The 68723-nt window shown below is 43.5% G+C and overlaps 1 protein-coding gene across 2 annotated transcripts; it reads right to left on the bottom strand.

The window, feature by feature from the left end:
* Positions 1 to 14654: 14654 nt before the first annotated feature.
* Positions 14655 to 34363, bottom strand: LOC123278707 (zinc finger protein 709-like). 2 transcript variants are annotated; one of them, XR_011496166.1, is made up of 5 exons: positions 34197 to 34335; positions 21487 to 21613; positions 21221 to 21281; positions 18243 to 20833; positions 14655 to 16548 (listed from the first exon to the last, which is right to left on the bottom strand). XR_011496166.1 is itself a non-coding variant. In XM_070492098.1 (4 exons), the coding sequence occupies exons 1-4, from the start codon at positions 34197 to 34199 to the stop codon at positions 18937 to 18939; spliced, it is 2088 nt and encodes a 695-aa protein (XP_070348199.1). In that variant the 5' UTR covers positions 34200 to 34363; the 3' UTR covers positions 16783 to 18936. The 2 variants fall into 2 exon arrangements, 1 of the variants encoding a protein (XP_070348199.1); XM_070492098.1 differs by lacking the exon at positions 14655 to 16548 and having other exon boundaries at positions 16783 to 20833; positions 34197 to 34363.
* Positions 34364 to 68723: the final 34360 nt, after the last annotated feature.

Below are 68723 nucleotides of genomic sequence, written 5' to 3' on the forward strand. Positions count from 1 at the left end.
CAAGGTATGGATACTAGCTGGGGAATTCAAACCCTCTAAAATGGGATCAATGGCATAAATGATTACAAGTCACCAACACAGGGGCCGACCCAGGGACATAGCGGTTAAGTGCACACGTTCGGCTTCAGTGGCCCAGAGTTTGCTGGCTCGTATCCCAGGTGCGGACATGGCACCGCTTGGCAAGCCATGCTGTGGTAGGCGTCCCACATATAAAGTAGAGGAAGCTGGGCATGGATGTTAGCTCAGGGCATGTCTTCCTCAGCAAAAACAGGAGGGTTGGCAGCAGTTAGCTCAGTGCTAATCTTCCTCAAAAAACAAAAAAGTCACCACCCCTGTCCAAATGGTCACCAGTATCCTGACCTTTGGGCAATGGCCATTACATACTCAACGTCCAGATTCTGGGTGTGAGCAGGGTTGCCAGACTCTGAAATTCCCAGGTAGTAACTCAAAATAGTTGTTTTTCTCTTCAGAGTTGACCCCATGATGCCTAGGCCTTAGTCTTTAGGGAAAATCATGGGCACTATCTGGACAATGGAGCTATTAAAAGCCACTGGCAGAGTTTTGATCCATTCAACTGTTGAAGGACACTTGGGTCACTTCCACTTTTTGGCTATTGTAGATGATGCTAATGTGAACATGAGTGGACACAGACATGTTTGAGTCTCTACTTTCAAGTCTTTTGGGTACTTACCCAGAAACAGAACTGGTTGATCAGATGGTAACTCAATTTGCACTTTCCTGAGGAACTGCCCTGTTGTTTTTCATGACCCGAATATGATTTTATATTCCCAGCAACAGTGTGCAAGGGTTCCAAAGAGTGTTTTCACTTTTTCTTGTTTTTTTTTTTTTTGCTGAGAAAGACTGGCTCTGAGCTAACATCCGTCCCCATCTGCGTCTACTTTATATGTGGGATGCCTGGCACAGCATGGCTTGCCAAGCGGTGCCATGTCCGTAGCAGGGATCTGAACCAGTGAACCAGGGCTGCTGAGAAGCAGAACGTGCACACTTAACTGCTGCACCACCGGGCCAGCCCCTAATTCCCTGTTTTTGTTTTTGTTTTTCTTTTCAGAAAAATAGCCTGTGCTGTAGCATGTATATTCAATAACTTTACAAATCTTCTTCTAATTGCCTTTCACCACTTCCTTGATAGTGTCCTTTGACTTGAACTTCTCATGATCTTGGGCCAATCAAATTAATTCTTTGCAAAGTGACTAAGAGCTTTGTGGTCCATGGCTTAACCGGGCCCGTGTTCAGGAAAATCTCCATGTCCAAAACCTGCAGCTCTTTTGAGGACAATGGGAAGACTTTCTTCCATTGACGACCCCATTTTAGGAGCTGAGGGCTCAGTGCAGTAAAGACACAGCAGCCAGAGGTGCTCTCAATTGTGTTCTCTGGCCCCTCCCAAATGACTTATGTTACACTCACCTCATGACATGGAACACAGGTGAACGGCACCCAAGTATTGTCAGGACACCACGCCAAAGGCATCACCTCAGTTCCACAGTAGGGAGTGAAACAATGGCAAACCTACTTTTCAAGCACACTCCCCCAGCACTTATTTACCCTCCACAACAGGTAGCTGGGCACAAGGTTTGAAATGTTGATGTCCTGTTCTTCCCGAGAAGGTAGCCCTGTTAGTGGGAGCGGGGGTGACAGGGTGCCCTGTGTTCTAGACTGCAGGGGTCTGGAGTGGAGTCTCCACCAATGGGAGCTGGAGAAGGTAGGCAGGCAGTGCTCTTGGTCCCAATACCAGACTCTCATGTTTCATAAAACTTCATAGAGTTTCTTGAATAAGTGTTCATTTCCTGTCTGCCTTTAGGACCATTGCAGTGGCTTTAAATGTTTATTGAAATAATTCTCAGCAGTTTCATAAGTGAGTAGGTCAGCAGAGCTTCTCTCAGTCTTACGTCCCCACAGTCCTTTTAGTCTGATGCCCACTCCACTCAATACTCACCAGTCTGAAACAGGCTGGAAGGAGCTCTAACTACCACTTGTCATTTTATATGGCAAGAAAAAATGTATTTTACGGTTTGCAAAAAGGTATTGAACACTTTATAAAAATTATTGTTTAGATTCTAACACAAACAGAATGACTTCCCATTTAAAATGAATCACTCATTCGATCTGTAAAATATTAACAATAAAATACGGTGTTGGTCAAGTCGCTCCAGGGGAACACAACCAATGTGACGTGTGTGTGAAAGTGCTTGTCTGTTTATACATATATTTTTTCTTGTCTTTTCCTCTTGTAAGGAAGTGATTCATGTGACTATAAAGACTTGGTTAAGACAAAAATCTACAGTCTAGATGAGCAGGGCAGGAACCCAGGGGAAGAACAGCAGTTCAAGTACAAACACAGTTTAGTGATAGAATCTGATTCTGTTCTCAAGAACTAGAATTGACTGGATGAGGCGCATCCACACTGGGGGAAGGAGGGCTGACTTATTCAACCTCCACTCATTGAAATGGTAACCTCTTGAAAGAAAACCCTGCACAGAAACATCCAGAAGAATGTTTGAATATCTGGGCACTATGGTCAAGCCAAGTTGACAGAGATATTGGCTTGTGTTTTCTTTTCTTCTGGCGTCTTTGTCTGGCTTGATATTAGGGAGATGCCAGCTCACAAAATGAGTTTAAATGTCTTCTAGTTCCATTTTTGGGAGAGTTTAACAAGCACTGGTATTAATTCTTTGTGATTTTATTTGGTACTGGTGTGTTCAAGCTTCCTAATGTTTAATTCTCTCTTGGTAGGTTGCATGCTTCTAGGAATTTATCCATTTTTTCTAAGTTATCCAAGCGGTTTGCATAGACGTGCTTATAATAGTCCCTTTTGATTCTTTCATTTTTGAAGCATCTGTTGTAATGTCCTCCTTCATTTCTGATTTTATGAACTAGTCTTCTCTCTGCATTGTTAGTCTGCCTAAGCATTTGTTGATTTTATGTTTTGAATCAAAACTATTCATTTTCTAGTCTCTATTTCTGCATTAATATTTAGTGTTCCCTAACTTTAGGCAACTTTGGCTTTACTTCTTTGTTTTTTCTAGTTCCTTAAGGTGTAAATTTAGGTTGTTAACTTGATACTGTTGTTCTGTAAAGGCTTCCTTTTTACTAGTCCTTATGCTCCATCCCACAAGTTTTCTTAAGTTGTTTTTCCATATTTGTTTGCCTCGAGATAATTTTTTAAATTTCCTTTTGCTTGCTTCTGTAGCACATAACCTAAATTCCCTTCTGATCTTGCCTTTGACTCAATGGTTTGTCCAAGACTGTGTTATTTAATTTCCACATATTTGTGAATTTTCACAAGCTTTGAGATAAATAGGCCTTTAGAGGGAGGTATTAGGATTTCTTGAATGGGTATCAGAAAATGTTTCATGTTTGCTGCAGCTGGAGGGGTCAGGGGCTTCGTGGTCTGCAGTGTCCTTGCACTTATCTATCTCCCTGGTGTGTTTGGGTTTCCCTACAAACTCCCTCTTAAGTAGAGTCTGTGTCTTGCAGCTGTTTTCCTCCAGTGTTTCTATCCTGGGCCCTGCCCATATGGTGTCAGGGGTTTGACAGGGAAAATGTCCTCATCTGTTATGATGAAACCTGCAATGTTTGGATGGTAAAGAATCCCTGGACTGTGAACTTCAGAACAGGATCTTAGCACTCATATTTCCTCCACTTTGGTCAGAAGGGAACCTGAAGTGACTGCAGGTGTCTGTTTGCACTTTGCCTAATCAGAGAAGACATTAGTTTCCTTGAAGGGATGGTCCACATTACAGACAAAAAACTTGTTTTTGACTATCAAAATGTTTTCCCCCATGTCCTGCATGAAGCAGGAGGCAATTTTTCCTGATCTTGCCTATGAGGACCAGGATAGCATGTCTACAGAAACATTCATGAAATCTGGGCAGACTCCTAAGACAACTCCACTAGAGTTTTTAACTCTCAAGATAATCCATACTACATCTCTAGGAATCCATCTACTACAATTTGTGTGTTCCTGGAAAGTTGCCATCTCCAGTCCTTTCTCTTCCAGGTAAACAGTAATTCTCCATATTCACTTGACTATCATTTTTGGTGCAGTGTGGGCCACATAACCGCAAATCCCTGATGGATTTAGGAAGAGGGGTTCCTTTTCAGAGTGATCAGTATTTTTCTCATCATGAAGATGAGATAATCACTCAGCGCTCAGCTCCCAGGAGTGGCTTCTCTGTGTGCAGCACTGGATGAGAATTTCAGTGCGAGAATGCCTGGGGCAATTCATGTCCTCAGGAAGAGGTTTAGAGACTCTAGATGCAGAATGGGAGGCCGCTGTAGCCTTTATGGGAAAGGGGTGTGAAGAGAGATGCTAATGCCGGGACAGTTCTTTCAAAAGTTTCTAGAGCCCTTAGTTTCCCTATTAAATTCACTCCATTTCTAAGTGTTGTATGAATAAGGAAGCAAGCAGATCTGATAAATATGGGATGTCTGGGGTCACTGTGGCTGACAGAATGTGCCCATGACATGGATCTACCACTGCTTCTGCCACCCTCTCAGCTCACAGCCCCTCCTGTTGCCTCAGAGAAAATGTACAGAGTGGGACATGTGTGGATTCCTAAAGATATTTCCAAGTAAGCAGGCACAGAGTAGGCTTGAGTTGGGAAATGAACAGTTGGAAATGGTCTGTGGGTGGCAGTGAAAAGATCTGATGCTGAAGCACATGAATGAGGATGTCCCCAGGCAGATTCTGCTCGGGATACATTTTTATGTTTTCGACCATGGTATTTCCAAAGACCTGTCCATGAACCTGAATTCAACTCAAAGACAGAGTCTGGGAGCCCTTTCACTTCACTCCTAGTTATGAGTATGAGCTGAGGGCACGTGCAACCCTAGGCGGTGTTGTCTTTTGTTTGTATGTTTTGTTTTTTTTAATTAAGATTATGATAGTTTACAACCTTGTGAGATTTCAGTTGTACATTATTGTTAGTCATGTTGTGGGTACACCACTTCACCCTTTGTGCCCTCCCTCCACCCCCACCCCTTTCCGTGGTAACCACCGGTCAGTTCTCCTTGTCTATATGTTAACTTCCATCTATGAGTGGAGTCATATAGAGTTCGTCTTCCTCTGTCTGGCTTATTTCACTTAACATAATACCCTCAAGGTCCATCCATGTTGATGCGAATGGGATGATTTTGTCCTTTTTTATGGCTGAGTAGTATTCCATTGTGTATATATACCATGTCTTCTTTGTCCAATCATCAGTTGCTGGGCACTTAGGTTGGTTCCACATCTTGGCTATTGTAAATAATGCTGCGATGAACATAGGGGTGCATGGGACTCTTGGAATTGCTGATTTCAGGTTCTTAGGATAGATAGCCAGTAGCGGGATGGCTTCGTCATAAGGTATTTCTATTCTTAACTTTTTGAGAAACCTCCATACTGTTTTCCATAGTGGCTGCACCAGTTTGCATTCCCAACAGTGTACAAGGGTTCCTTTTTCTCCACAACCTCTCCAACATTTGTCACTCTTGGTTTTAGATATTTTTGCCAATCTAACGGGTGTAAGGTGATATCTTAGTGTAGTTTTGATTTGCATTTCCCTGATGATTAGTGATGATGAGCATCTTTTCATGTGTCTATTGGCCATCCTTATATCTTCTTTGGAGAAATGTCTGTTCATGTCCTCTGCCCATTTTTTGATCAGGTTGTTTGTTTTTTTGTTGTTGAGCTGTGTGAGTTCTTTATATATTATGGAGATTAACCCTTTGTTGGATAAGTAGCTTGTAAATATTTTTTCCCAGTTAGTGGGCTGTTTTTTTGTTTCAATCCTGTTTTCCCTTGCCTTGAATAAGCTCTTTAGTCTGATGAAGTCCCTTTTGTTTATCCTTTCTATTGTTTCCCTCATCTGAGGAGTTATGGTGTCTGAAAAGATTCTTTTGAAACTGATGTCAAAGAGTGTACTGCCTAGATTCTCTTCTAAAAGACTTATTGTTTCAGGCCTAATCTTTAGGTCTTTGATCCATTTTGAGTTTATTTTTGTGAGTGGTGAAAAAGAATGGTCAATTTTCAATCTTTTACATGTGGCTGTCCAGTTTTCCCAGCACCATTTGTTAAACAGACTTTCTTTTCTCCATTGTAGGCCCTCAGCTCCTTTCTTGAAGATTAGCTGTCCATAGATATGTGGTTTTATTTCTGGGCTTTCAATTCTGTTCCATTGATCTGTGCACCTGTTTTTGTACCAGTACCATGCTGTTTTGATTACTGTAGTTTTGTAGTGTGTTTTGAAATCAGGGATTGTGATGTCTCTGGATTTGTTTTTCTTACTCAGGATTGCTTTAGCAATTCGTGGTCTTTTGTTGCCCCATATGAATTTTAGAATTCTTTGTTCAATTTCTGTGAAGAATCTCATTGGGATTCTGATTGGGATAGCGTTGTTTTAGGTAGTATGGGCATTTTAACTATGTTTATTCTTCCAATCCATGTGCATGGAATGTCTTTCCATCTCTTTATGTCATCGTCAATTTCTTTCAAGAAAGTCTTGTAGTTTTCATTGTATAGATCCTTCACTTCCTTGGTTAAGTTTATCCTAAGGTATTTTATTCTTTTCGTTGCGATTGTGAATGGGATTGAGTTCTTGAGTTCTTTTTCTGTTAGTTCATTGTTAGTGTATAGAAATGCTGCTGATTTATGCACGTTGATTTTATACCCTGCTACTTTGCTGTAGTTGTTGATTATTTCTAATAGTTTTTCTATGGATTCTTTGGGGTTTTCTATATATAAGATCATGTCGTCTGCAAACAGCGAGAGTTTTACTTCTTCGTTACCTATTTGGATTCCTTTTATTTCTTTTTCCTGCTGAATTGCTCTGGCCAGCACCTCCAGTACTATGTTGAATAGGAGTGGTGAAAGTGGGCACCCTTGTCTTGTTCCTGTCCTCAGAGGGATGGCTTTCAGTTTTTGTCCATTGAGTATGATGTTGGCTGTGGGTCTGTCATATATGGCCTTTATTATGTTGAGGTACTTTCCTTCTATACCCATTTTATTGACGATTTTTATCATAAATGGGTGTTGGATCTTGTCAAATGCTTTCTCTGCATCTATTGAGATGATCATGTGGTTTTTGTTTTTCATTTTGTTGATGTAGTGTATCACGTTGATTGACTTGCAGATGTTGAACCATCCCTGTGTCCCTGGTATAAATCCCACTTGATCATGGTGTATAATCTTTTTGATGTATTGCTGTATTCAGTTTGCCAAAATTTTGTTGAGGATTTTTGCATCTATGTTCATCAGTGATATCGGCCTGTAGTTCTCCTTCTTTGTGTTGTCCTTGTCTGGTTTGGGGATCAGAGTGATGTTGGCTTCATAGAATGTGTTAGAGAGTGCTCCATCTTTCTCAATTTTCTGGAACAGTTTGAGAAGAATAGGCATTAAGTCTTCTTTGAATGTTTGGTAGAATTCTCCAGAGAAGCCGTCCGGTCCTGGACTCTTATTTTTGGGGAGGTTTTTGATTACTGTTTCTATTTCCTTACTTGTGATTGGCCTATTCAGATTCTCCATTTCTTCCTGATTCAGTTTGGGGAGATTGTAGGAGTCTAGGAATTTGTCCATTTCTTCCAGGTTGTTCAATTTGTTGGCATATAGTTTTCATAGTATTCTCTTATGATCTCTTGTATTTCATTGGTATCTGTTGTGATTTCTCCTCTCTCATTCCTAATTTTATTTGCGATTTCTCTCTTTTCTTGGTGAGTCCGGCTAGGGGTTTGTCAATTTTGTTAATTCTTTCGAAGAACCAACTCTTTGTTTCATTGATCCTTTCTATTGTCTTTTTTGTTTCAATATCGTTTATTTCTGCTGTTATTTTTATTATTTCCCTCCTTCTACTGACTCTGGGCTTTGTTTGTTCTTCTTTTTCTAGTTCTGTTAGGTGGCGTTTGAGGTTGCTTATGTGAGCTTTTTCTTGTTTAGTGAGGTGAGCCTGTATTGCGATGAATTTCCCTCTTAGGACTGCTTTTGCTGCATCCCAAATGATTTGGTATGTCGTGTTCTCATTTTCATTTGTCTCCAGATAATATTTGATTTCTTCTTTAATTTCTTCAATGATCCATTGTTTGTTCAGAAGCGTGTTGTTTAGTCTCCACATTTTTGCACCTTTCTCTGCTTTATTCTTGTAGTTGATTTCTAGTTTAATAGCATTATGATCAGAAAAGATGCTTGATATTATTTCAACTCTCTTGTATTTATTGATGTTTGCTTTGTTTCCCAAAATATGGTCAATCCTTGAGAATGTTCCATGTGCACTTGAGAAGAATGTGTAACCTGCTGTTTTTGGATGAAGTGTTCTATATATATCTATTAAGTCCATCTGGTCTAATTTTTCATTTAATTCTATTATTTCCTTGTTGATTTTCTTTCTGGATGTTCTGTCCATTGGTGTTAATGGTGTGTTGAGGTCCCCTACTATTATTGTATTGTTGATGTCTTCTTTTAGTTCTATTAAGAGTTGCTTTACAAATTTTGGTGCTCCTGTGTTGGGTGCATATATATTTATAAGTGTTATGTCTTCTTGGTGGAGAGTCCCTTTTATCATTATATACTGTCCCTCTTTGACTTTCTTTATCTGTTTTGCTTTGAAATCTACCCTCTCTGATATTAGTATAGCGACACCTGCTTTCTTTTGTTCATTATTAGCTTGGAGTATCGTTCTCCATTTTATGTCTTGTTTTCCAGTTTTCTTCAATTTCCATTGTTTCTCGTCCCATGGTTTAATCTGTTCTCATGAAGAGCTGCTACTCTCTGTTGTTGTCCTTCTACTTATCTCCTCTGCTCTTGGTTTTGTAGCCCCTTTCCTTTTTTGGATTTTTCAGGAATGAGGGTTTTCCTGAGGATTTCCTGAAGAGGAGGTTTTGTGGCAATGAACTCCCTTAATTTTTGTTTATCTGGGAAAGTTTTTATTTCTCCATCATATTTGAAGGATATTTTCGCTGGGTAGAGAATTCTCAGCTGTAGATTTTTGTCCTTCAGATTTTTGAATATATCATTCCACTCTCTTCTAGCCTGTAAAGTTTCTGCTGAGAAATCTGCTGATAGCCTGATGGGGGTTCCTTTGTAGGTTAGTTTCTTTTGCCTGGCTGTCCTTAGTATTTTCTCCTTGTCGTTGACTTTTGCTAGCTTCACTACTATATGCCGTGGAGTTGGTCTTCTTGCATTGATAAAGTTTGGAGATCTATTGGCTTCTGTCACCTGAAGATCCATCTCTCTCACCAGATTTGGGAAGTTCTCAGCCATTATTTCATTGAATGGGCTTTCGGCCCCTTTCTCCTTCTCTTCTCCCTCTGGTATACCTATAATCCTTACGTTGCATCTCCTAATTGTGTCTGATAATTTTCAGAGAGTTTCTTCATTTCTTTTTAGTCTTACTTCTCTCTCCTCCTCTGCCTGCAGCAATTCTATATTGCCATCTTCCAAATTGCTAATTCTTTCCTCCATATTATCGGCCCTATTGTTCAGTGCATCTAGATTTTTCTTAATCTCCTCTATTGTGTTCTTCATTTCCAATATTTCTGTTTGGTTCTTCTTTATTGTATCAAACTCTTTTGTGACATAGCTCCTGAACTCGTTGAGTTGTCAGTCAGAATTCTCTCTTAACTCAGTGAGTATTTTAATGATGGCTGTTTTGAAGTCATCATCGTTTAGGTTATATATCTCATTTTCTTTGGGATTGTTTTCTGTGTATTTGTTATTTTCCTTCTGTTCTGGAGATTTAATGTATTTTTTCATATTGCTTGATGTTGTTGATTTGTGCCTCCGCATAGAGATAGAGTTTAGTTGCTCCTTTCACTTGTTTCTGCTGCTGCGGTGGGGGAGCAGCTGTTTATACTGCACCAACCAGGAACCCTATCTGCAGTTGCTAACTGGGCCTGGGCCCCTCCTCGTAGTCACAGTGGTCCTTTGGATTCCCTCCTCTGCTGTGGGGGCTGCCACAGGGGGGCTTCAGGTTGCTGGTGACTACTGTTGCAGCCCGCCTAGACGTGCTCCCTCCTTGGGGTCTGCAATGGTGTTATGGGCTTTTCCACTGGCCAGGGGTAGGATCACTTATATTTGTCACTCTGTCACTGTCGGCACCCACAAAATCTCACTTGTCCACTATGGGTCGCAGCAGAGCTATTGGCATCTTCTACAGTCTGTGGTTAGTTCACCTAGCTATGCTACTTTTGTCCCGGGGTCTTCCACCCTTGTGGCTGCCAGATGGGTGCTTTCTACTAGTGCTGTGCAGAGGCTTTCTCTGAGGCTGCTGTGAGCCTGTAGGGTTTCCCCCTAGGCTACGGAGCTGGGTCTCTGGAACTCCCCCCAGCCCCAGTCCTGTTCCCCAGGAACTCGGGGAGCCCTTTGCCCTGTCTTGGGGGATAGCCGGAGATCCTGATTTCAGTGGTAGCTGGTCAGCTGCTGCCCTGCCTGATATTCTTCTCTCCGGGACCCTCCTGGTGTTGTGGATGCTCGGCGTAGCCCCTCCACTAATAGCAGACAGAGAGTTTTGTCTGCTGCCCGGGCAGAACTCTGGATCTTCCCCTCTGGGGTGTGGAGCCGGCCTCTGGAGCTTCACCCAGACCCAGTCCTCTCAGAGATCTCCGAGATCTCCAGCAATCCCTAGCCCCACAGGGTGGGCAACGGCAGCTGGGGGGTCAACTTGCCCTCTGGGATTCTCTCCGGGACTTTCCCGGAGCTGTGGATGCTGGGCGTAGCCCCTCCACTAATGGCAGACAGAGAGTTTTGTCTGCTGCCCGGGCAGAACTCTGGAGCTTCCCCTCTGGGCCGCGGAGTGGGCCTCTGGAGCTTCACCCAGCCCCAGTCCTCTCCAAGATCTCCGGCAATCCCTAGTCCCACGGGGCGGGCAACAGCAGCTGGGGGTCACCCTGCCCTCTGGGGTCCTGTCCAGGACCATCCCGGAGTTGTGAATGCTAGGCGTGGCCCCTCCGCTAATGGCAGAGAGTTTTGTCTGCTGCCAGGGCAGAACTCTGGAGCTTCCCCTCCGGGGCGCAGAGCCGGCCTCTGGAGCTTCACCCAGCCCCAGTCCGCTCCGAGATCTCCGGCAATCCTTAGCCCCACGGGGCGGGCAACGGCAGCTGGAGGTCACCTCGCCCTCTGGGAATCTCTCCGGGACTTTCCTGGAGTTGTGAATGCTGTCAGTTTCCTCTTTTTTAATGCTTGGTTCCTCTGCTCTAAACTTTTGCTTTGTGTTTACCATGAGATTTGTATAAAACGTCTCATAGATAAAATAGTCCTTTTTCTTCAGATGCTTTCTTATCTTCATTTGCCTATACTACTTCTAAGAATTCACTACACTGAGCTCCTGTGCATTACCAGAAAGACATTTTCCATGAGTTACCTTCTGTTTCATCATTGCCATTTTGCAGGCAGGATTAATACTCTACCTTCAGACCAAATGTCAGGATAATGTTGCCATATGCAATAAGTTAATACAGAAGTTTATTCTCCAAAATACTTTCTAAAGAGAACAGGCCAAGGGAAAGCTTATTCATGTGGCTTGTGCAAAGGACCACAGCCTGGCCATTTAATATGTGCAGGTTTAGTGGCTTCACATTTTAAAGGTCTGAGCCTCCCATGTGCAGACACAAAAAGCAAAGGGTCATGTGTCAACCTTCATAACTTGTTTACCATTGTCATCCTGACAGGGTGAGCAGGCGTCTACACCTGATTGAGAGTCAAATGTCAAAAACGAGGTCAGTGTCTATTAGTGTTCACTCCTGAGGTTGGTTGACTGCATGATGCCACTATTCAAATAAATTTGATTTGCATATTAATTAAACAGCTGTGTTAAAAATGCAAACATATTATATTTAAGGTGACAAAGCCTCAAAAAAAACATTTGAATAGAGTCATCCAAATATATGGAGGAATCCAGGAACGTGTAAGTATGGTTCCAGAACTCTGTTCAAATATTTAAGTGATATTATTTTAATCTGTTGTCTTATTTGTTATTAGTGGCACCTTCCTACCCACATACCACAGGCAGCCCTCTTAGAGGAAGAGAGCTCTCCCTGGATGGATAATAAATACTTTAAAGCCAACTGGGCAGCAGCTACCACGGCTGCCAAGGGGTTTTCCTTCAGGGAAACATCACAAACACGAGCTGTCTCCTACACGAATTTTGAGTGTTTGGGACATTTCTTGATTGGCAGGAAGGATGTTTGTTGAATGACTTCATGTGTGCCCAGGTCAGTAGCAGTGACTCCCATGACAATGAGCACGGTGAGGGCAAATGGCAGGAAAACAGCACATCTGTATGTGATGAGCCACAGGGGTTTTGAAGGAGGTGCCCCAAATGAAGTATTTACATGCAGGGCACACAGACCACAGGTGATGTGAGGGCAAGACTTGGAAGTGGGATACGACAGTGGTGGCCAGGGTGCACTGTTACAATAAACCAGAGACCTGTAGGAGTGACAATTCTGGCAAGAATGGCCAGTAGGGAAAGGGCTCTATCAGCTGCCAGTGAGCCTGATGATAACAATCAATGAGCCCCAAAGACTGGGATTGAGTCTAATCAATGCCTCCAACAGCAGGAAGGCCCATTGAGAAGAAAGCAAATTGGCCTGAGGAGGCCATCACACCATCATAGGAGGCGGGTAGCCTGGGGTGGTAGAAGAGGTAAAATGTCCACTGAACAGCTTATTCGAGAGCCCAGTGTTTCCTCTTTTCAGAATTGAGCTGATAGAATCAATAAATTTGGAGCATCTTGGCGAGTCCTTGCATTTTGTTTTCAGCAGGCTAATATATGGTGGCATGAGTAATTTGTCATATCAAGTTCTACCATGGTCTGCACACAGCAAGGAGCCCAGGGGATGGGGTGACAGGCCTACCAAGTCTACTTGCCATCACCCGTAGGGACCCCTTCCTCATCCTGGAAGGTGGACCCATTGATGATATTACCAGTGACTTGCTTTTTCACATCAGGTTCACTGGTCCATCACTGGTTAACCATGGCAGAGGAGGGAAACAACTTGAATTTTGCCTCGACTCTTAAGTTGGGGGTCTGTAAGTGGTTTCACATTATGTGGGACCGTAAGGCCAAGGTGAATATGATCACGTCTGAGGTGTCAATGTATCTCTCAGAAATTCACGTTAATTTATCACCCTGAGCCATAAAAATCAGCCTCTGCAGATTGAGGTTTAATATGGGCAGAGTAAGGAGCGGCCAGAGTTGTAATTGGGTATTAGAGGCTAGATATTCCCAGAATTCTTTAAAACATAGACGGCAACCTGGGTAAGGCGTTGGTGCTATTTGTGGGACTGCACAGTGAGATCATGGGTAACGGCCCAGGACCTGTAAAAATGTAGAGACCGGTTGGATTCTGGGCTAAGAAAGTCTCTATTGCTAACAGGACTGCTGTTTGATCACTCTAAGGCTTCAGTCCATTCTTTGATCAAGGATGGCCTGTGTGATGTGGCGACAGAAGGCAGCATCTCTGCAGTGCACTCTGTTGGGTGTGGTGGCGTACACTATCCATAAAGTTTACGAACACCCTGGTCACCCACGTGATCTTAAGTGACTCTCCAAGTGGCCTATGTGTCTAAAATGGAAATGATCTCTTCAGAATGGATTACATCAGAGAAGAATGAAGCACTTCCCACTGTTCATGGGATACTCCAGAGGAGCAATGTTGGCTCCATGCTGTAAATACCCATCTCTTCAATGAGGAGGCTTTTGACTACAAAGCCTGGGGGGTCCTGCAATCATGACCCAAAGCAAAATGGGAAGTTGACCTGGGGGATCATCCACTGAGGCCCTGGAAGGGACTCCATTTACATGAAGACTCTGTCAGTTGCCAGCAGTACCTTCTCTAATTGTGTGCACCACCCAGTGAAGAGAATAGTTCTGGTACAAGAACGCCTTAGGTAATTTATTTCCACCATGGGACTTTAGAGACGCCTGTATGCTCAGTGAGAGGCATCTAAGGCATCTTGGAGAAGGACTGTGGGGAGGGGGACACTAATGGAATGTTATTTCAAAGATTCCAGAGCCTTTTGTTTCCCAGTTCAACCTAAGTCAATTTCTAAGTGTCAGGTGACTAAGTAAGCAAGCAGCTCTGATAAATTTAAGATTTACCAGATGTCAGAGTGTCACTGTGGCTGACAGAATGTGCCTACGACATGGTTTTTACCACTGCTTCTGTCACCCTTTCAGCTCAGTCCCCTCCTGTTGCATCAGAGAAAATGTGCAGTAAGACATGTGTGGATTTCTAAAGACTTTTCCAAGTCAGCAGGCACAGAGTAGGCTTGAGCTGGGAAATGAAGAGCTGGAGATGGTCTATGGATGGCACCGAAAACAACTGATGCTAATGCACATGGATGAGGATGTCCCCAGGCAGATTCTGCTTGGGATACTTTGTTTACGTTTCTGACCTCAGAATTTCCAAAGATCTGTCCACGAACCTGATTTAAACTCAAAGCAAAGTCTGGGAGCCCTCTCACTTCACTCTTAGTTATGAGTCTGAGCTGAAGGCAGGTGCAGCCCTAGGGGGTGTTTTCTCAAACAAGCCGGGGTTGCAAGAAAGGCCCGTTGAGGACTGAGTCCTTCATCTCAGTCCTGCAATCTTCCTAGGAAGGATCCCACAGTGGTGGAAAGGTTTGACCACATAAAAATGCAGATTCAGGAGGCCTTGACATTCTTCTAGCATATGAAAGCAATTATAATATTCACTTTCTAATAATTACATATATAACACATATATAAAATACTTAAGTGCTCTCATGAGTTTTCAGAAATGTTAGGAATACTGCCATCAAAAGGTGAAAAAAATCCCATCACCTCAGAAGAACAATCCTGTGGTGTCCATTTGAACGAAACCCTTCCAATTCATAAGTTCACACTTAAAAAAAAAAGGGAAGAGATTCTGTTCCCTTCGCTTTTTTAAACCTTGAAGCTGTTATTGCTCTTCCCCAATTTTCCACACCACGTGCTGGACGTCTAAGCATATAGAAAGGAAACCTGTGATCAGGTACCTGGGCTCCGGGGCTTTCTGGATCATTGAAATTAAAGACTCCGAGCCACTCCTGTGATGAAAAGATGTTGAAAATTTCCCATGTCTCCTCTTACACTCAATTAGGATGTTACTAAAAATCATACCTTCTCTCCCCAGCTCACTCAATTATTCCTGGGATGGTTGCCTCTAACCAGCCAGAGCTCTTTGTGCTCTTTCCACGGGGAGATCACAGCAGACCCACAGAGATGTCACTCTACCCATAGAACTCACTCAGGATGAGCTAGAACAAGGCAGGTGAAGGCAACTGTCTCTCTAAGTGGGAGGAACTCCATGGTTTACTGGGGTGCATGTTGCACACTCCAGTCTGTAGAGCAGCAAAACGAAAATGCCAAAAACGATAACATTTTAAATATTTGATGGTAATATAAAAATCCTCTCAAATGACATTAAAAACAAAAGACAACACAAATACCTGTGGCTTAGATCAATAGGAAGTCTCAAGTGTCAATAACAATAATAATGACATCCTCCCTCACTCCTACCCTCATAGAAAAGATATAAACACAACTCAGCCTATTAGCTCAATGCTATTTTTAAATTTTCTTCAAAGGCCTTCCTTCTATTCTACAAAACAAAGCTTCACTGCATCCATCACTTCTGCTTTTCCACAAACATGGAAGCACCAGGACTGCCAGGACTTGTCTGTTTCATGCTCTGTATTCAGATCCCACTGTCTCAGCTCTGCTACAGTGTGTACACTGACTCCACACTGCACGGCTTGTGAGGGACGCTGACGGTACCAGCAAGAGCACAGTCTCAGAGAAGGAAAGGCTTCAGAGTGGCACACTGGTCGTATTTCCCTGGCTGGGTCTGCACTGTCTCACAATATACCTAAACTCAAAGGCCTCAGCTGAGTCTAAAGGAGATAGTGAAAATATTATGGAGGATGCTAAGAAGAGAAGTTATGTATTTCAGTGAGGTACATCACAGTAAACAGTGTGTAATTCACCATAGGAAATACATCGGTGTTTTGACTGTAAGTAGGAAAGGCAAAGCTGTTCCAGAGGACCAGGAGCTGGCTGAATCCACTGCAAGGCCAAGTCTTACTCTGCTGAAGAGAAAAGTGTCCGACAGCTTGGTCATTAAAAGAACACAGTTTCCAAGACAAAACTAACAGTATTTTGTGACCATACAGGTAAAAATGGTAAAGGATAAAAGTCCAAATCATAAATGACTCTTTTCCTTCTTCTTACTAAAATGACTCACTGGAACTTCTTAAAAATTAACTTACCTTCACTACATTCTTTTTGCCTTCTAGAAAACAATGATTCGCTTCACAAAAAAAAAAAGTTTACAAGAGACAGAATTAAGTTTACCTTCTCACATCATTGAAGACAGAAAATAACCTGCCTCCTTGAATAGCAGTCCAACCCACAAACAGAGACCAAAATATTGTATGAAGTCCTTCAAGCACCATTACTGTTACACCTCATGGTCCTCTGGGGGTGGTCATTCTTAGTAGAATTCCTTACACCCCTCTCTGACGGCAGGTGCAATCCTGTAGGTCACTGGAAGAGGGCACTGAAGAAAAACATGGTGGTTACTTTTTGGATTAAAAATGAATGAGAAATTATTTTCATGACAAAAATTATAACTGTAAAAGAATAAGAAATACAGGTTGCCTGATGAAGAAATACCCGAATTGGTCCACACATGACAAAATTGACTCAAAATGTATAATGATTAAATGAAGAAGATTGCAAAGTATATCTGAAAATCCATAATCAAAAATGGATATTAATAGTCAGTAAAAATGAAATCCACAATAATATTTATTAACATAGGATGGACTGGAACAGTTGATAAGAAATATCAATGAAACTAGAGAAGTGTTCATTTCACAAACAGATGGACGTAGTTTTATTGACATACACTCAAAGGTCATTGACAACACATAGAGGGAATACATTCAAGCTACAAGTAACAAGAAACACACACAGTCTTCCCAGCATGAGAAAGGTGATTGTTATCACATGGAAGAACTGGGTCAAGGCAGCTGCTGCACCAGAAGCAAAGAAACAAACTTGTAGGTGCTTCTTTTGATGCCCTATTGGAGATGCCACGGTGAAGGAGGAAAATGTACTCACTAGCACTATCAACAGCAAAGCTGTTTCCTATACACATCAGACCGTATTCAATTATCATCTAGAGAGAAGGGGAATCACAGAATACTTCCACCCACAAAGGTCTGAATTAGCTTCCTGGTGGACACAAGAGGCCTTACAGAAAGATCCTAACTCCAATGGATCTTTGATGTGAAACTGGTGGAAAATGCATCTCTAACAAAACGGAAATCAACTAATTATTGATGGTTTTCAAGATACTCTTGACAAGAAGGGTGAAGAATCCAGAAAAAGGGATGGAAAATGGTGTCCTTGAAGCTCCTATGGAACTGGCTCCCTCCCTGTGTGGTGGCTCGAAAATCTGCCTAACGCCTTGTGTGCTTCTGCCTTCCAGATCTCACGCAAGTGAGGCCATTGGGGAATTCCAACAAGGAACCAGCAATGGGACGGATTCTTAAAGATCTAGCTCTTCAGATTACCCTCACTGACATAATGCAGTACAGGGGTGATGTGCTCAGCTCTAGATTTTGTTGCCCTGCCACAGGCCTCTACTTAATTCAAAGTCTATTCACCAAATACCAGTCAGAAGGAAGGACAAACAGCAAAGGCACAAATGGGAAAATAAGAATTCACAGGAAGTACACTCTTGGATAAACTTGCCATGCATAAATTTTTCCCAACTGTTTAACAGTACAGAAAATAAAAACAGGCTCCTCCACCCACCACCCCCAGAAAGGAGTCTTCTCTGAAACATGTACAATATGTATAATGGATGAGGCACATGCAGGAACTGTAAATACAAGGCCACTAAGAAAATCACAACAAATACAAACTGTCATGTTTCAATACCCCGTTCACACAGAACAATTAAAACATTATAAAAAAAAACTAAAGATAAAAAATTTACTGATTTAAGGGAAATGCACTACCTATGAATCTTATTTACTATTTATGAAGGATAACTAGCAGAATCATCTCACCTCAATATTCATTTCTGAAGTAATTAATAGAAATCCACAGTCTAATCTTGCACTTTAAGAAAGGCTTGACAAATAACATATTTACCACTTGGATAGTGACTCTTTCCTGTTGAAAGTTTTCTAGAACCTCATGTACAAATTAATTTCCATGAAGCTTTCTCATATGACTTACGTTTACATTTCCTTTTGGTGGGAGTTTCACATAAAAGGGTGTAGGCCAACTGAACTCTTTCTCATGCTCTCAACATTCAAGATGTTTTTATCCAATGAGTCCTTTCTGCCTTCAAGAAAGAAGTGGCGGGTCCCGCCCCGTGGCCGAGTGGTTAAGTTTGCGCACTCCGCTGCAGGTGGCTCTGTGTTTCGTTGGTTCGAATCCTGGGCGCGGACATTGCACTGCTTATCAGACCACGCTGAGGTGGCATCCCACATGCCACAACTAGAGGAACCCACAACAAGGAATATACAACTATGTACAGGTGGACTTTGGGGAGAAAAAGGAAAAAAAATAAAATCTTTAAAAAAAAAAAGAAAAAAGTGGGATAAGAAAAGTCCCAAATTGTTTATATCCACCTGGTTTTACCTCTAGTGTGTGTTTGTGCATATCCTCAAACATTTGCATGAGAACTAAAGCTTTTCTCACTTTCCTCACATTCTTAGGCTTTCTCTCCAGTGTGACTTCTTAAATGGACTCGAAGATATTTGGAAGCAGTGAAGGCTTTATTGCATTCTTTACATTCATAGGGCTTCTCTCACCTGTGAGTTCTTTCATGTATTTGAAGAGAACTGGAACAAGTGAACGCTTTACTGCAGTTTTTACATTCAAAGGGTTTCTCTCCAGTGCATTCTTTACATTCATAGGGCTTCTCTCACCTGTGAGTTCTTTCATGTCTTTGAAGAGAACTGGAAGAAGAGAATGCTTTATTGCAGATTTTACATTCATATGGTTTCCCTCTTGTGTGCGTTCTTTCATGTGTTGAAAGAGAACTGGTAGAAATGAAGGCTTTACCACATATTTTACATTCAAAGGGTTTTTCTCCAGTGTGACTTTTTTCATGGACTCGAAGATATTTGGAAGCAGTGAAGGCTTTATTGCATTCTTTGCATTCATAGGGCTTCTCTCCACTGTGAGCTCTTTCATGTATTCTAAGAGAACTGGAACAAGTGAATGCTTTACTGCAGTTTTTACATTCAAAGGGTTTCTCTCCAGTGTGAGTTCTTCCATGTCTTTGAAGAGAACTGGAAGAAGAGAATGCTTTATTGCAGATTTTACATTCATATGATTTCTGTCTTGTGTGCGTTCTTTCATGTGTTGAAAGAGAACCAGTAGAAATGAAGGCTTTACCACATATTTTACATTCAAAGGGTTTTTCTCCAGTGTGACTTCTTTCATGGACTCGAAGATGACTGGAACAAGCAAATGCTTTACCACATATTTTACATTCAAAGGGTTTTTCTCCAGTGTGACTTCTTCCATGGACTCGAAGATGACTGGAACAAGCAAATGCTTTACCACATATTTTACATTCAAAGGGTTTTTCTCCAGTGTGACTTCTTTCATGGACTCGAAGATGACTGGAACAAGCAAATGCTTTACTGCATTTTTTACATTCATAGGGTTTCTCTCCAGTATGAGTTCTTTCATGAAGTCGAAGAGAACTGGAAGAAGCGAATGCTTTAATGCATCTTTTACATTTGTAGGGTTTCTCTCCAGTATGAATTCTTTCATGTTTTTGAAGACAACTGGAAGAGGCGAACGCTTTAATGCATCTTTTACATTTGTAGGGTTTCTCTCTAGTATGAATTCTTTCATGTTTTTGAAGACAACTGGAAGAAGTGAATGCTTTACTGCATGTTTTACATTCATAGGGTTTCTCTCCAGTATGAGTTCTTTCATGAAGTTGAAGACAACTGGAAGAAGTGAATGCTTTACTGCATTTTTTACATTCAATCGGTTTCTCTCCAGTATGAATTCTTTCATGTCTTTGAAGATAACGCCAACAAGTGAATGCTTTACTGCATTTTTTACATTCATAGGGTTTCTCTCCAGTATGAATTCTTTCATGTCTGTGAAGATGACCAGAAGAAGTGAATGCTTTACTGCATTTTTTACATTCATAGGGTTTCTCTCCAGTATGAGTTCTTTCATGAAGTTGAAGACAACTGGAAGAAGTGAATGCTTTACTGCATTTCTTACATTCATAGGGTTTCTCTCCAGTATGAATTCTTTCATGTCTGTGAAGATGACCAGAAGAAGTGAATGCTTTACTGCATTTTTTACATTCATAGGGTTTCTCTCCAGTATGAGTTCTTTCATGAAGTTGAAGACAACTGGAAGAAGTGAATGCTTTACTGCACTTCTTACATTCATAGGGTTTCTCTCCAGTATGAATTCTTTCATGAAGTCGAAGATGACTGGAACAAGTAAATGCTTTACTGCATTTGTTACATTCATATGGTTTCTCTCCAGTATGAGTTCTTTCATGTCTTTGAAGTAAACTGTGATAAGTGAAGGATTTCCCACATTTCTTACATTTATATGGCTTCTCTCCATATTTTTGATACTCATATGTTTTATGTTCAGTGTGACATCTAATGTGCGCATTAAGGGATGAGTGATGCATGAAGACTCTTCCACATGCACTGCATCCAAATGGTATAGCTCCTGTAGTTTTCTTGTTCAGACTGAGATTTGGAAGAAGGATGAAGTTTTCTCCACGCTGACTATCCTCTTCACTTTCACAGAGTCTCCCTACCCTGTGCTTTCTGTAAAAATGACAAGGATATCGTTAATGATTTCTCTATTAATGATTTTATATTTATGTTTATTATGATTGATAGGAAATGTTTATGTTTTCTCCCTTCTGTGAATTCTCTGTAATTAAATATACTGAATTTCCTGAAAGAGGACTTCACCCTTATTTTCCAAACAGTGATATTCATAGATAAGGTTCACTAATACTATTTCTAAGTGAAATATTCTGCAAAAATTGAACCTCTGGATCACATTTCAGAAAGTATATTTGGTGAAAATTTTCTAAGAATAGCTAAATTTGAAACAAGGGTTATTTGTTTTGTTTTTTCTATTTTAAAACAATTTCTTAACATACAAGGATTCTCACATGAGACAGAGCTTTCTACTGTGTGACTCACCTTACTTTTCTCCCCTGGTCTTTGTACTGATCTTGAAGATCACAGTCTTCCCATGTTATTCCTGAAATGCAGACCCACAAAGTTTATTCCAAATATTAAAAATTAGACAAAAATTTCTAGATTCTCAGTCTATGCTAATCTATGGCCATTTCTACTTTATTTACTAACAACCTCCCCTTTCCACATTCTACATCTTAGAACACTGATGATGGGCAAGAACCAGTTGTTCTCTAATTGATGACGTGAAGGAATGTCCTCACTCTTACCTACTGAGGCCAGGTGCCTGAAGGTTTCCCACATCACATCTCTGTAGAGTTTCTTCTGTGGGGGATCCAGTAAAGCCCACTCCTCTGGGGTGAAGTTCACAGCCACGTCCTCAACGGCCACTGAGTCCTGAAACACCACAAATGTGTGTAGAGTAGGATACATGAGCCTGACAGCACTGGGGATCTACAGTGCAATTCTAGGAAGGTTAGATGGGATTCTATTATCTCCAAACATTTATTCTATGTGTGATCATCACAAGCTCCCTCTTTTCTGTACACAATGCTCATCAATTTAACAATATTGTGAACACACGGAAATACACATTTTCACTGTGATCACATTCCATCTGATTTCTCTCTAAGAACAAGCTCCAGAACATGTTGGGAAATGACTCAAATGCTATACAAATGAAACACGTATCATTTGTGGACCAATGATTCTTCCTAAGAAAACTTCTTTCATCTTCTTCCATATTACCCACAGGTTACAGCACTCCATGAGGCAGAGGGTGAAATCTATGGGATGTTTCAGTGAATAAAAACATAGTGCACAGGGCTGGCCCGGTGCTGCAGAAGTTAAGTTTATATGTTGTGCTTCTCGGTGGCCCGGGATGCACCAGTTCGGATCCTGGGTGTGGACATGGCACCACTTGGCACGCACAGCTATGGTAGGCATTCCACATATAAAGTAGAGGAAGATGGGCACGGATGTTAGCTCAGGGCCAGGCTTCCTCAGCAAAAAGAGGAGGACTGGCAGTAGTAAGCTCAGGGCTAATCTGCCTCTAAAAAAAAAAAAAAGAAAACAAAACATAGTGAAGAACTGGAAGCTTTTTGATCTGATCCAATCACCAAACTGAGAGTCCAGGAGGCCTGTGAAATCACACTGTGACCAAGCCCAGCTGCCCACGTTGTCCTAAACTACTCCAGGCCATTACACATAAGCAGATGCAGCTGGCTGAATGTAAATATTCTCGTGGTGAAACACTGCTTTTCACTTGTATAATATCTATCATAGACTCAGTTCTACCTTTCTCACTCTGGATGATTTGATGGGGCTGGAATTATTATGAACTGAGAGCTCAGGCACAAGGAAGAAGCCATGAAAACTTAGACCATAAGATCACTATACTTATGCTCCTGAAAGCTACTTCTCACCAATTTTAGCACACATTGTGAGATAAACTGCCACAAGAGCTCCTTCTGGTCAAATGCTAACTGTGTACCAGAGCTTTGCTCCCCTTGAGGAGTAGGTTAAGAGCTGCAGATTGGGGCCAGCCCCGTGGCTAACTGGTGAAGTTCGCGTACTCCACTTTGGAAACCCAGGGTTTCGCTGGTGTGGGTCCTGGGTGTGGACATGGCACTGCTCATTAGGCCATGCTGAGGTGGAATCCCACACAGCACAACCAGAGGCACTCACAACTACAATATACGACTATGTATTGGGGGATCTGGGGAGAAAAAGCAGAAAAAAACCCACAGGTGGATTGGCAACTATTGTTAGCTCAGGTGCAAATCTTTAGGAAAAAAATCAAAAGAGCTGCAGATTGCAAGGGAGATCCTTGAAGTACACATTGGTTTGATGTTAAATTTGCCCATGTTTATAAAATACATGAAGGATTTAACAGTGGTTTCCTCCAAAACAACATAAAATTTCCTTTGTCAAACTTCAAGAGGAAGTGTTTCCTGACCAGCCACTCTGGATGATGCCCTGCCAACTTCTGATCCTGTGCCTAAGGAGCTTAGAAACTGTCATTCTTGATCTCACAAGAAGAAAATGAACAAACTTGAGATGAACAACCCTTCTTAGATCCAGGAGAGCCTTGAGGTCCCAGGACAAACCAGAGTCTCCAAACTTGGGAAAGACAAAAAAAAAAAAGATGGCATTTTGAAATATGCCCCACATACTCTGTTCTTAATAAGGCCTGTACTAAAGAAAAAAAAAATCTATTTCCCCAGAGTCTAATGCAAGGGCAAAAATAACAAAAAAGACAGAACACAATTTCCACGAAGCCTAGGACAAGCCTCTGTAAATGAAGGCTCAAAATACAGATAATGGGAATACTTCGAGGAAAAGAGACAGAAGAAAACATCAAGTAATAATCACCAAATTACTCTAAAATTTATGATAGCCAGCACACTGTCCATCCAGGAAGCTCATGGAACACTAAACACGATAAAGTACAGAAGTGCACACCCAAGGGTATCACACTGAAACTAGAGAAACATCACAGACAGACAATGTGCGGAAAAGTACCAGAGAAGAAACACACCTTCGACAGAAAGAAACAAAGATTTGAATTAAATTGGACCACTTCTCAAAAACCACGCAACAAGAGCAGAGGAGGCTGAAAGAATTAAAGAGTTGAAAATAAAACTCACTTTCCTAGAATTCGGTCAAGGAAAATTATCCTTCAGTACAAAGAAGAAATAAGGACTTTCTGAGACAAAATTTGAGGAAATTTGTCCCAAGTACACATACTTGGAATGAAATTGTTGGAAAGTTTATCAGAAAGAATGTAAATGATAAAGGTAGGGGATTAGGAGAAGAAAAGATGAGAGAACATATCTCTTACGTTTCTTATAATTAATACAACAGATGACACTTTATTTAAACTACTGTCAGGAAGAATGAACTTGGTAATGAGAAGCTAATGGACAAGAGACATAAATGACAGCAATGTGACAAAGCACAGGGAAAGGAAAATTGGGGACAGGGTGTTAAGAGGTACTTGCACACAGTGAAGTGGCACAGTGCTACTCGGCAGAGGGGTGGGTTAGTTGTAAATGTATGCTGAAATCTCAAGGGCAACAACAAAAATGTGTCTTTTAAAAAATGTGTAACTGATATGTTGACAGGGGAAAAAAAGAATTACAGGAAATGCTCAATTTTAACCAGAGAAGGTGGCAAAAAAGTAGAAGACAAAAACAAACAAGGGTAAAAATGGAAAAACTAAAATTTTGGTAAATATTAATCCAACTGAATCATTAACCTCTTTAATCATCAATGGTCTCATTACAACTGAAAGACACAGTAACAGAGTTCAAAAAATTCCACTGTATGCTGTCTACAAGAAGCCCACTCTAAGTATAAAATCAGAGAGATGAAGGGTAAAGGGATGGAGAAAAACAGACCATGCCAACACGAGTCCAAAGGAAGCTGCCAGAGGAATAGACATCATAGACAATGCAGATTTCAAACTGAGGAAAATGCCGAGATAGAGAGGCAGCAGGTACGGATAAAGGGGCCTATTCTCTGAGAAGGCACAGCAACGCTGCATGTGTACCTGCCTAACAACAGAGGGGCAACACACCTCAGGGAGGAACTGACCGAATGCAGGAGAGACAGACAGATCCAGTACCACAGCTGCAGAAGTCAACACCTCCTCATCAGGAATTAGACATTTCAGTAGGCAGGAAGTGAGGAAGGACAGAGGTGCAATGAACAGCAATGCAAAACTGCTGGGTTTCATTGTAATCTGCGAATACTTCACAGAACAGCAGAATATACATTCTTCTCAGGTTCACACGGAACATTCACCAAAACAAACCACACCTTGGGACATAAAGCACACCTTAACAAATTTGAAAGAACAGAAATCATACAAAATAGGCTCCCATACCACATAGGCATTCCTCTAGAAGGCAATACCAGCAATAGTTGAAAACCCCCTAAAGTGTGGTGCTTCAAAAATACACTTCTTGATAATACATAGTATGAAACTAGAAGTCTCAAGAAAAACTAAAAATTATTTTGAATTAAAAACAGGAAAACACAACATAGCAAATGTTGTTGGATGTAGCGAAAGCAGTATCCAGGGGGAAATCCATGCCATCAAACAAATACACTGGAAAAATCAAAGATCTCTAATCACTCATGCAAGCATGCACCTTAGCAAAGAATAAAAAGAAGAGCAAGTTAAACCCACAGCAAGCACAATAAAAGAAATAATAAAATAAGAAAGGAAATGAATGTCATTGTGGGAAATCAATGGAGGAAATGAAAAAAGTTGCTTGTTTCACAAGACCAACAAAATTGAGAAATATGCACTCAAGATAACAAAGGGAAGAGAGGGACGACAGAAATTAGTAATATCAGAAAGGAAAGGAGGGGAAATGAACATAAAATAAGATTTGAGAAAATGCAATATCTATTTATGATAAACCAGTAACAGAGGAGAACTTCCACTTCTTGAGAAAGAACACCTTCACAAATCCTGTAGCTGAATTCTCGGGGTTTGTTTCATATCACTGTCTTTATGCAACAACTGGAAGAACTCACAATGACAGAAACGACTCCTGGGATTAATAAGAGAGTACAGCAAGTTTGCTTTCCTTCTAGACCCACAGGAATAGAGTCAACTGATCTTTGACAAAGAAGGAAAGGAGATTCAAATGAAAAAGCAAACATTTTAAGCAAACAGTGGGAGAACTAATGGATATCCACGTGCAAATACACACATACAAAACAAATGGAGACAGGCCTCACACTTTTCATGATAATTAAGTCAAAACACATCACAGATCTAAATGTAAATTGCCAAAGGAATAAGCTCCTACAAGAGAACACAGAAGAAAAGCTGGATGACCTTGTGTTTCTTGATGAATTTTCACATAGAAAACCAAAAAGCAAGGTCCACAAAAGAAAAAACAAAAAATTTTACAATTGTAAGTCAAACGAAAAACTCCTCCTCTGAAAAAGATGGAGTAAAGAGAAGATCAACAAATTCAGAGTAAGAGAAAAATCTCTGTAAAACATTTATTGGTTAAATGGTTGGTATCTGAAATATGCAAAGAATTCTTAAACTGTAATAGTAAGAGGAAAAACATGCAATTAAAAAATGGGCAAAAGATCTGCAGACAGCTCACTGAAGGAGAGATCTAGATGGGAAATAAGCAATATGAAACATGCTCCACATCAAATGTCATTAGGAAACTGCAAAGAAAACAACAGTGGGCAGCACTAAACACTTATGAAATGGGTAAAAGTCAAAATATTCAGAACAGCAAATATCAGTGAAGATGCAAAGTTACAGGGAATCCTAGTCATTGCGGGTGGAAATGGGATTTGGAACACCCACACTGCAAGACCGGAACCTCCTTTCAGAATAAGATACACTGTCACTACACAGAGTAAGAGACAGCAATCACGCTCCGTGGTATTTTCCCAAATGAGCTGAAACCTTATGTTCGCACAAAACCTACATAAGAATGTTTAGAAGCACTTTATTCATAATTGGCAAGAGTTAGAATTTTCAACAAGATGTCCTTCAAGTATCGAACAGTCAATCAGTGGTGCATCCAAACAATGAAACACCATCCAATGATAAAAAGAAGTGAGGTATCAAGAAATGGAAACACACGGAGGAACCTTAAAAGACAGTTCTTAAGAAGCCAATGTGACAAGGCTATGTAGTGTATGATTCCAAGTATATGACATTCTGGAAAAGACCAAAGTATGAGGCACTAGAAACATCTTTACTTGTGAAAGATTTGGAGGTTGGAGGGAGGGACGAGTCAATAGGTGGAGAACAGGGGAGTTTCAGGAAAGTGAAACTACACTCCATGATACAGAAATGATGTGTCCACGTCATTACATATTTGTGAAAACTCACACAGTGTGTAACACACAGAGTCAATGCTAATGTGCACCGTGCACTGTAATGCGTCCACATGGGCTTGGAAATTCTACGAAATGTACCACAGTGATACCGGATGTGAAAAAGTGCAAACTGTGCAGATGCAGAGAGAAGGGTTATGTGGAAATGCTAAATTCTAATCAATTTTTCTGTAAACCTAAAACTGCTCTAAAAAAAATGCAGACTTTTAAAAAAAGGATGAAGACAGACATTACAAGTCAGCCCTTTTTGACTGAAACAGGACACCTCTCATTCAACTGACTTCAAGTTATTCCTTTTTCAAGATTGGCCCTGAGCTAACATCTGTTGCCAATCTCTTCTTCTTCTTCTTCTTCTCTCAAAAGCCCCCAATACACAGTTGTATCTTCTAGTCGTAGGTCCTTCTAGTTGTGCAACAACTTCAACATATTTCAATAAGCCAGTCTGGCTCTAGGAGCCTGAGACCCACAGGGGATGGGAAACTTCCATTGAATGCCTTGTTGGAGAGCACAGCACTGGATCCTGTGAGAAGTGCCATGGTCACTATGAGTAGTAGCAGAACCCCAAGTTGGATGAAGAGTGTCCTGGTGTTGTAGACCTATTAGTGTACATATAAGGGTGACTTCTGAGTTCTATTTTGGGGATCTCTGAGTCAAGAGATTTCCAGAATTCTTTTACCACAAAGGGGCAAGACAACTGCTTGCTTTATAGAGTTTCAGGTGCCTGGGCTTAAGTTGGGTTGAATGAATCTCTTCACTGGGCCAAACTCAGACTGTGGTTGGTCCACTATAACCTAGAGGGTCGGGATCTTTGCTGCAACAGGTACAGGGCTGGGAGCAGCAGCAGAGTGACTTAGGGGCCCTGGGGAGCCCTCTGGAATCTTGCTTCCTACTGGCTGCACTTTCCTGTCTCTTCTTTCTCTCTGAAATAATTGCTCTTGAAGGAGTGACCATCGGATGGGGTCAGCTCAGTGACAGGGTATAATCATCCTCATAAGTGCACACTCCCCCTGATATCAAGGCCACTCCAGCCTCAGTCTCTCCTTCACTCTCAACACACAGACAGATGCCACCCAAGACACTGACAGAACATCACATTAAGGAGGGCCAGATTCACAGACTCCTGCCCACAGAGGACAGGAATTTCCAAAACTGCCAACTCAGTGTCCTCTGCAGTTAGAACCTGGGCTTGGTGGGGTCAACAGTGCAACAAAGGGCAGCCCGGCGCCCAGGAGGAGCTGCCCAGCAAGCAGCAGCCCACAGTGCAGGAGCCTCCAGGCTTTCTCATCAGCCTGTCCAGGTAAGAAGGCCCAGGGGAAAGAGAGGATGAGGCTTAAGTGTTCAGTCATCAAACATCATCAGCATCAAATCCTGGCAACTCATTAGAAGAAGAAACTTGAGGGACAAAAATAGGCATTCGCACTGGCTCGTTTTTATATAAAGAAACACTAACAGGATGATGAAGCAGTGAGCAAAACTGACCAGTCGAGAGTGGCTGGAGTAAGAGCAGGAGTTGGGCAGGACATGTGGGCAGGAAGTTGTCTTAAGCTACTGTCCTCTCTTACAAATTTTTTAAACATTCCCATGCAGGGAGCAGCCCAGTGGCCCAGTGCTTAAGTGCTCACGTTCCACTACAGTGGCCCGGGGTTCGCCGCTTCAGAACCCAGGTGAAGACATGGCACCGCCTGTCACAGCATGCTGTGGTAGGCGTCCCACATAAAAGTGTAAGGAGATGGGCACAGATCTTAGCTCAGGGCCAGCCTTCCTCAGCGAAAAGAGGAGGATTGGCAGCAGTTAGCTCAGGGCTAATCTTCCTCAAAAAAAAGAAAAAACATTCCCATGTATTCTTCACTTGAAATAAGGGAAGACCGGGGCAGGCCCAGTGGCATAGCAGTGGAGTCCACATGCTCCGCTTTGGCGGCCAGGGGTTCGCCAGTTTGGATCCTGGTCATGGACCTATGCACCGCTTGTGAAGCCATGCTGTGGCAGGCGACCCACATATAAAATAGAGGAAGATGGGCATGGATGTTAGCTCAGGCCCATCTTCCTCAAAAATAAAATAAAATAAGGAGAGACATTTATATATGCCATATTTTCCTATGTTTGATCATTACTTTTAAATAACTTTTAGTTTTAACATTTCTACGTAGGAAATCACTCCAAGATTTAATCCTTTAAACACTAATGGACATAAAACTGTACACCATAAAACATTTACCAATCCCTTTCTAACAAAAAAGACAAGGGGCATTCTTGTTTCTGCCTCCACTATATTTACCCTGGGAATATTTTTAGGAAGGAGTAGCATATTATACTACCTTAGGGGTCTGCAAGTAAGCCCTGAAATAAACTAGGAATTCCAAAGATTTACACAAGCTCTGACCTGATTCCTCATATCAATGAAAAGAGAAATTCAAGTGCCTTTTCCCACATCCATGGAAATAGAATTCAGGGCTGGCCTGGTGGCATAGCAGTTAAGTTCAATTTGCTCTGCTTCAGTGGTCTGGGGTTCGTGTGTTTGGATCTCAGGTGTGGACCCAGCACCCTTCATCAAGCCAGGCTGTGGCAGCATCCCACATAAAATGGAGGAAGATGGGCACAGACGGTAGCTCAGCTACAATCTTCCTCTCACACACACATGCACACACACAAACAATACGAAAATAAATAAAATTCATTTGCCTTAGAAATAGTATAGCCTTTTAAATGTCAAAGTTCTCTAGGGACATGGACACACAAAACTGACGTAAACCTGGAAAATGCACCTGACAAATAAAAATGGAAAGTAATAGGAGATATTGGGGTATACGAGGAAGCCATTTTGGGTAAACCTAATTCGGCCTGACCTTGTCTTTCCAAAAGGGCCTGATTGTGGCCGTTGAGCATGCATTGTACATCTGCTTTCGATATTCCCCATGGCAAGAACAAAGGCCCTTGAGATAAAGGTGCAACTTCTCTTCCCCTCCCAACGTTGGCATTTCTTTAAGGATTAAGCATCTTTCCTTAGACTAGGAACTGATTGCTTGTGGTGCACGCCTGTGACCGCCCAGCTCAAGACAATAGACTTGCTCCCTGCTGTGCGCACCGCCTGTAACCACCCAGCTCAAGACAATAGACTTGCCTCATGCTATGCCCTCCGGAGATAGCAGACCACTACCTTCTGTGGCCATCAAGCGCTGTGCTGACAGGACAATCTTGTGACTATTGTGGGAGGAACATTTCAATCATATGTGAAACACCCTCTTTGAGGGAATATAACCACCCTGTGTACCCCCACTTCTTTGGAGTGCTCTGTTCCTTTGTGGAAAGGCTCTCCCGGGTTATAATCCTCAGATTTCAGCTCAGAATAAACTCACCCAAATTTTCATTTATAGATTGGTTATTTTCGTCAACACACCTGAGAACTGAAATACACCCATCTCACCTCTTGAGGTTCTCTTGTCTAAATGGAAGAAAATTGTTTCCACAATTGTCTTGCCTTGCTCACATCGTATCTCTGACATTACATTTCCAAACGCCAAGTGCAAATGGAAACTAGAATCAGAGGATTGTAATCTTCAACTGATCAAGGAATCCGAGGACAGAAACAGGAATATTCCAATCAGCTCATAGAAGCAGCATGCTGGCCTGCAGTTCACAAGGAAACCCACACTCAGAAAGGGACCATATTGCCAGACTGGAGGTGTAGACTCTCCCCACTGAGGCAGAACCTCTGGAGAGGGTCAGGCCCTGGTGAAGGAGGGTGGGGACCCCTGAGCAGCCACAGGAATGAACTCTGGGAGCCCCACACACCCTGCCTCTCCTGTGAGCATGGAAGCACTGCCTCCCTCAGACTCCCACTCTCACATGTGGGGAAACTCTCAGCAGGATTCAGTTTAAGCTTCTGAAGCAAATGAACTCAAAATTCATGAACACTTTGTCCACAGGATGGAACACCTGATCTTCACAGACTTCCTCACTGTGCAGATTACACTCTCAGTGCACCTACAGTGTGGGTGCAAAACTCAAACGATGTCTAAAATGTCCAGGCCTAAGAACCACAACCACAACCTCAGACAGGGCATCACTCCCCACCCCATGAGCACGTGCACCCCCAGCTGTCCAGGGCTCTGCAGCTCCTCTCAGGAGAAAGGCTCCTTCCATGGGGGTGTGAGCAGGAGGACACCTGCAGGGAGAGGCTCCCCAGGAAGGACAACTGGGCCTGCAAGCCCTTCCCTCTGCAGGTTCAAGGGGGCCTTAGCTTGAGTCTTGGACTGAGGGCCTCTGCTCCCCACTGGAGATGCTCTGGAACATCATTGTTATTTTAAATCAAACAAGCCCAGTGTTGGAATAATCCAGCAAGATCACTTAAACCCAGTCCTTCCATGGAAAATAGGGAAGAAAAGTATAAGGTATTTCTACCACTTCAACTATAAAACCTCAAATATCTATTCCATTCAGCAAAATAATGTCAGTTGATTATTACTGTTAACTGAGGGATGTCTCGCAACCTGATGTGCACAGAAGCTGAGACCACGGCACACCAGGCTTTGAAAAAAGGAACGGTTGATCCATTGGCAAGGATACAGGAGGACAGGCTCTCAACTCCGTCTCCCTCATCCAAAGCGTGGGCTGAGGCTTAAGGGAGCAGGGAGGGCCGGCTGGGATGCAAAGACCTGGCAGGGTGAGGCCTGACTGGCAGATCAAAACTTTCTCTTCAGCACAGGCTCCTGGCTGGCTGCCTCCTGTGACAAAGAGCTTTAAGGTCCTGTTGTTAAGATGGGGTTAGGGATGGGCGGCTGGCAGGAAACACAGCATAAACAAGGGTGAAGTTGTCATGCAGATTCAACTCATTGCCTTCTCCACTGGTAAGAGTTTCTAGAGATCTAGAGTCATCCTGCCCTCCCTGGCACACAGAGGGAGGCACCCTTACAAAGGGACCTTTCTCTTAGAATGTAAATTTCCCTTACAAAAGAGTAACTTCTAGGTTTCTGAGATTTGCCTGTCTGCTGTTTTTTTAATAATCACCAGCTCAAAATAGCCCTTATGCCAAAGACGCACGCTTTGGGATGACAACTCTGTTCCTGGTCCTGTGGTGACATTATTTCTGTCACAAGACATCACACTTGAACGCTTGTGGTCAGCATGTCTAAGCCCTGGAATTTCATTTGAAAACATCCAAAAGTAAAGAACAGATCTCAGAATCTTACTACACATGCTCAGGTGAAGACACAGTGAAACAAGTATTCTTAACAAATGGAATGTAACAAACGAATATTATATTTTTCCTGAAATTCACCTCTTTGTTGCCTGTTTGGAACTATTTTATAGTGTCTTCCAAGGTCTGTTCAGTAAATGTATTTACCCTTATTGAAAAACCGAGACTTAAATAAGTGAATAATTTTTTCTCATTCACAAATGGGGGGTGGGCAGATTCCAATGGGACCGATCGCCCAGGACATTTTTTCAACAGGAACCTCCACCCAAAGCACTTCCCATGGGATGTCTGGGCCCAGATGATCCTTGGGGAGAGGCACAAGGATTTCCTGCAGTGAGGTTCCAGATGATTATTCTCTGCTTTCCTCTCATGTAAAATATCCACATGATGAGGATGGAGGCTGCCCCAGGGAAAGAAGCCCAAGGCGTCCTGCCCTGCATAGCAATCTGTATCATCCTCCGGGAAGCACAGGACATCCTGACCTGATCCCAGCTGATTCTTATCTAAAGGTACAGGACCACCCAATAACCAAACCCACCTGCACCAGCCACTTTAATGACTTTTTTGTTTTGGAAGATTAGCCCTGAGCTAACATCTGCTGCCAATCCTCCTCTTTTTTGCTGAGGAACACTGGCGCTGAGGTAACATCTGTGCCCATCATCCTCTACTTTATATGTGGGATGCTGCCACAGCATGGCTAGCCAAGCAGTGCCATGTCTGCATCTGGATCCAAACAAGCAAACCCTGCGCCCCCGAAGCAGAACGTGAGAACTTAACTGCTGCGCCACCGGCCGGCCCCACAACTTTTCCACACAATCTTTCCTTTGTCTTGTAAAGAAATAACTCACATACCTATGCCTTATAAGTTTAGCCCTGCCCTCAATCCATTGCAGCTCTTCCTGCCCATGGGTCCTGTCCACACGCTGTTCTCTGAATGAGGGAGCACTACTGCCAGACCTTGAGAGTCCAAGGAATCTTTCTTTCGACTTCTCTGCTCCCGGAGGCCGCATCACACAGACAAATCTAATCTTTAACATAGAGCCATCCTGGGCCCCCGTGTGGCCCAGTGGTTAAATTCGCGTGCTCCGCTTCAGTGGCCCAGGGTTTCGACAGTTCGAATCCTGGGTGGAGACATGGCACCACTCATCAGGCCATGCTGAGGTGGCGTCCCACATGCCACAACTACAAGGACTCACAACTAAAATATACAACTATGTGAGGGGTGGAGCTTTGGATAGAAAAAGGAAAAAGAAAATCTTACAAAAAAAAAAAAATAGAGCCATCCAGGGCTCTGGGGGATAATGATAAACGGTTAACATATTGGCTCTGGTTGAAACGCGCCATGGAGGAGCAAGTGTTGATAAGCATCCTGTGAATCAAAGAGGGGAAGTGGCTTTGGGAGTGCGCGGAGGCATGTGAAAATTTACGGATTTGCCTTCAGTCCCAAGAAGAGCAGCTGTGGGGAAAGGACTGGGGATTTGAGACCCGGTTCCCCGAATATATGGAAAATTCAGAGAAAACAGGTGCCCCCTGCGGAGAAAGGAGGCCCTGGGGACGCACAGACCGCAGGCCCTCCGCGCACGGACCCCGGAGCCCAAGGCCCGACTGTCCTGCGGGCCCTCCCGCGGACCCCGCACCGTCTGGGACACGCGGGGCTGCGGGCGCACAGCGGCCCAGAGACGCTCCGACCCAAGTCGCCGCGCGCAGGGACCACAGGACGCCCGGGGCCCGGCTGCCGGCCCCGCCCCCACGCTGCGGCCGGAGGGGCCTGAGGACCGAGCGGCGCCACAGCGGACTCGGGGACGCAGACCCCGGAAGGGACCGCGGGAGGCCGGGCCAACCCCGCCGCTTCCCACAAGCCCCGCCTTCCGTGTCCTCGCCCCGGGGCCGCACACTCACCATTTCCAGGGCTGCTGGGTCCTCCTGAGTCCTTCCTACGACCCCAACAGTCAGTGCAGGTCACAGTGCGACAGAGGCTCTGGCAGAGCCACCAGGACACTTACGGCAGAAGACAGGTCACCCGCAGCGCGACAGCAGCCGGAAGCCACCTTCACAGGAAGTCCAGTGCACGGCCCCACCCTCCTGCCCCAGAGCCTCCCCTGATTGGAAGATCCCAAACGCCCCGCCCCTCATGCCAGAGTGACAGCAGCGGGGAGGCTGCAGAGCTCAGCCAAACCCGACTAGGCTGTGGGCTGGAACCAGACTCACTTGGCACGTCTGCATTTAAACGGAACTTTTTCCTGGCCTGGGGCTGCCTCTATTGTTTCCACCTTTGTGAACTCAGGGGTCCAGGTGTGCAGGGGGAAGTACTGACTGAATTTCAAATGGCGCAAGTGATGCGGGGTCGGTGAGCAGAGGAGTCAGAAGAAGGATTTCTTGTACACTCAATGTCTAGCAGTAGTGCTCTTTTATTCAGAGAATAGTATGGAATACCATGGGGACAGGACCCATGGACAGTAAAGAGCTGCTGCCTATGGACAGGACCCACGGGCAGCAAGAGCTGCTGCAGTATGTTGAGGGTTGGAGCTAAACTTAAGGTGAGTTGTCTCTTTACAAGACAAAGGAACGAATATGTAAAAACAAGTCATTAAAATGATGTCAGTGCAGGTGGGGTCTGGTTATTGGGTCCTATAACTTTAGATAAGAATCAGATCGGATTAAGTCAGGATGTCCTGTGCTTCCCGGAGGATGTTGATGGTGGGGGGAGTCAGCTACATGAGGTTACCAGACAAGCACAATAAACAACACTTAAGTCCTTGCCCTCCCTATTAAGAGTTTCTAGAGGTAAGGTCATCCCCCTTCCTCCTGGTGCAGAGAGGGAGACACCCCCAGAGATGGAGACTTCCTTCACAAATTGAAATGTCTCTCATCAAACGGCAAGCAAATTCCACTCCTCAGAGCCTCCTTCCCATCTGCAGTTTTTTTAAAAGTAACCAGCCTGAAATAATCCTCATCACAGACCATGAGGGTGACCCAGGCCAGGCCACGTGGAAATAATAAGATCTTATGTCCTCTAGGGGCCATGGGCTTGTGATAAGGCTGTGAGGCCAACCGTGGAACTCTGACCCATGTTGAGAAACACTGACACTTAAATGTGACCTCACCATCTGTGAAAAAGGGTCAGGCTCCCTTTTATTCAGTGATCCTTGTTAGCAATGTGCCTTCCACCCATGCCTCCCACCCCACTCACTTGCTCCTTAAGATAAAGAGTCCATGGGGACTGGCCTAGTGTGTAGTGGTTAAGTTCACACGCTCTGCTTCAGGTGGTCTAGGGTTCACAGGGTCAGATCCTGGGTGTGGACCTATACACCACTCATGAAAGCCACCCTCTGGCGGTGTCCCACATACAAAATAGAGGAAGACAGGCAACAGATAGCTTAGGGCCCATCTTCCTCACCAAAAAAGAAAAAAAAAGATAAAATATCCCAATACACTTGGCTCTGGTGGGAAGTTTGAATGCCACAGCCTAGGCTGGGTGCAAGGACTCTTCTCAGTGTAACCACAGGGTGTGACATGTGTTCATTAAAGTCTCAGGTGTACATCTGACACTGGAAGGAAATTTATTTTAGATCAGTTTTTGCCCTTGTCCCAAGAGACCTCTCAAATGTTAACGGCTGTAACATCCAGATCTAAGGCCGTTGACTTACCTTCCCTGATATAAGAAATATGACGTCATTTTGAATGAATGTCGGATGCAGCTGGAAACTCTTCCCCCACCCCTTAGCTTTATCAAGGGATAACTGAACAACACACCTGTCCATATTTAGAGATCACAGTGCGATGACTTGATATATGTATACAATTTGTGTACTTGAAATTTGCTAAGACAGCGGATGAAGTCTTCTCACCACACACACACACACACACACACACACATGCACACACACACACACACACATTGTGCCTAAGTACCCAGGAGTGGAATTGATGGGTCACATGGTAATTTTAGTTTTTATATTTGAGGAACTCCCAGAGCCTTTTCCACAGTAACTACACCATTTTGCATTCCCACCACCCACGTGTGGGAGTTCAAATTTCTAAATACATCCTCAACAACACTTCTTACCTCACATCTTGATTCCAGCCCTCCTAGTGGGGGTGAAGTGGTATCTCACTGGGGTTTTCATGTGCGTTTCCTTCCTCATTAAGGATGCCCAGCATCTTTTCATACGCTCTGGAGCATTTCCCTGTCTTCCTTGGAAAACAGTGTATTCAGATCCTTTTCCATATTTAAATAGAGTTTTTTGACGTTTTCTAATTGAGTTTGAAGAGGTCTTTAGGTATTTTTCATACAAGTTTCTTATCAGAATTACGATTTGCAGAATTTTCTTCCATTCTATAGGTTGTGTTTTGACTCTCTTGCCTTAAAATTTCTGCTTTTGATTGTGGTACCATACGCATACCATAAAATTTACATTTTCAACCGTTTTTAGGTGTAGTTCAGTTGTAGCCCACGTCAGAACTGGCTTTCTTTTCCAAGCTGAATGATACACCATTGTATGTATGTGCCAGATTTTCTTGATCCATTCATCCGTTGAAGGGCACCTGGGTTACTTCCACCTTGTGGCAAATGTGTAAAATGCTAGTATAAACAGCAGTGGACGTATATCTGTTGAAGTCCCTGCTTTCAAATCTGCTGCCATTCCCAGAAGCGGCATTGCTAGTGCAGGCAGTAACTCGGTTTGTAATATTTAGAAGAATTGCCATGTTGCATTCATACCATCCAAAGAGTTTTTTATTCACAGCAGTAGTGCACAAGAGTTCCAAAGGGTGTGTTCACCATCTCGATGGGGTCCTTTGAAGCACAAAAGTTATTGATTTGATGAAGTCAAAATAAGGTATTTTTTCCCGCTTTTGCTCTTGGTGTCTTATCTAATAATTCTTTGCCAAACCCAAGGTGATTAAGTTTTTTCCTATATTTTATCTGATTGTGTTACTGTTTACTCTAAGTTTTAGGTCTTCATCCTTTATCGTAAATTATTGTATGTGATGTCATATAAGGATAAAACCTCTTTTTGGGCATATGGTTATCCACTTGCCCAGCACCCATTTATGAAAAGAATATTCTTACCCCATTCTTGGCAATTTTTAAAAATATCAGTGGATCACAGAGGTATGGGTTTAGTTCTCAAATCTCAATCTAGTCCGTAGATCTGTATGTCTGTCCTTGTGTTAGTACCACACACTCTTGATTACCATTGCATATGACAAAGTTGGAAACCAAGAAATGTTAGTCCTACCATTTTGTTTTTCTGTTTCCAAGATTGCTTTGACTACTCTGACTCCCTTGCAATTCCCATAATTTTATGAGCGAGCCTGCCACTTTGTGTAGAGGAATCACTTTGCATCAATGACAGGTATGTGCTGAATCTCAGGTCATCTGGGGAATAGTGCCATTTCAACAATATTAAGTCTTCTGATTCACGTAATTGGGAGGTTTTGCCATTTATTTATACCTTTTTAATTTCTTCTGCCCATATTTTGCACTTTTGTGGGCATCCATTTTGTACTTCTTTGACTAAGTTTATTCCAAGGATGTTATTCTTTTGAACTTACTTTCAATGCATTTCTTCATTTCATTATCGGATTGTTCATTGCAAGTGTATAGAAATACAATTGATTTTTATATCTTGATCTTGTATCCTACCATGTTGCTAACTGTAATTATCAGTTCTAATAAACTTTGTAGTGGATTCCTGACAGTTTTCTAAAACCAGGATAGCTCAGCTGGAAGTACAGATGGGTTTACATCTGTCTAAACCCTTCTTTATGCATTTTCTTTTCTTTTACTGCATAAAGATTCCAGCTAAAATCTCCAGTACATTCTGGAATAGGAGTCGCAAGAGCAGACACACTTCGTTGGTTCCTTTGTTTAGGGGAAAGCAGCCAATCTTTTCCAATTAAATATTATACTAGCTGTCACTTTTCCATAGATGCTCATTATGACATTAGGAAATTTCCTTAATTCCTGGTAATCTGAGAGCTTTCACCATGAAAGGGTACTGGATTTTGTCAGTTATTTTCCCTGTGTTGTGTTGAAATGATGTGATGCCATTGTTGCTTTTTGGTCCGTTGATATCCTTGATGACATAAATGGATTTTGGATATTAACCCAAACTTTCATCCCTTGAATAAATCCTTCTTGATCATGGTGCGTAATTCTTTTATATCTTCCTGGATTGGGTTTGCTGGTATTTGCTGCAGCTGGCCTCAAAAAATGAGTGCAAATGATTGTCTCCATTCTGATTTTTAGAAGAGTGTGTGGGGAATTGGTATTAAGGATCTCTGAAGGTTTCAGAGATTTCTGTGCTGAAACAATCTGGGCCTGGCCTTCCTTTGTGGGTGGTCGCTTGTTTACCAATTCAACCCCTTCACTTGTTTACTCCTATTCCGATTTTCCAGTTATTCTTGATTTAGGTTCTGTAGGTTCTGTCTTTTAGGAATTTGTCCATTTCATCTCAGTTCTCTAATTTGTTTCCTTTTCTTCTTGCTTTTGGGTTTCGTACCTCATCTTTTCAAGCCGATTAAAGCGAAAGGGTAGGTGACTGATTTGAGATTTCTCTTCCTTGTTAGTATAGGCATTAATGGCTATAAATTTATTTCTTTGTACTGTGTTAGTTGCAGGCTATAACCTTTCACCCCACAGGTATGATACAATGATCCTTATTAGCTCTAGTAATACTTTTTGTTTTAAAGTCTATTTTGCTAGATAATTGTGTCATCTCTCCAGCTGAATTTGGGGGGCTGAATCCAGACGTACATTTTCCCCTGCTTTTCCTTTCAATCTGTATCTTTGAATCTATAGTGCGCTTCCTGTACAGACCATGTATTTAGATCATGGTTTGTTTGTTTTAATCTGATGTGACAATCACTTCCTCCTGCCTGGATCATGTAATGCAATCACATTTAGTATTCCTGACCTAGTTGTAACGACACCTGCCTTTTTAGTTTTAATTTATACAATTCTCATATTCTCTTTAGTTTCTCCACTCCTTTTTTTTTTTGGAAAGATTTTATTTTTCCTTTTCTCCCCAAAGCCCCCCAGTACATAGTTGTATATTTTTAGTTGTGGGTCCTTTGAGTTTTGGCTCGCCACCTCAGCATGGCCTGATGAGTGGTGCCGTGTCCGCGCCCAGGATCTGAACCGACACCCTGGGCCACTGAAGCAGAGCATGTGAACTTAACCACTCAGCCATGCGGCTGCCCCTCTCCTCTCCTTCTTTATGGCTTTCTATTGCATTAACTGAATATCTTCTAATGGAGCATCACAATTTTTAAATGACTTCTTCACTCCATTTTTGAAGTTCTTTCTTCTTTAGGGGTTGCTATACTATTTAACACACACTTCTTAATTTATAAGAAGGAGCTTCAGATTTACACCAACTTCATTCCAGTGATGCACAGAATCTTTACTCATATAGAGCTCTATTCTCTTTTGCCATTTTTGTGGTATTATTGTTATGCAGATTACATCTATTAATGCTAGAACCAATAATATCTTGTTACATTTATTTCTTTACTGTCTATAGTCACTTCCTTAGCACAACACAGCTTTGCGCCCACCCAGGACCTTTGAGCTTTTAATGAGAAACAAATTACACATATATTACAGCTTTATATAGAATAAGGACAACAGCACATTAAATACATTCTATCTTATACATTTCCCTTGATATCAGGTAAAAGAAAGGAAAAATGGGTATTTATTCTGTCTTCAATATACATACATAATTACGTATACTGCTGTTTTTCTCTCTTTAGGTTGATATCAATTACCATCCTGGCTCACTTTATTTCAACCTGAAGAACTCCATCAATAACCTCATAAGGCAGTTGCCTATTAATACACTTTGTCAGTTTTTGTTAATCCGGGAAAGTCTTTATTTCATCTTTATATTCTATAAAGTAGTTTTGGTGAATGTGGGATTCTTGGCTGACAGGTCTTTTCTTTGTGCACTTACAACATGTTGTCCCTCTGCCTCCTAACCTCCCTTTTCTCTGCTGAGACATCGTTCGTTAATTTTACTGCGGTTTCCTCTAATTGTTGGGTTATTTGTTCAACTGCTGTTTTTTCCCCAGTATACAGTTCCTACTTTCTGGAATCTTTGCATGTTTCATATCTTTGATACAATCCACACGTTATAGGTAATATATTGTAGCAACTGGGTACTGGTCCCCTTCCTACTGGGACTCTTTATTATCATTAGCTTGTTTCTTTGTTCAGTGACTGGGCAGAGTATTCTAGCTAAGTCCATGTCCTGCACACAGAGGGAAACTTCTGACTTAGCCCCTGGAATCGGGCATGGCTTTGGCTGTGTCTGCTGTCCTGACACAGTGGCATGGGGGCTCTCTTCCTCTTACATGGACACAACCGGTGCTTAAACTAGATTAACTGCTGGCTCTTGCTCTACTGTTTTCACCAATGTCCTGGGGGCATAACTTGCTCTACCAAATACTCCAGTGAAATGCTGGCTCCTTTGAAGAAATACTTCCTGAAGCCCCTGTTTGATATTTGTTCTCATCTTCCAAGTGTCCTTCCAGCAGTCTGATTCCCTGGTTCTCTCAGGAAACCTAGTCAGTCTACAGTCTAAGCTGTATCTTCATTAAATATACAGATCTACTAATTGTCTTTCACCTCATTCTCCACTTTTTAAAATTATTTTATTGAGGTCATATAGTTTATAACATTGTGAAGTGTCAGGTGTACAGTGTTATTGTCAGTCACCACATACATGTGCCCCTTTACCCCTTATGCCCACTGCCCCACCCTCTTCCCAGCTGGGAACCACTAATCTGTCCTCTTTGTCCATGTGTTTGTTTATCTTCCACATATCAGTGAAATCCTGTGAAGTCTATCTTTCTCTGTCTGCCTTATTTAGCTTAACATAATATCCTCAAGGTCCAACCATGTTGCTGCAGACGGGATGATGTTCTCTTTTTTCTGGCTGAGTAGTATTCCATTGTATATATACCACGTCTTCTTTACCCAATCATCAGTTGATGGGCACTTGGATTGCTTCCACATCTTAGCTATTGTGAATCATGCTGCAATGAACATAGGGGTGCATAAGTCTCTTTGAATTGTTGTTTTCAAGTTCTTTGGATAAACAGCCAGTAGCAAGATAGCTGGATCATATGGTATTTCTATTTTTACTTTTTGAGAAATCTTCATACTGTTTTCCATAGTGGCTGCACCAATTTGCATTCCTACCAGCAGCATATGAGGGTTCCCTTTCTCCACATCTTTTCCAACAGTTGTTGTTTTTTGTCTTGGTAATTGTACACAGTCTAACAGGTGTAAGGTGACAGCTCACTGTAGTTTTGATTTGTATTTCCCTAATGATTAGTGATGTTGAAAAATCTTTTCATGTGCCTGTTGGCCAACTGTCTGTCTTCTTCAGAAAAGTGTCTGTTCATATCCTCTACTCATTTTTTGATCGAGTCGTTTGTTTTTATGTTGTTGAGTTGAATGAGATCTTTATATATCTTGGAGAAAACCCATTATCAGATATATTATTTGCAAATATTTCTCCCAGTTGGTGGGCTGTCTTTTCACTTTGTCCTTGTTTCTTTGGTTTTGCAGAAGCTCTTTAGTCTGACATAATTCCACTTGTTTATCTTTTCTTTTGTTTCCCCAGCCTGAGTTGACATGGTATTCAAAAACATGCAGCTAAGACTGATGTCCAAGAGTGTACTGCCTATATTTTATTCTAGGAGATTTATGGTTTCACATCTTACCTTCAAGTTTTTAATCCATTTTGAGTTAATTTTGGTGTTTTGTGATAGATAATGGTCTACTTTCTGTCTTTTGCTCATGGCTGTCCAGTTTTCCCTACACCATACATTGAGACATTCCTTCCTGTGTGGTGTGTTCTTGGCTCCTTTGTCGAAGATTAGCTGCCAGTACATGTGTGGTTTTACTTCTGGGCTTTCAATTCTGTTCCACTGATCTGTGTACCTGTTTTTGTACCAGTACCATGCTATTTTGATTGCTATAGCTTTGTAATATATTTTGAAGTCAGTGGTTGTGATGTCTCCAGCTTTGTTCTATTTTCTCAAAAAGGCTTTAGTTATTCGGAATCTTTTGTTGCCCCATATGAATTTCAGGATTCTTGGTTCTATTTCCCTGAATAATGTCATTGGGATTCTGATTGGGATTGCATTGAATCTGTAGATTGCTTTAGGTAGTATAGACATGTTCACTATATTTATTCTTCCAATCCACACACATGGAATATCTTTTCATCTCTTTATATCATCATTGATTTCTTCTAATAATGTCTTATAGTTTTCATGGTATGAGGCTTTCACCTCCTTGGTTAAATTTACTAGACGTTTTATTCTTTTTGTTGAAATTGTAAATGGGATTGTATTCTTGAGTTCTCTTTCTGGTAGTTTGTTATTAGAGCAAGGAAATACAACTGATGTTTGTAAGTTGATTTTCTGCCCTGCCACTTTGCTGTAGTTGTTGATTATTTCTAATAGTTTTCTGATGGATGCTTTAGGGTTTTCTTAAATAGAATCATGTCATCTGCCTGCAGTGAGAGTTTCACTTCTGCCTTGGCAACTCGGATTCCTTTTATTTCATTTTCCTGCCTGATTTCTCTGGACAAAACCTCCAGTACTATACTGAATAAGAGTGGCAAAAGTGAGCACTGTTTTCTTTTTCCTGTTCTCAGAGGGATGGCATTCAGTTTTTCTCCAAGAGTATGACGTTGGCTGTAGGTTTGTCATAGATGCCCTTTATTATACTGAAGAGCTTTCCTTCTATACCCATTTTATAGACAGTTTTTATCAAGAATGCATGTTGGATGTTGTCAAATGCTTTCCCTCCATCTATTCAGATGATCATGTGATTTTCATTCCTCATTTATTAAAGTGGTATATCACATTGATTCGTGGATGTTGAACCTTCTCTGCATCCCTTGCATAAATTCCAGTTGATCATGGTGTATGATCCTTTTAATGTCTTGCTGTGCTCAGTTTGCTAATATTTTGTTGAGCATTTTGCATCTATGTTCATCAGCAATATTGGTCTGTAATTTTCCTTCTTTATTTTGTCCTTGTCTAGCTTTAGGATCAGGGTGATGTGGACTCATAGAATGAGTTAGCAAGTATTCCGTTTGAGAAGAATAGATATTCTTCTTCTTTGAATGTTTGGTAGAAGTCTCCAGAGAAGCCATCTGGTCCTCGAGTTTTTTTTCTTTTTTTCTTTCTTTTTCTTTTGAGGAAGATCAGCTCTGAGCTAACATCTGCTGCCAATCCTCCTCTTTTTGCTGAGGAAGACTGGCCTTGAGCTAACATCCGTGCCCATCTTCCTCTACTTTATATGTGGGACACCTACCACAACATGGCTTGCTAAGTGGTACCATGTCGGCACCCAGGATCCAAACCGGTGAACTGCAGGCTGCCATAGCGGAAGATGCGCAGTTAACTGCTGTGCCACCAGGCCGGCCCCTGGACTTTTATTTTTAGGGAGGTTTTAGATTACTGTTCCTATCTCTTTACTTGTGATTGGGCTATTCAGATTCGCTATTTCTTCTTCACTCAGTTTTGGGTGATTTTATGAGTCTAAGAATTTATCCATTCCTTCTAGATTGTCCAATTTGTTGGCATCTTGGTTTTCACAGTATTCTCTTATAATCCTTCGTATTTCTGTGGTATCTGTTGCTATTTCTTCTCTTTCATTTCTTATTTTATCTATTTGAGCCTTCTCTCTTTTTTCTTAGTGAGGCCGGCTAAGGGCTTGTCAATTTTGTTCCTCTTATCAAAGATCCAGCTTTCAGTTTCGTTCATCATTTCTAACATTTTGGGGGTTCCTATTGCATTTATTTCTGCTCTAATGTTTATTATTTCCCTCCTTCTGCTGACTTTCGGCTTTGTTCTTTTGCTAGTTCTGTTAGGTGTAGTTTAAGATTGCTTATTTGAGATTTTTATTTTTTGTTAAGGTGGGCCTCTATTGCTATGAATTTCCCTCTCAGGACAACTTTTGCTGCATCCCATAGGAGTTGTATGATGTATTTTCATTTTCATTTGTCTCCAGGGTTTTTTTTATTTCTCCTTTAATTTCTTCAATGATCCATTGGGTGTTCAGTAGCATGTTGTTTGGTCTCCATATATTTGTCACTTCTCAGCATGTTGCTTGTTGTTTTCTTCTAATTTCATAGCATTAGGTCAGAAAAGATGCTCGATATGATTTCAATCTTCTTAAATTTATTGAGATTTGCCTTGTTTCCCACCATATTGTCTATCTGTGAGAATGTTGCATGTGAACTTAAGAAGAAAGTGCATTCATCTGGTTTTGGATGGAGTGTTCTAAATATATCTATTAAGTCCTTCTTGTCTAGTTTTTCATTTCATTCCACTATTTCCTTGTTGACTTTCAGTCTGGATGATCTATCCTTTGATGTCAGAGGCGTTTCTCCCTGTAGGTCTGTTAATAGTTGCCTTATGTACTTTGGTGCTCTGTTAGGTGCATATATATTCATAAGTGTTATGTCCTCTTGGGGGAGTGTCCCTTTTATCACTATATGCTGCCCCTCTTTGTCTCTCTTTGCCTTTTCATCTTGAAGTCTACTTTGTGTGATATAAGTATTGTGACATCTGCTTTCTTTTGCTGGCCGTTGGCTTTGAATATCATCTTGCATCCCTTCACTCTGAGTCTGTGTCTGTCTTTGCAGCTGAGAAATGTTTCCTGGAGACAGCATATTCTTGGGTTTTGTTTTTCAATCCATCTTGCCACTCTGTGTCTTTTCATTGGAGAATTCAATCCATTTACATTTAGAGGGATTATTGATATGCGAAGGCTTCATACTGCCATTTTAAGACCTGTTGTATGGTTGTTCTGTCTTTCTTTTTTTCTTGTCCTGTGTATTTCTGACTGCCAATTCAGTTTTGTGATTCTCTATGATGGTTTTCCCAGTTTTTTGTGTTTCTCATTTGTGTGTCTGTTCTGATTTTTGTTTAGTGGTTACCATGTGTTTTGTATAAAAGATTTCATAAATGACATAGTCCATTTTCTCCTAGACACTTATTCCCTTAGTTTAGTCAGGTGCCATCCGTTATTTAAATTTTTGTTTAAATTTAAATTGTTGTTGTCAAAACTTATTGCATTTTCTGTTGTGAGTGTGTGATTCAAACGAAGTTATTATAGTTATTCTTGATGCTTTCCTTCCATTTATCTTTAATGTTATAATTAAGTGTTTAGTACCCTGTTCTGATAGAGAGCTGCAATTTTCTGATTTTGTCTATTTATCTCTTTGCTCAAGGCTTTCTAAACCTTTCTTTTCATGTCTGTGGGTCTCCTTGATCATTTCTTGTAGGGGTGGTCTTATGGAAATGAAGTCCCTCAGCTTTTCTTTCTTCATATGGGAAAGTTTTATTTCTCCATCATAGCCGGAGGATGGTTTCACCAGTTAGAATATTCTTCACTGAAAATTTTTGTCTTTCAAAAGTTTGAATATATTATTCCACTCTCCTAGCCTGTAGGTTTCTGCTGAGAAATCTGCTGAAAGCCTGATAGAAGCTCCTAGTAGGTTATTTTCTTCTGCCTTACTGCCCTTACTATTTTTTCTTTGTCATTGAATTTTGCCAGTTTTACTAATATATGCCTTGGAGAAGGTCTTTTTACAATGAAACAATTAGCACTTCCATTAGCTTCATTTACATGTAATTCCAGCTGATTCCCCCGGTTCGGAAGTTTTCAGCGATTATTTCTTTGAACAACCTCACTGCTCCCTTCTCCCTCTGGAATATCTACAATGCTTATGTTGCATTTGCTAATTCAGTCAGGTATTTCTCAAGGGTTTCTTCATTTCCTTTTAGTCTTAGTTCTCTCACCTCCTCCATCAGAAACATTTCTATATTTCTATTCTCTAAATTATTGATTCTCTTCTCCATAATATCAGCTCTGTTTATTAAGTATTCCAGATTTTTCTTTATCTCACCAATTGTGTTTTTCATCTTTAACTCTCTGATTGGATTTTCTTTTATACCTTCAGTCTCTTTTGTGAAGAATTCCCTGTGTTCATTAATTTTATTCCAGATTTTATTGAACTGTCTTTCTGAATGTTGTTGTAACTCGCTGAGTTTATTTATGATAACTATTTTGAATTCTCTGTCATTTAGATTTTAAATTTCTGTGCCTTCTTGATTGATTTCTAGATACTTGTCATTTTCCTTCTTGTCTGGAGTGTTAATATACCTCTTTACACTGTTTGATGGGGTGGACTTTTCCCACCAAATAGTGGTACTATGTGGTTGCTCATTCCACTGGCCACCACTCGGGGAGGCGGGAGCTGTGTTTTCTGAGCCCACCATGACCCTTGCAGTTGTTCCTATTGTTCGTAGATGTGCCACCAGGGCCCATCTCTGTTTGCCTGCTGGCTGTTGCTGCTTTACACACATAGGCACAGGCACTCTGTCAGGGATCCCCTGCTCCTGACTAGACAGCAGAGCCTATGCACCAGGGAGGAGGGGTGCTTTCTTTCATGCATGTGGTCCTGCACACTTCTGTTCTGCACACACTGTCTGCCTCACTGGGCTGCTTGGCTTGGTGGGGACACCCTTGCTATTGCCTTGGTGTGGAGAATTCCCACAGGCTGAGGCAACTCCAAGAGTGAGAGTGTTCCCATGGATGGCTGCCTTTCCAACCTTCTTCTCAGAGTCATGTGCCAGGCACCACATGAAGTCCCACACCCAAATGGCTGCCACTCAACAGGGAGAAGAGATCTGCTTACCTCCTTTCACTGCCTGCTGGGAGGGGGGACTTTGCAGCCCAACCTCCGGACATATGGCTGCTTGGATCTCTCAGACATCTATTGTCTCTTGTGAATGCCTTCTCTTGGTTTAGGAACATCCTTTTCATTGTATCTTAGAGGGAGAGACTAAGGGAAGATCTCACTCTGCCATGATGCTGACGTCACCTCATTTTTGATATTTGACTCTCAATAAGCTTTAGATACCTGCTCACCCAGTCTAGCCCACAATGGATAAACAAGTCAGGACGGTTGACACATGCATCTTTTCTTTTTGTGTGAACTCTTAGGAGGGTCAAACCTTGGAAACCTGCAGCCTCTACACAAACACACCTTAAAGTTCAAGCTATTCTCCCTCACACAAGCTGCTCCAGCCTGCTTAGCCTTGCCCTGCTCTCCTTAGAAAGTACCTGTGAGCAATGAACATATTCTTATTCACTTGATGCATTTGGCAACATAGTCATGGCATCCAATCCCATTTTAGGTAGGGTGTTAATCCTGACCCCCAAAAGGCCCTGATACAACAGAAGATAACATACAGAAAATGTCTTTTGGGTGACAAATGGGTATTCAGGTAATGGAATTTTTAGAAGATGAGAAAAAGAAATCCAAAACCAGAGAAACCATAATCTTTTCAGATGCACTAGACAAAAAAGAAAACTTTGAAACCACCCACATTGCTCTAGCAGTAGAACTCACACATGCAAATGGGATAGTCTCACAAGGGAAAACACAGCAGCAGAGGTGAATGGATGGTTTCTGTTCTGATGTATAAAGAGCTCTGAGTGATCTCATCTTCAAAACAAGAAAAAAACAACCACCTGAAAAGCAACACTTCTCCTTAGATCCAAGCAAGATTTGAGATGACATGGCAAACCAATGCTTCCCAAATGAGAAACTGAGAAGTATGGAGAATTACTGCTCACCTGGAGGAGAAGCAACTGCAGCCAGCAACCCCTGGAAACACATGTCCTTTTAACAATGAATTTTCTGGAGATACAGTTTGGAGTAGTTTGAGAGTTAAAAGCATCAGGGAGTCCAGTCTTAGGAAACCTGCAAAATATATGTATATTTCCACTGGTTTACCCAAGGATGTTCTCATTTTGAAGACTGGAAAAAATTGTCTCATGCTTCATGCAGGAAAGCAGGGTACAACTTTTTCCTATACACACAAAGCTTTCTATGCTCTGTTAAGTTAGGTTATCACTCAAAGGAATTTAATTGGCCAAAACCTTATCTGATCGAGGAAAGAGCTATAAGACAACTCTCAGATCCTTCAGAATTTCTCTGACAATAGGGGGAGGAGTGAATGATAAGAACTTGTTCTGAAGCTCATAGTCCAGAGATTCTGTCTCATCGAAACATTACAGCGTCTTTTTTCTGAGCAAGAGTCACCCTGAACTAACAAGTGTTGCCAATCTTTCTCTTTGTTTGCTTGAGGAAAATTAGCCCTGAGCTTACATCTGTGCCGATCGTCCTTGATTTTCTAGGTGAGTAACTGCCACAGCATGGCTGAAGAGTGGTGTAGCTCTGAACCCAGGATCTGAACCTGCAAACCTGAGCCACTGAGGACATCAGCATCATGGCAGAATGAACTTTCCTGGTAATCTTCCCCCTCCAACATACAATGAAAAAACATTCATACTCCAACAAAGGACATCCAAACACAACACAAATAACGTCGGAGAGACACAAGCAGCCCTACTATGGAGAGTGGCGAGGCTAGAGACCCCTCGGAGGAGGTGGAATGGGGTAAGAGAAAACTTCACCCCACCCAAAGGCCATGATCGGGGAATGCGGGAGGCCTCTGAGAGGGAAGGAACGGGGGAGGGGACGTTCATTTGTGGGAGCACCAAGCATCCCAGAGGACCCATGCAGCCTAGAGGGAGGACCTCTACTGGGGCAGGAGGGAATTATGCTAAGCGAAATAAGCCAGTCTGAGAAAGACAAACACTAGATGATTTCACTCATATGTGGAATATAAACAAATACTTGGACAAAGAAAACAGTTCAGTGGTCACCAGGAGAAGAGGGGAGGCACAGGGAGTGAAGGGGCGCACTTATGTGGTGACAGACAAGAAATAATGTACAGCTCAGGGCTGGCCCGGTGGCACAGCGGTTAAGTGCGCACATTCCACTTCAGTGGCCCAGTGTTCGCCGATTGGGATCCCAGGTGTGGACATGGCACTGCTTCGCAAGCCATGCAGTGGCAGGCATCCCATGTATAAAGTAGAGGAAGATGGGCACAGATGTTAGCGCAGGGCCAGCCTTCCTCAGCAAAAAGAGGAGGATTGGCAGCAGATGCCAGTGCAGGGCTAATCTTCCTCCAAAAAGAAAAAAAGGAAAAGAAAACAAATAATGTACAACTGACATCTCACATTGATCTAAACTATTATGAACTCAATAGAAAAAGAAATTGCAAATAAAACAACAATGATGTGTCATCAAACGCTTGTTTAATGAGTAGAACTCAAAACAGAACATCAAATATTGGTGATGATGCAAAGCTACAGGTAAGCCTCATTCATTGCTGGTGGAAATGGAATTAGGTCCACCTACAGTGAAAGACAGGAACATTCTTTCAAATCAAAATACACTGTTACTATGTAGAGTGAGATCCAACAATCACACTGTTGCTATTTTTCCAAATGAGTTGAAAACACACAAAACCTACACATGAATGTTTGTTGGCACTTTATTCACAATTGGCAACAGCATTTTAAGCAAGATGTCCTTCAAGAGTTGAACAGAAAAAACAAACAGGGGTGCATCCATACAATGAAATCCTGTTCAGTGATACAAAGAAATGAGGTATCAAGCCATGAAAACACATGGAGGCACTTTGAAAGTCTATTGCTAAGGGAAAGAAGCTGATGTGAGAAGTCTATGGAGTGTGTGATTCCAAGAATATGACAATTAGGAAAATTTTTGTTTTGTTTGTGAAGGATTTGGGGGTCGGGGGAGGGATGAGTCAATAGGTGGAGCACAGAGGAGTTTCAGGGAAGTGAAACTACACTCCATGACACAGAAATGATGGATCCACGTCATTATATATTTGCCAAAACCCATACAGTGGAGGACCCATACACACAGAGTCAATGCTAATGTGCACCGTGCACTGTAATTTGTCCAATTCACCACTTTTTTTACTGAAACAGGACATCTCTCATTCAACACACTTCAATAAGCCAATGTGGTGCTCTATGAACCTGAGATCCATAAGGGAGGGGAAACTTCCATCGAATGCCTTGTTGGAGAACACAGCACTGTATCATCTGAGAAGTGCCATGGTCACTCCCAGTAGTGTCAGAACTCCAAGGGGGATAGAGTGTCCTGGTGGGTCCTCATATTGTAGACCTAGTAATGTACAGACAAGGGTTACCTTATTCCTATTTTGAGTATCTCTGAGTCAAGAGATTCTCAGAGTTCTTTTAGTACAAAGGGGCCTCTCGTAGACAATCATCCAAGAGTTTGTGAACATATGCAGATGAGACCAACTTTTGGCCAGTAGAAAGATGACTGCCTGAAGTTTGGTTAGCCCTGGTGACACCTGGGTTTGGTTCTTCATCAGGGATGTCCCAATTAAGGGATGAAGAGCAGCAACTCTCCACTGAGCTCCGCAGGTATGAATGTGTATTGTTGTCCTTCAAGTCTATGCACTCCCCAGTGCTGTGCACTCAGTTAATCCCGAGGAACTACCCCGGGGACCACGGTGTCTGAGAGAGGGAGACCTCCTCCAGCACCCTAGCATCTTTCAAGGAACTGAAGAAAGAAATGCCATGCTCCTCCTGCAGGTGGCACAAGCTGCAGGGCCAAGGTTAGGCTCTATCATATCACAAGTAGATGTCAGTCACTGGGCTGAGCTGACAGGGTGCTGTCTTGGGGGTCAAAGGCATAGCAGGCACCTCGGTAGAGGGTCACATGCTCAGTGCTTATGAAAGCCTCTATTTTCAAGAGATCTCAGTTCCTGGACGTAACAGCAGATCTAATGGCATATAGTTTGGGGCCTAGGGCAGTTTCTTCATAGGATGCCTATGGACAACTTAAGGCCCTCCTCCAGAGAGCATCACACCACTGCCGTCAGGGTCACACGCCTCCTCCATGACAACTGGTTGCTTTGAAGAGTTTAAGGAACCCAGGCTTAAGTGGGGTTTGAACTAATCCCTTTGCTGTGCCAAACTCAGATTGTGGGTGTTGTCTGCTCTAACCCAGAGGGTCAGGATCTTTGTTGCTATAGATGCAGGGGTGGCAGCAGCTGCAGTTACCTGGGGCCCTGGTGAGCCCTCTGTGATCTTGCTACCTACTGGCAGCATTTTGCTGTCTCTTCTCTTTCTCTCTGAATAATTGCTCTTTAACCAGGGACCATCAGGGGGCTCAGCTCATTCACACTATAATCATCCATTTAACCCCAGCCTTCCACTAATGTCAAGGAAACTCCAGCCTCAGGCTCACCTTCACTCTAAACACACAGATTCCACTAAAGACACTGACAGAGGCCACATTCCTGCTCCCAAGGACAAGGAAAAACTGCCCCAAATTACCAAACCTGCCAACTTAGTGTTCTCTGTAGTTAGAACCGAGTGTCCTGGGTCAACAGTGCAACACAGGGCAGCACAGCACCCAGGAGGAGCTGCCCAGCAAGCAGCAGCCCACAGTGAAGGAGCCTCCAGGCTTTCTCGTCAGCCTGTCCAGGTAAGAAGGCCCAGGGGAAAAGGGAGGGTGAGGCTTAAGTTTTCAATAGTCAAGCAGCAAATCTGTGCATCCTGGCCACTCATTACAACAGCAAACTTGGGTGAGGAAAATAAGCATTCACACTGGCTTGTTTTTACATAAAGAAACACGAACAGGATGGTGAAGCAGTGATCAACACTGGTCACGTAGGGAGGGTGGAGTCAGAGCAGAGGAGTGGGGCAGGACGTGCAGGCAGGGAGTCTCCTTAAGGGAGTTTCCTCTCTTAGGAATTTCTTAAACCTTCTCTTGCACTATCTATTTAAAATAAGAAGAGACATTTATATACACCTTATTTCCTATGCTTGATCATTATTTTTAAATAACTTTGCTTAAAAATTAATTTCATTTTAACATTTCTAAATAGGAAACCACTCCAAGGTTTAATCCTTTAGCACTCACGGCGATAAAGCTGCAAGCCATAAAAAATTTACAAATCCCTTTCCAACAAAAAGGACAAAGGACCTCACAGTTTGTCCCTCCAGTATATTTACATTGTGGATATTATCAGCATGGAGTAGCATATTGTAATCCATTAGGGGTTTGCAATTAAGCCCTGAAATAAACTAGGAATTCCAGAGATGTTCATGAACTTTGACCAGTCTCGTCATATCAATGAAAACAGGAACTCAAGGGGTCCTTCCTCACGTCCATTAAAACAGGAATTCATCCACCTTAGGAACAGCATAGCCTGTTAAATGTCAAAGTCCTCTAGGGACACAGATGATGAGGATCAAGGCTGCCCAGGGAGAGAAAGAAGCCCAAGGCGTCCTGCCCTATGGACCCACCTACATCATCCTCCAGGAAGCATAGGACGTCCTGACCTGACCACTCTGATTCTTATCTAAAGTTACAGGACCACCCAATAACCACACCCCACCTGTACTGAGACCATTTTAATGACTTTTTCACATAATCTTCCCCTTGTCTTGTATAGAGATAACTCACACACCTATGCCTTATAAATTTAGAGTTACCCTCAACCCATTTTTGCGTCTCTTCGCTGCCCATGGATCCTATCCCCATGTTGCAGCTCTTACTGCCCATGGGTCCTGTCCCCACGCTATTCTCTGAATAAAGGAGCACTACTGCCAGACCTTGAGAGTCCAGGAAATCTTTCCTTCGACTCCTCAGCTCGCCAAGCCCGCATCAAAAGACACACAAAGACTCACCTAAAAATGGCATACACACTTGAGAGCGTACATGCACACATCTCACATCTTGAGGCTCTCTTGCCTAAATGGAACACAAATTCTATTTGGTTCCACAATTTTCTTCCCTTACTCACATAATAACTCTCCATCAACTTAGATTTTAAAACTCCAAGAGCAAACAAATCTAGAATCAGAGGGCTGCAGCCTTCACTTGATAAACGGATCCAAGGAGACACAAATATGCAGATCAGCTCATAGAAGATTCCTGCTTGCCTACAGTTCAAAAGGAAAACCCACACTTGGAAAGCTAACCATATTCCCAAACTTGCAGTCTAGGCTCTCCTGGTTAAGATGTAACCCCTGGAGGGGGTCGGTCCCTGGTGAAGGAGGGTGGGGACTTGAGCAGCCACAGGAATGAAGTCTGGGAGCTCCAGAGGACAAATAGGTTTAATAGGACAAATTGGGCTGTTAAAAGCCCTGGAATAATCAACCCTTCACTAACTAGGCTTCCTCTACAGTTTCCAATTCTACAAGGCCCTGGGTGATTTATATTGGGCCGTATTAAGTACTTTATTTGGGTGCTAAGGTCCCTGAGGTCCTAATTTGTCAAGCCAATTTGTAAGTGGCAGAGACTTCATTTAATTTTAAGTCTGATCAATTAGCTCTGATCACTGGTTCAGAACTCCTCAGCTCACTATGGGATATTTTATGATAATAAGTGTTATGACCATGGAGAATTTAGGCAGGACCACAGTTCTGATGGCTAAAGATGAAATACTTGTCCAATTTGTCCTCATATTATATTCATTAACATCCCTAAGATCATCAGGGGCACCTTCCTTAAATTTAGTGGGTTCCCAGGTATAACTGTAATATGACACCTAGCGCCACCAGGGTTCTGAGCCTCCCCTATAACAACTGGTTGCTTTATAGGGTTTAAACCCTGGGCTTAAGTCAGGTTTGAACCAATCCCTTGTGTCACAGGGGTGCCATGGGTGTTGTCCCCTGCAACCCTGAAGGTCAGGATCTTTGTGGCAGCAGACGCAGGGGCAGCAGCAGAGGTACTGGAACGGCCTGGGGAGCCCTCTGGTGTCAGGAGCGTGGACTCAGCCTGCCACCTACTGCCTGCCTTTCAGCCACACTTCTCTTTTTCTTTAAATGACAGCTCTTTCAAGAGTGACCATCTGATGGACCGACCTCTTGCAAAAGGTATAGTCCCTGTCCACCCCCATCCCTGGAGTATGTCAGGGCCCACCCAGCCTCTGTCACAGCTTCACTCTAACACACAGAAAGATCCCACCAGAAACATGACCCAGGACTCATTTAAGGAGGCCCCAATCCATAATCCTGCTCCCAAATGCCTATAAATTCTTCAAACTGCCAGCACTGGGCAGCTGAACCTACAACTGTGGCTTAGAACTATAGGGTCAGCAATGCAACATGGGGCCACTGAGCTCACAGCACGAGCTCCCCAGCAAGCTACACCCACAGTGCCTGTCACCACAAGGCGGCAGAGCCGGTAAGCAAGTCAGAACAGGAGAAGACAAACCTACGGGTGGGGTCATGTCTGGACATGCTGCGCAGGGCGCCAACTGTTATGGTCACCTGCAGGGGGTGGTTCCGTTGTTGACACTGATGCCAGGGGGGCACACACACACACAGACAGGCTAGGAAAGACTCACATAAGAGAGGTCTGAGGGGAGAGCAGGGCCAGCCTCTCAAGCAGCTCTGACAGGGCTCAGAAAGCAAGGAATGGAGCCTGGCCTGGGGCTTCACAGGCCCTGGGGGTGGGGCCGGGGCAAGAGCTCCTCACACAGGCAGGGGCTGGGGTGGTGGGAATCTCCTGTCTGCTCTAGAGGAGAGAGCACCCAGGCTTCCTCCTCAGCTTGTCCAGGTGGGAGCACAAGGGGAGGAGAGTGGGGTGAGACCTAAGCTGTGAGCAGTCACCCAAAATGTAGAGACGGACTTCTCCTTACAGGGACAAATGTGCTTAAGAAAAATATGCATTCCCATTGATCTACATAAAGAAAGACTGACAGGAGTCTCAAGAAATGATCAACGGCCGGCCCTGTGGCTGAGTGGTTAAGTTCATGCACTCTGCTTTGGCAGCCCAGGGTTTCGCTGGTTCCGATCCTGGGCACAGACATGGCACCACTCATCAAGCCATGCTGAGGTGGCATCCCACATGCCACAACTAGAAGGACCCACAACTAAAAATATACAATATGTACCAGGGGGCGTTGGGGAGAAAAAGGAAAAATAAAATCTTTTTTTAAAATTTTATTTCATTTTATTTATTTATTTTTTAAAGATTTTATTTTTCCTTTTTCTCCCAAAGCCCCCCAGTAGATAGTTGTGTATTTTAGTTGTGGGTGCTTCTAGTTGTGGCATGTGGGACGCCGCCTCAGCATGGCCTGACGAGCAGTGCCATGTCCACGCCCAGGATCCGAACTGGTGAAACCCTGGGCAGCGGAAGCGGAGCGCACGAACTCAACCGCTCGGCCATGGGGTCGGCCCCAAAATATTTTTTTTTATTAAATTTTACTTTTTTCCTTTTTCTCCCCAAAGCCCCCTGGTACATGTTGTATATTTTTAGTAGTGGGTCCCTCTAGTGTGGCATGTGGGACGCTGCCTCAGCATGGTTTGATGAGCAGTGCCATGTCACTGCCCAGGATTCGAACCAATGAAACACTGGGCCACCTGCAGCGGAGCACGTGAACTTAACCACTCGGCCACAGGGCCAACCCCGAAAAATAAAATCTTTAAATGAAAAAACGGAAATGATCAGAACTGTATTGGGGGTGGCTAGATTAACAGCACTGTAGGGGACAAGGCTATATTGGCAGTGAGTCTTCTAGAGTTTGACTTTGCTATCTTACAGATTCATTTCAACTAAACAAATTTATGCATATGTAGGGGAGGAAGACATCTCCACTACCCACTCTAGGTCCTTCTGCCTGGACAATGAATTAAATTCACATGAGACAGAATAACAGGAGAAAATCAAACAGAGCTTTATAACATGTATACATGGGAGAGACCCAGAAAAACTGAGTAGCTCCTCAAAATGGCAGACTTTCTCACCTTAAATACCCTCCTCAGCTAAAGACAAAGGAGGATGCTGGGGGTGGGGAGAGTCAGTTATGGGAGGTTCCCAGAAAAGCACAATAAAAAAGAGTAAGGTCATTATGCAGATTTGAGTCCTTGCCTTCTACACTGAGAAGAGTTTCTAGAGAGAAGGTCATCCTCCCTTCTTCCTGGTACAGAGAGGGAGACACCTTTACAGATGGAGATTTCCTTTACAAATGGACATGTCTCTTACAAAGGCTAAATTCTACTTTTCAGAGTTTCTGAAAACTAACTCTGATGTGACAGCATTTGTATGTTCTGAAATGTGAGTGACCATAACTGTGACCAGTGCCTGGAGAATGTCCCTCCAAATTGATGCTCTCCAAATAGTATGGCCTTGAATGTGAAAATTGTCCCACTTCCACTGGCCCAACCAAACCACTAGCCTGTTAGCAACTGCCCATGAGTCAGTAAAAATGTGGACAAGAGGCTTGTCATGGGCAATGGCACTCTGCACAGCCATTTGTACTGCCACCAGCTCAGCAAGCTGAGCCAACCCTGACTTGCCATCTTTGATGAGTGGCACCACTGGCAGGAAGGTACACTACTGCTGTCCATCAGGCTCCACCATGTCCAGTGGTGGCATTGCTGTCTGTGAAGTACACGGACTCTTAGTAGCTCTATCAACTCTTCCCAGGGTCCACCCAGGCCACCAGAGGCTTAGGCAATGGGGGTGCTGTCACCAGTTCCTCAAGGTCCACGGGGTGAGGCTTAGGGAAGTCACATCCTCCTGTAATTTAGAAAGATCTGCCATGTCAGGTGTAGCCCATTCCTGAAGGTACCATTTCCATTTTAGCAAAGAGGCATTGGTGGCCATGCCGAGCCACTGTTGGGAGGTATCCCTTTTCCATGATGTGACAGGAATGTGGGCATGCAGGAGACCAGGCTCCTGTCCTGTGAAGGCCTGTTTCTAACAAAGCCCAATGAGTGGGCAGAATTTGATGTTCCAATGGGGTATAGCAGGCAGCTGGGGGAGGCAGCCCTCTGTTCTAGAAGCCCATAGGCAACCAGGAGGAGGCATGTTTAGTCCAAGGGTCCAGGACGCATAGTCCATGGTGGCCAGGGCCTCCATCTGAAGGAGGAGCCAGGAGCACGCAAGGGGAGAGCTTGATGAACTGACCTTTACACCAGCTGTGAGTCTTGCTGTTGAGATTCTCCCTGATGAATTGTGGGGGATTGTGTGACTGTGTGAATGAGTCTGAGAGTGATGGCTAAGTGCGGTGTGTGTTGCTCCAAAATGTGAAGAGACCTAAGATGTGTTGGGCTTGTAGCTCGATTGGAGGCTGAATAGTTAAGAATTGATGTTCATTTGCAAGTGAAATTTCCCAGCCTTTAGAGGACCCATGAATTCCCAGAAATTTAACAGTTGTGGCTGCCTTTGAATTTTATGTGGGGCCATAGCTCATCCTCTACATTGTAGGTGGGTCACCAGCCATGCTAGGCTCTCATGCACCACATCCTCTAAAGTGCCCCGAGTTAGAATGCCATCAATATAGTGTCTGACAGTGCGAGGGGACACTGTAAGGGCATCCAGGTTTTGCCAGCAAAGATTGTGGGCAATAGCCTGGCTGTTAAGATCACCCATAGGCAACCAGGTAAAGGTATGTTGGGTCCCTTCAAATATGCAAACAATTTGACTGGGACTCCTTGGTGATCGATACTGAAGAGAACACATTAGCTAGATTGATCATGGCATAGTAGTCCCCTGGAGTCCTTTGGATGTCTTCTATTAATTGGACAATGTAGGGAATGGGAGCCCTAATAGGGGGCACCTGAGCATTTAAATTTCCATCGTGGACTGTGAGGCCCCACTCCACAGTAGCAGGCTTCTATACCAGCCAAATGGGAGAATCGAAAGGAGATGCAGTGTTTCATATATCTTGAATTGTGGGCTGTAATTCCTCAGTCCCCTATTGGAAATGATACTGGGGGTATTTACTGTCCAAAATCAGGAGTGGTAGTTTACAGGCTCCCAATGGGCAGCTCCCACCAGGAAGGCCAGGTTTGTAGGTTTGATCCAGATGGTGTGGTGACACCTTGAGGTGTCCATACTATAACAGGAAAGGGTAGGGCCAGAGAGGTCACCACCACTAAAAGATTTTCTTTTTTCTTTTTTTTTAGGAGGATTAGCCCTGAGGTAACATCTGTGGCCATCTTCCTCCACTTTTTTTTTTAATATATGTGGGATGCCGACCACTGCATGGCTTGCCAAGCAGTGCCATGTCTGCACTCAGGATCCCAACCGGCGAACCCTGTGCAACTGAAGCACAACGTGCGAACCTAACCGCTGTGCCTCTGGGCCGGCCTCGAAGGTTTTTAAGGCAGATTGTTTGGAGAGCGACATCCAATGGAAGTTGAACGGCTTCTCCTGTACCACCTGTTACCCCTTGTAATTTAAAGGGCGCCCCTGGCTTAGGTTTGGAGGGGTTCCCAGGAAGCACTGTAACTGGGGCTCCAGAGTCAATGGGAGCAGTAAAAGGTTGTTTCTTATGTGTGTCCCAATAGATAAGGAAGTGTGCGGGCGATTGTCCCCCAGGGGAGAGACATTCTCTGGGGAATGGCCAGGTTCCTAGCACAGGGGCCTCGATTGCTGCCACTCTCAGAGATCAGGGTACGGATCCCGGATCCTGCTGCCACGGCTGGGGCATTCTGAGAGTTGACAGCATCTATCCTTGGGGTGGGGAGTCGGCAGTCTCTTGCAGAGCCCACAGTGCCTGAGCAAATGCTTCTACTTTGTGGTCGGGCTGTCCCGAAATTAGGTCATTCATGACCCCTGATCTCCAGAGCTGCCAGTGCAGGGTGACCTGCTGGTCATCTCATGAAGGAGAGAAATGGGACAAGGTGCCACCCCTCTGTGGTACCAATAAGGAGCCTGGAAGCCCCCATATTCCCTAGGGACCCTCTGTTGTGTTTCTGGGGGAGGGGGCAGTGGGGCCCATTCACCTTTAATGGCAAACAAGATCTGGAAAATTCTCTGTTATGTGTCCAGCTACAGCATCTATGCAGTCTACTGCTTGTTGTAGTGTAGCTGACATTTCTATGAATTGTGACAGCATGGCCTTAAGAATAGGAGACCCCCCTTTAAGAAGAACTCCTGAGGTGCTGGCCTCAAGGGTGTCTCCTCTGGGTTGGAAATGGTCATAGGGCTCTGTGGGGGCCTGGCTCTCAACAGAATGATACACCCATTGAACCATCCAATTTGATGTAACAGGAGGTGCGTGTCATGCAGGGTGTTCCATGCACAGTGAGCCTTCGCTGTGATAACCGTGATGGAAGGCTGGGCTTGGCGCCAAGCCATAAAAGTCCAAGTCAGGAGAGGCAGGGCGTCTCCCCCTCATTCCTGTGGGCTCCAGAGCTTGGGGGGTCTATTCTGCAGAGTCCATTTCCCCATTTCTTTGTCTGCATCTTCTGCCCTGGTGGCTCATGTCGTTTGGGAGTGTCCTCACTGTGGTGACAAGTCCGTGGTCTCCCCTACAGTATCTGTAATAAAATGGGCCCTCAATACCTTGAGGTTTTTTTTTTTTCTTAACAAATTGTGAATTCTGGGATCTTTGACCAGTCCAGCCAGCTGGCATGACTCAGTCTCAGTGAGCAACAGCTCGGAGTGAGTCCAAAGACCTGTAAGAGCCAACATGTGCCTCTCTCCTCCTCCCTTTGGACAATTTTTTCTAAAAAACCTTGCACTTCTCTCAGGATAATTATTACAGTTACGTGTCTCTGTCTCTCCCTCCTGCTGGATAGTGACGGGGAAGACCTGAGCATGTTGCCTCTTCCCGACTCACATGCTGCTGCCTCCCATTCTAGGGTGTCCCCGTCATCCCCCGGGGACTGGAGCCCACCTCTACCAGTGCAGTGTTAGCTGATGCGCTCAGGAAAGCTCCCAAGCCCCGAGAATGCAGTAATGGCGATTTGGCCTGTTGATGCACTGCCACGTTCAGTGGAGCCCAGGCCATTGGAGCAGCGGTCTTACAAGCATCTGGTGGTTTTCAAACCTCCTCTGGGGACTTGGGAGGACCTGGTACCATGTGCTCAGGGGCCTGCTTTTCGGGAGAATTCATTCTGCTGCACCATGTTTTGGGTGGGACTCCCGATGTCCCCTGGGGTCAGGGATGATTTGTGACAGCCACAAGGAATGCAGCACCATAAGAAGCACTTGCCTTGGCAGCGTTTGCCTGGACAGCCTGCCAAGATGCCCCTGGGACAGTTGCCTCTGTCATGGGGTAGGGCCGGCTGGCCAAGCTCAACACCCCGATACCTGCCACTGACACCGTGGGCCCAGCAGCCATCTCCCCTCCCGGCACCGATCTAGGGGAACTCTCCTCAGCTCCCAGGACCTGATGGCCCAGGCCCCTGGTCCCTGCCTGGGGGGACGGGGCAGAGCCCTACCTTCCCAGTCATCTCTCTGGGGCTCAACACCAGGGCTTCCTAATGTGATTACAGCCCATCACCTCCAGCCCTGACACCCCGCGGGGCCTCTCAGAAAGTAGTGGAAGACACACCCACCTCACCCTGAGGCCTGCAGGCCGGTCTCTGCAAGGCGGTCTGACCTACAGCATTGACAGTGTAGGGCAGGAATCCAAGGCTTCACCTGGCAGCAGCTTATACAGCAGTGGAAATCCCCACCCCAGACCCCAGCAAGCGGTGGTTCCTCCCAGAGAGACTGAGCGGTCCAGGAGAGGAGGTTAGTAAGCCCTTCACAGCTCTGAGGCATCGAGTGCATACAAACAGCCCACAGCCCCATCGCCATGGCCAATCGTGTGCAGAAGCTGGAGCCAGTGTATTGAATTGATAGGTAGATTATGACCCACTGAAGGAGGGGGCACAGGCCACCCACACAGGGTCAGCAGGGAGCTCCCTCAGCATCCGAGCTCCCACTGTGGGGAAGTGAAACCCACAGGCTCATTTTGATTGAAGGGGCAGTTTCAACGCACCCACCCAAAGGAACAAAGTCACAGGATTTATTACTCAAAGGTCACAGAAGTGGGGGCTGAGGGTGCAGTGAGCCGGGGGAAGGGCCGTCCTCTGTCCAGGTCAGGAGCGAGCAGGAGACAGAGAGCAGGGAGCAAGCACCCGGTACTTAGAAGGGCGCTGTGGCGGAGGTCACTAACTATTCCCAGGCTGAACTCTAAGTGCTCAGTTTAAAAGGCGCCCTGGGAAAGTAAAGCGGGAACTTAGGGCAGAATCCTAAACTCAGGTCCTTCTCTAACCGTCCAGATTCTGGGTGTGAGCAGGGGCCTCAGACTGTAACACGCTGAGGCAGCAACTCAGAACAAAAGTTGTTTCTCACCAACCGCAATACAGAGCGAAATCACTTCCCCAGCTCCTCAGGTGGGCCCCGCTCTGGGTGAGCCCACTGCTGTCCTGGGGGACAGTGGTATTGCCAGGACTCTCTTCCTCCTTTAGGGGCCACATGTCGTGCTTCCATTCAGTTAACTGCTGCCTGATTGCTCTCCTGTTTTCACCAGGGTCCTGGGGGCATCATTGGCTCTGCCAGTTAGTCCAATAACAGCCTGCTCCTTTGTAGAAACACTTCCTGAAGTCACTGTTGGATATTTGTTCCGACCCTTGCAAGCCCCCTCCCAGCAGTCTAATTCTCTGGTTCTTTCCAGAAACCAGTCAGCCCACAGTCTAAGTTGGATCTTTATGAAATACTCAAATCTACTGCAAATTGCCTTTCACCTCATTTTCCACTTCTTTGAGAGCGTCCTTTGACTTGAACTTCTCGTGATCTCTTGCCAGCCACCTTCATTCTTTGGAAAGGGATGAAGAGCTATGTGCTTTATGGCTTGCTTCAACCCCACTCTGTGCAGGACCCTGGAGTTGTCTGGAGGACAACGGGAAGCCTCTTTCTGAGTGACAATACCACTTCAGGAGTTGAGTGCTCAGGGGAGGGGAGAGACAGGGGCCAGAGGTCGTCTTCATTGTGTCTCCTGGCACCTCATGGATGACTTATGTTCCAGCCACCTCAGCAGCTGGGACAGGGTGACCAGTGCCCCGGGAGTGTCACTTCACTGCCCCACAGATGTCGCCTGAGTTCCATGTGGAGGGATTGAAACAATGGTGTCCCAACTTTTCAAGGCAACTCACCCCACACTTGTTCACCCTTAGCAACAGGCCGCTGGGGCAGGCTTTGACAATTTGAAGTCCTCTTCTTCCTAGGAGGAAAGCCCTCAGAGTGGCAGCTGGGGTGACAGGGCTTGAGTTTTTTTGTTTTATACTCCACATGAGGAAAACATATGGCATTTTCCTTTCTCCTTCGGACTTATTTCACTGAGCATAACACCCTCAAGATCCATGCATGGTGTCACAAATGGCAAGATTTCATCTGTGACAACACTGACTCAGTAGTTGTTCAGCAGCCTGTTGTTTTCTCTCCACAGATTTGTGATTTCTTCAGTCTTCTTCCTGTAGTTGACCTCTGGTTTCATACCATTGTGGTCACAACAGATTTTTGATCTGATTTCAGTTTGCTTGAATTTACTGAGACTTGCTTTGTGTCCCAACACAAATGTTCCGCGTGCACTTGAGGAGGATGGTATTCTGCTGCCTTTGGTTGGAACGGTCTGTATATATCTAGGAAGTGTGTCTGTTACTGTGTTTCATTTAAGGCCAATGTTTGCTTGTTGACTTTCTGCCTGGGTGACCTACCCACTGATGTAAGTGGGGGGGTTAAAATCCCCAACTATTATCATGTTGCTGTCAATCTCTCCCTTGAGGTCTGCTAATGGGTGCGGTATATATTTGAGTGTTCCCGTGTCGGGTGCACATAGATTATTAACTGTTATGTCTTCCTGATGGGTTAGCCCCTTTATCAGTATATAAGGTCCATCTCTGTTGTTACTGTTTTGGGTTGGAGTCTATTTGTCTGATGTCAGCATGGCCACACCCCCTTTCTTTTGGCTGCCATTTGCCTGGAGGCTCCTCTTCTGCCCCTTCGCTTTGAGCCTGTTTTTGTTTTTAGAGCTGAGCTGAGTGTCCTGGAGGTAGCGGAGAGTTGGGTCATGTCTTTTACTCCATGTGGCCACTCTGGGCCTTTTGACTGGTGATGTCAATCCATTTACATTTAGGCTGATTATTGATCTGGGAGGACTTACCGGTGCCATTCTGCCTTTTGTTTTCTAATTGGTCTATATCTCCATTTTTTCTTTTCCCTTGTGTTTCTGTCCGCCATTTTACTTTGTGGTTTCCAATGATGTTTTTCTCAGTTTCCTCTTTTTTAATGCTTTGTTCCTCTGCTCTAAATTTTTGTTTTGTGGTTACCATGAGATTTACATAAAATGTATCAGACATAATATAGTCCTTTTCCTGCTGAGAGTTTATCTTCATTTGCCTGTACTGCTTCCATGCTTTTCCTCCTTCCCTTTTATGTTTTCTTGTCACAAATTATCCCAATTTATGTTGTGAGTTCATTTCCAAAGTGAAGTAGCAGCTAGGGAGATTTTTAGTTAGTTTTCAACTTTTAACCTTTTTGCCATAATTAAGTGTTTAACACCCTATTCTGAAATACCCGTGCAATTTTCTGGTTCTGTCTATTATCACCTTACTCAAAGTCTTGAGTGATTTTGCTTTTTCACTTCAGTTAGAAGAGCGTCCTTCAACATTTCTTGTAAGGCAGGTCTAGAGGTGGTGGACTCCCGTAGGTTTTGTCTGTCTGGGAAAGCCTTTATTTCTCCCTCATAACTGAAGGATAACTTGGCTGGACAGAGTATTCTTGGCTGGCAGTTTTTATCTTTCAGTATTTTGAATATGTCATTGCACTCTCTCCTGGCCTGCAGAGTTTCTGCTGAGAAATCTTCTGATGGTCTAATTGGGATACCTTTGTAGGTTACTGGCTTTTTTCCTTGGCTGCCTTTCAAATTCTTTATCACTGAATTTTGACAGTTTTAATAGAATGTGTCTTGGAGAAGCTCTTTTTGCATTGAGATAATTAGGTAGTCTCAGCCTTGTGGACTTGTATATCTATTTCATCCCCCAGATTTGGGAAGTTCTCGGCTATTCTTTCCTTAAATAAGCTCTCTGCTTGCTTCTCCCCATTTTCTCCTTCTGGGATTCCCACTACCCTTATGTTGCCTTTTCTAATGGAGTCAGTTCTCATAGAGTTTCTTCATTTTTAAAAAATCTTAGTTCTCTCTCCTGTTTCACATGAATCATTTCTAGATTTCTACCTTTTTGTTTTTTTCAGAAGATTAGCCCAGAGCTATCATCTGGCACCAATCCTCCACTTTTTTGCTGAGAAAGACTGGCCCTGAGTTAACATCCATGCCCATCTTCCTCTATTTTATATGTGGGATACCTACCACAACATGGCTTGCCAAGTACTGCCATGTCTGCACCCAGGAGCCAAACCGCCAAACCCTGGGCTGCCTAAGCAGAATGTGCGAACTTAACCACTGTGCCACTGGGCCCACCCCTGAGCTTTCGAATTCTCTCTTCCATATGGTCTACTGTATTTCTAATGCTTTTTCTTACATTCTTCATCTCATTTGTTGAGTTCTTCAGCTCCAGAATTTGATTCTCTTTTTATTAATAGTTATTTATTTTTTTTGAGGAAGATTAGCCCTCAGCTAACTGCTGGCAGTCCTCTTTTTTCCTGAGGAAAACTGGCCCTGAGCTACAATCTGTGCCCATCTGCCTCTACTTTATATGTGGGACGCCTACCACAGCACAGTGTGCCAAGCGTGCCATGTCCGCACCAAGGATTCAAACCAGCGAACCCCGGGTCGCTGAGAAGCAGAACGTGCGAACTCAACCACTGCACCACCAGGCCGGCCCCTGATTCTTTCTTTAGAGTTTCAATCTCTTTGGTAAAGTACTCCTCATCATTATGTTCCTGAGCTCATTGAACTGTCTCTCTGAGTTTTCTTGTAGCCCATTGAGTTTCCTCATGACAGCTATTGTGAATTCTCTATCAGATACATCACAACCTTCTGAGAAATTCTTTAGTGTCTGGAGAATTGTCATTTTCTTTTCATGACACCATGTTATGATTTGTCATGATTCTTTATGAGTTGTTCCTCTGCCAGCACATTTGAAGTGAACACCTTTCTTATTTAGGGACAGCTTTGTTTACCTTGATTCTAACAGTTCAACAGATGGGTATTTAGAGGACTGTCTTTGTTTTCCGGAAAGGGGTCCTATAGCACAGGAAAAAATAATGAATTTGGGGGAGTTTCCTGAGACTAGAGGCATGAATGTTTTTGACTCTCAGACTAGTCCACATGTTGGCAAATTCATCCCTAAAAGTTTCTGTGTTCCTAGAGGTGGCTGGCTCCAGTCACTTCTCCTCCCAGTAAGTGGTAATTCTCTATTTGTACCTGTCTCTCATTTTGGGGTCATTGGTTGCCATGTCATCTCAAGTCACTGATGGATCTAGGAAGAGGTGCTGCTTTTCAGGTTCGTCAGTTTTTCCTTGTGAAGATGAGAACGATCACTCTGACTCTTTATATCAGAACACAAATCATCCATTCACTTCTGTTGCTCTGTATTTCCCCTTGGGACACTACACCATTTTCACTTATTGATTCTACTGCTAAAGCCATCTACACTAATGGCGTAAATGATTGAGGGAGGCAGGGATGGCTCCACCAGGATGTAACCAGACAGACTGCTGTCCTGTCCGGAGGCCTGGACCTTCTCTCTTTGATTTAACTTTACCATGAATTACAACAGATGCCTAGGTACCTATCTCCTTTAGCTTAGAGACAACAAACACTAGTTAATTGCAGAGAAGACTACCATTAACCTTATGCTCTAGAGAATAGAATGCTAATAAATATTCTTCTGCTCATTTTTTACTTCCTCATCTCTCTGAGAATATTTGCAGAACCATTTCTGTACTAATCCTGAAAAATATATAAACGACACCTGTGCACAGTAAAGTTGGACTTGCTAACACCAACCCAAGTCTCACATCCTCTTTATTTTCCCCTCCCTCGGTTTTTCACCGAAGCCGTCCCTCCCGCGGGAACCTGGACTCTGCCGAGGCTGGACTCCGGCAAGTGGCGCCCGAACAGGGACCTGACGGGTAAGTTCCCCCCTCTTCTCAGGACAGATAGGCTCCTACCTAGGGCTGGAAAGAAGAGCCCCCTTTAGCCCCTCTCTGGAAAGGGAGACTGAGGAAAGGACAGACAGGTAGTAGGTCAGAACTTAAAAAATTGAGAAGTTTTAGTCCCTCTCCCTCTCTAGAAAGGGAGAGTGAAATAAGGTTAGGAAGAGTAAGAAATATTAAGAACTTGTGAGAAGTTTTGGGCCATACTGAGTCTAAAGAAAGAAGGCTCTGTATAGAAATAATAACATGTATGCTTGCAAAAAAGAGACATAAAAGCCTCTTCGGGACAGATGCCACTATTCAGATAAATTTGATTTGAATAGTAATTAAACACCTATGTGAAAAGTGCAAACATATTATATTTAAGATGACAAAGACTCAATAAACTATTGAATCGAGTCATCCAAATATGTGGAGGGATCCAGAAACGTGTAAGTATGGTTCCAGAACTCTGTTCAAACATTTAAGTGATATTATTCTTTTAATCTGTTGTCTCACTTGTTGTGTTATTGGTGTCAGCTTCCTACCCACATACCACAGGCAGCCCTGTTAGAGGAAGAGAGCTCTCCCTGGATGGATAATAAATACTTTAAAACTGGGCAGCAGCTACCATGGCTGCCAAGGGGTTTTCCTTCAGGGAAACATCACAAACACCAGCTGTCTGCCACAGAAATTTTCAGTGTTTTGGACATTTCTTGATTGGCAGGAAAGATGTTTGTTGAATGACTTCATGTGTGCCCAGGTCAGTAGCAGTGACTCCCATGACAATGAGCACGTGAGCACAAATGGTAGGAAAACAGCACATCTGTATGTGATGAGCCACAGGGGTTTTGAAGGAGGTGCCCCAAATGAAGCATTTACATGCAGGGCACACAGACCACAGGCAATGTGAGGGGAAGACTTGGCAGTGGGATACGACAGTGGTGGCCAGGGTGCACTGTTACAATAAACCAGAGACCTCTAGGAGTGAGTGTTCTGGCAGGAATGTCCACTAGGGAAAGGCCTGTATCTATCAGGAGCCAGTGAGCCTGACGATGAGAGCAAAGCAATGAGCCCCAAAGACTGGGATTGAGTCTGATCAATGCCTGCAACAGCAGGAAGGGCCATTGAGAAGAAAGCAAATTGGCCTGAGGAGGCCATTAGACTATCATCTGAGGGGGGTAGCCTGTGGTGGTAAAAGAGGTAAAATGTCCAGTGAACAACTTATTCAAGAGCCCAGTATTTCTTCTTTTCAGAATTGAGCTGATAATATCAATAAATTTAGACCATCTTGACGGCTTCTTGCATTTTGGCTTCAGCAGGGTAATGTATGATGGCATGAGTAATTTGTCCATATCAAGTTCTACCATGGTCTGAGCACAGCAAGGAACCCAGAGGATCGGGGAACAGGCCTACCAAGTCTATTTCCCATCAGCTGTAGGGATCCCTTCCTCATCCTGCCAGGTGTGTCCATTGATGATATTACCAGTGACTTGCTTTTTCACATCAGGTTCACTGGTCCATCACTGGGTTAACCATGGCAGAGGAGGGAAATCACTTGAATTTTGCCTAGACTCTTAAGTTAGAGGTCTGTGAGTGGTTTCACATTATGTGTGACCATAAGGCTAAGGTTAATACCATCAGGTCTGAGGTGTTGATATGTGTCTCAGAAATTCACATCAATTTATCACCCTGAGCAATACAAATCACCCTCTGCAGTTTGAGGGCTAATATGGGCAGATTAAGGAGCAGCCAGATTTGTAGTTGGGTATTTGAGAGGCAAGATATTCCCAGAATTCTTTAAGACATAGTGGGCAACCTTGGATAAGGGGTTGGTGGTATTCATGGCACCACACAGCTGGATCATGGGTAACAGCTCAGGATCTGTAAAAAATGTACAGATCGGTTGGATTCTGGGCTAAAAATGTTTCTATTCCTAACATGACTGTTGTTTGACTGATCACACTGATGCTTCAGTCCATTCTTTGATCAAGGATCGCCTGTCTGATGTAGCAACAGAAGGCAGCATCTCTGCAGTGCACTCTGTCAGGTGTGGCAGTGCACACTGTTCATAAAGTTTATGAACACCCTGGTCACCCATGTGCTCCTAAGTGACTCTCCAAGTGGCCAGTCTGTCTAAAATGGAAATGATCTCCTCAGGATGGATTACATCAGAGAAGAATGAAGCACTTCCGACTGTTCATGGGATACTCCAGAGGAGCAATGTTGGCTCCATGCTGTAAATACCCATCTCTTCAATGAGGAGGCTTTTGATTAGAAAGCCTGGAGGTTCCTGCATTCAGGACAAGGCAAAATGGGAAGCTGGCTTGCAGGATCATCCACTCAGGCCGTGGAAGGGACTCTGTCAGTTGCCAGCAGTAGCCTCTCTAATTGTGTGCAGCACCCGGTGAAGAGAATAGTTCTGGTACAAGAATGTCTTGGGTAATTTATGTCCACCATGGGCGTCTATAGACGCTTGGATGCTCAATGAGAGGCAGCTAAGGCATCTTTGAGAAGGACTGTGGGGAGGGGGACACTAATGGAATGTTATTTCAAAGATTCCACAGCCTTTTGTTTCCCAATTCAACGTACGTCAATTTGTAAGTGTCGTGTGAATAAGTCAGCAAGCAGA

The sequence above is a fragment of the Equus asinus genome, chromosome 20, assembly GCF_041296235.1.
Source record: "Equus asinus isolate D_3611 breed Donkey chromosome 20, EquAss-T2T_v2, whole genome shotgun sequence".
Lineage (NCBI taxonomy): Eukaryota > Metazoa > Chordata > Mammalia > Perissodactyla > Equidae > Equus > Equus asinus.

Excerpts from the sequence above, each read along its gene's own strand:
- LOC123278707 (XM_070492098.1), bottom strand. Across the intron at positions 21,282-21,486 it reads CAGGCACCTGGCCTCAGTAG|GAATAACATGGGAAGACTGT; the intron begins GTAAGAGTGAGG and ends TCTGCATTTCAG. Across the intron at positions 20,834-21,220 it reads GACCAGGGGAGAAAAGTAAG|AAAGCACAGGGTAGGGAGAC; the intron begins GTGAGTCACACA and ends TCATTTTTACAG.